Source organism: Camellia sinensis, chromosome 6 (genome assembly GCF_055761805.1).
Source record: "Camellia sinensis isolate YWXY chromosome 6, ASM5576180v1, whole genome shotgun sequence".
Classification (NCBI taxonomy): Eukaryota; Viridiplantae; Streptophyta; class Magnoliopsida; order Ericales; family Theaceae; genus Camellia; species Camellia sinensis.
In genome coordinates, this window is record NC_138966.1 from 146,125,679 (window position 1) to 146,197,767 (window position 72,089).

The following is a 72,089-nucleotide window of genomic DNA, read 5'->3' on the forward strand; positions in this document are numbered from 1 at the left end:
ATACGCAATGCTATGAAACAGCATACATAATGCTCGATGTAACATGACATACACAATGTTCTAACACGCAACCTAGCATACGTAATCCTATGAATTGAAAAGGCATACGCAATGCATAATGGACTTACACCAACATGAGTGGACCTCAGCCACACTCACATCAATGGCCATAAGATGAAAATGAGACAACCGAAATACGTGCACACATGCACGCAAACCGAGGACCGAACCTAAGGCATAAAGTACCACTCTACCAAAGCATGGCAAGGATGAAGCATGGCATTCAAGCATGTAATTTTCAATACTGAAACATAATGCTAAATGGTCCCGAAACAAGGAAATATGGCATCCGATGCATGGAATAAGCCCCGAAACCCAAAACTAGTCCAATGCATTGAATCACAAGTATACAAAGCAAGCATTATTTGATCATGAAGTCTAAAGATAGAGACAAGGCAGTCCCAAAACATGCACATTTTCAGTTTAAAGCATAGCCAAAAGATGCTAACATGATGGACTAAAATAACATGCAACATTGGCTAGCAAGCATGGTTTACATGGCATATATATGAAGAAAATGAGAACTCATCAAACCAGCCAAAAACAGTGAATAAAATATGTCAAAATATGCCCAAACAATCACTGAAATGCAGCCAATGCATGCGAAAATAAGGGGCTTCTTTGGAAGGCCATTCAAGGGGTTGTTAAGCACATATAAGATAGACACTTAGCATGACCAAATCAACTCTGGAAATGAGTTATGAAAGCCCTAAAACTCAAAAAATAGGCCCTGAAATCAGTCTAGGAAACATGCAAAGAAAGGCTCCTTTGAAGAGCCTTGGATGGGATTGCTCTACACATGCATTGTAGGTATAAAATATGATCAAAAGGGCCCTGGACAGACCTAAGGCAGACCCTAAAACCCACAAAATTGGGCCTGAAACAAGACTTCGATGCATGAAAAATAGGGTCTCTTTGGAAGGCCCAAAAGACCCCCAAACAAGACAACGAGAGAGAGGGTCACCCCCCTCTAATTTTGGCCCTAAAAAATGTATCTAAGCCACTGGATTTCAGTAGCTAAGAGGCCAAAACATGGCCAATGCAAGTGCTCTAATGCATAGCCTTAATCATGAAGAGATGAAGCATGCATAGGGGGAAGATGACCCCAAACATAAATGGGACCTTAACAAAACTTGAAGAGGATGTCAAAACAAGACTTTTTCCAGTTTATATAAAATCTCGAAAATGCTCACAAGTAAGGCTAAAATAGGATGCAAAAATAGCCCTAAAAGAGAGATAGAGGATAAGGGGAAGTAAATGATCTCAAACAGCAAAGTTCCCTTAAACAAAGTTGAAGAGGGAATCAAAATAAGACACTTTACAGTTTGGGTCGAAGCCCAGAAATGCTTTTAAATAAGGCTAACCAATCATGCAAAAAAATACAAGTTTAAGGAAAATGGACACTTACCCTTGAAGAGCCGACCTCCAGCAGCTTTTGGACCAAGTTGGTGAGCTTTCAACCTCTGCAAATGACTTCCAAGGTGCTGGAATGGATGACGGGGGTGTGGTGCTAAGGGTTGTAGTGCAAATGGACCAAGAAAGTTAGGATTTTGGAACTTTGAGTAGTGACAATGGAGGAGGGAGGTGATTTGCTTTAGTCAATTTTGTTCAACCCTCAGTTATGAAGACGAGGGCCTCTCTTATAGAGAAAAGAGGCCAAGCTTCTCTTGGAAGCTTCAAAGATCCTCCATACACGTGTATGGAGGATACACTAAATGCCCCCCAACTGGCACAACTGTAAAGTAAACAGAGAGGGCAAAAAGCAAGAAGCATGCCAGCCAGTTCAAGTGGCCGGCTGGCCACTCTCCCTGGTCGGCCGACCAGGGGTCAAAAGGTTCAAGCAAAATTACTGGTCGGCCTACCCAGAAAGGTGGCCTCCCAGATGAGTAGAACACAGTCCTGTGGTGAAAAACCAGAAAATGTGACCTAGGAGAGAGAAAAGCCAGCTTTTAAGCAAGGTTCAAAAGGGTCAAGATGAATTTCTGGCCAGCCTACCCATATTGGTGGCCTCCCAGATGAGCACAATAGAATGGTGGTATGAAAAGCCAGAAAATGTGGCTCAAAAGTGAGAAAAACCAGCTTTCTGTCAGAAAAATCGGCTTTTGGAGAGAGAAAATGAGAAAACTGGATTTTCAGGGGAAGAGGTGGCCGGCCACCATCCTACCACCTTTTTTAATAGTGAAAATAGGGTCCCCACCAAAAAATGGGCCAAAACGGATGCAAAATGAAGGCTTGGGGGCCAAAACGTGCGGTTCGGGGCCCCGAAAACAGGCTGTTAGGCATTGGAAGTGGCGTATGACCACGAAGATGGTCTCCCGGGCCACAGTGTCCCTCCAAATGGAGGAAATAAGGTGTGTGCCAAAAACCGGAGCAAACGGAGGTAGTTAAGCGGTCCCGAACCGAGGCACACGGCCGACGGCTCCGAAAATCGAAAACTGGGCTCCAAATGGGAAAAATGGCCTACGACCACGAAACGTAGCCTACGGCCACTGAGAGATGGTCTACGAGACCTCTCCCTCCCTTCGGGAAGAGAAAACGAAGAAAACAGGACTCGGTTTGCAAACCGAGGCAAGGCACAAAAAGAGCCCCGAAGTCTGGAGGCAAGGCTCGCAGCCGAGACTCTGAAACTTCAGAACGAGCACAATATTCAACATCACCGAGCGCTCAACTGGTGACGTCTAAGTCTTAAGGTCGGTCAAAAATGAGGTGTCTACAAACTCTGTTTTATTTTTAATTTTTTGATGGTTTTTTTTTTTTTTTTGTGATGATGATGAACGAATAGGATTTGGTGATTATGTTGTTAATGAACAAATAGGATTAGGTACGTGTAGTATGGTATACAAACTAATCCTTGGGTTTGAAATAATAATTGAACCTCATGAAATGGTTTTCAAATGGTTTTTAAGATATTCTTAAGTGATTTTTCAAATGGTTTTCAATGTTTCATTGTGTTGGATATGTGTTATTATTATTATTATTTTTATATATTTTTGTTGATTAGGTTGTGTTTCAAGATTTCGGTTTCAGTTTCGATTTGTGTTTGTGTTTCTAAGATTTCTGTTTGGTTTTGTGTGATTATGTATGCATTCAATGGAACCACAGAAAAAGTTGGAAACAAAGCTTAAGAGACACAAAGCATTGGAACAGAGCATTGAAAATCATTATGTTTCTTTTCAATCAGAGCAAAGAGACCCATCAATTTGGGTTTGTGTTTCTAAGATTTGGATTTGTATTTGTTTTTCTAAACCTTAAACTGATGTGTTTGTGTTGGATTTGTATTTGTGTTTTTAAACCTTAAATTGATATGTATTTGGATTTCTCTTTCTTTTTTTGTGTTCTGTTTCTTTTTTCATTTTTTTATTTATGCATCTTTCAATTTATATGGGTTGGTGTTAAGTTATGTTATGTATTTGGGTTGGTGTTTCTAAACCTTAAACTGATATATATTTGCTTTTCTTTTTTGTGTTGTCAGGCGAGGGTCTTGACATTGGTTTGTGGGGGCTGTTGACATTGGTTTGGGTCTCAACATTTTCTTATTTATTTATTTTTTCTTCAACCCGTATGTCTTTCATGGGTCATTATTTTTGTTTCATTTTATTTTATTTCTATAATCCAATTTAAATTTTCACTCATAATTCATGGACTATTTCTTCATCCCTGTTGAAGACATGGTGAAAGAGTAAGAAAAGAGATAGTGGTCGGTTTTCTTAATTGTGTTGCGCATTCAAATGCTTGGCCACTATCACATCTTTATTTATTTTATGTGCTATTCAAATTGTGTTGATATATTATTTTATTTTTTTTCAATAGGAATGCAAAATGTGTTGATATATTATTATTTTTTTAATAGGAATGCAAAAAAAATATGTGAAAGACAGACCTCGCAAAGGACTGATGGCTACTTCTTCCTACCGACAAATTGTCTTTCAACACAATTTTTTTCTTTGTAAAGACAGACCCCACATGAATATATTAAATTTTAAGTTTTTTTTTTTTGGTTAATTTTTCCTAAATTTTAATGATACCTACAATTATTTAAACAAAAATGGCTTATGTGTGGTGGCAGCATACACTGTTTCTAATGTATTCATATTTTCCATGATTAATTAAATGTTGAGGATGCATTAAATTAATTAATTAATTGACATTATTTACACTGAACATTATAACTACATTTTAATCCTAACATTATTTATATCGAATATTATTTATGTCGTGCCTTCAGGCACGGGCATACGCTAGTCAATTTACAAACCAACTTAGCCTAACAAAAGATTAGATTTTGCACTGGTGTGAAGACCACCACATTGCACGGGCTTCAATCATTTGTACATCTAGTTCATCACTCTTTAAATTTTATGTTTTTTGCTTGGACCCTTTTTTATTGCTAGCCTACACAAATACGGTGCTATTAATGTTGGACCATAACATGGGCTGGACTGAGTTGGCCCAGTCACAACTGGCACGGCCTGATCATCGGAAAATTATTTGGTGCTCATGCGCGCCACGTGATAGTGCTCCTCACCAATCACAATACATGTGCCCAGGATTGGCTCTCACTTTTTCGAAATCCAAAACAAATTTTTGTCATTGGCGTTTTATACATATAAAAATATATAAAAGACTAGGCTTGTATTATAGACCGATTTTGAATCATTTTCCAATATAATCAAACTAATTGGTAATTTAAATTTTTATACAAAAATTTTGAACTTTCGTGTTGTTAAGTGTAAAACTCATATTATTAGTCATATGAATAAGTAAACTATTGTGAGTGAGGTTATGATAGGCATAAGGTACATTTATAAATTATAAGAAATTGTGCTTTTATAAGAAACAAAACTCGTCAAATCTTGAAATATGAGAATCTGAAATAACATTCAGAGTTTCATTTTTTTGTAAGATTCCTTAAGGTTCCAAATCATCCAAGTTGTAATACCTAATAGAAAATGAAAAAATTATAAAAATGTATGAGTTAAACACCACCATTTTCACATTTTTAGTTACAAAATTATTGCTAAGCTTGTTTTATCCAACTTGTCAACCAAATTCATTTAAAATTTCTTATGATATAGTTGACCAAATGTAAAATTTAATCAATTTTAACTTTGAAAAGCTTTTTGTAATAATTATAATCAATAACAGTCTATATACAATTCATACATTTGGAAAACAACCATCTAGTTGTTTTAATTAATTCAAACATCAATTACTTTTTCTTGTTTCTTTTAAGTGACCCTTTTTTTTTTTGTTTTTTTTTGAAAAAGTATAATCGTAAATATTTTTTGAGGCCTCCTTTTCAACAAAATTTCAGAGGCCCAAAGCGGCCGCTTACTTGGCTTATGCTCGAAGCCGATCCTGACCATATCCCATCCTGTTTTTCAATCACTAAACACAAAATCGTAAGCCCTATCTCCTCCGACAATCACGATGCCCTTGGGCGCCACCTACGGTGCCCCAGTACCAACTAACAACTTCTCTGCATCATCCCTATTATTCTAAATAATATAATAATGGAGATCTATATATGTGGATTATCATGATCTACAAAGAAGATAGATATATGTGAAGTAAACACTTATAGTAGAAATAATGATTAAATTAAACAAAGAATTAATCAATTACAATTAAATAATGATTCTAAATGTTTAATTTGATTCTAAAATTAAATGGATCGGCGATGACCTTCATATTTAAGTTATTTATAAAAAAAAAAACTCTCTTCTTTGGTAGTGTACATGAACCTTCACATGCAAAGCTACATCTTGTCGGTTGTTTTTTTTTTCACCCAACAAAAAAATAAAAATAAACAATTTTGTTCTTTTTTGGTTTTAGTACAACATTAAGGGTGTGTTTGATTGGGGGATTAGGAGGGGGGACTATCCACTATTTGGATTGTAATCCAAATAGTGCTCCTTATCCGTCGTTTGATTTTTTATTAGTCCGGCGGACTCCATGTCCAGCCGGACTCCATGTCCCCCATATGGGGGACTATCCTGTCCTGGGGGGGGTGGGACAGAAAGTGGGGGACTAATCACTGTTTGGATTATATGCGAAAATGACCATTTTGACCCTCTACTATTTAATTATGTATTATATTTAATAAAATTCAATAAAATTTAAATGTCTCAATTTAAAAATAAAATAATTTTATTTAACTTTTTATTAATGTTTTATTTATTTAATTTTTTAAAATAATTTTTTATAGATATTTTATTGATGTTTTATTTTAAAATTTTGTTTATGTTTTATTTAATTTCATTGTTTAAATTTAATAGATGTTTTATTTAAACAATTAAATGTTTAATTTCAACAATAAATAATTTCATTTATTTAAATTATGTTTTATTGTTGAAATTAATTTAAATAAAACATATCCAATGAAATTAAATAAAACATAAACAAAACATAATTTATCTATAAACATTTAAATAAATGAATGAAATATCCAATCCGACCAAATAAAACATAATTTAAAACATAATCTGTACATCAAAACATAATTCAACATAATTTAAATAAATGAGATTATTTATTGTTAAAATTAAACATTTAATTGTTTAAATAAAACAATTATTTAAAATTATGTTTAAATAAATGAAATTATTCAACATTGAAATTATGTTTTATTTCAAACAATCCGACCAAATAAAACATAATTTGGATATGTATCCTGTACATATGTTTTATTTCAATGTTAAATAATTTCATTTATTTAAATTATGTTTTATTTCAATGTTAATTTCAAATTTTTATTTAAATAAAACATAATTTAAAACATAATTCAACATAATCTGTACATCAAAATAATTTCAATGTTAATTGTTTAAATAAAAATTTAAACATTTAACCATTAGTATGTTTAATTTCAACAATAAATTTTTATTTGTTTAAATAAAAATAATCTATACCAGTCAAATTTTTTGGACAATATTAGTATGTTTAAATATCTTTAAACAAAATTTAACCATTAGTATGTTTTATGTTTACTAAAAATAATTAAAATATTAAAGATATGTTTAATATTGCTATTACATAGTAAACAATTGAAAAAGGGTAAAATAGTCTTTTGTTCATTTATCCTATCCAGTCCGTCCAACCAAACGTTGGATTCACTGAAAATAGTCCTATCCAGACATCTAATCCCATGAAAAAACAAACACAGGATACATATCCAATCCGACCAAATAGTCCGGGGGATTCACAGTCCCAGGACTCAAGTCCGATGGATTCTAATCCCCCATTTTCCAGTCCGTCCAATCAAACACACCCTAGTGTCATAAAAAAAAATTATCCTGACGTGATTAGTGAATTCACAATGGCTCTGTTTGGTAGAGTTGTGGGAAAGTACTTATAGCTTATGCCTTAACAGCTTATAACTTATAACTATGAACATAAGCTGATTTCTGACTAATAAATTAAGCATCTCCTGCCCCACTCAAAGAATAAGCTATAAGCTGCATTGTTAAGCTAAACCAAACACATCAAAATAATTTAAATTAAGCTGAAAGCTGAAATAAGTAACTTTTAAGCAGCACCAAACAGGCACAATATTTAAGGATTAAGCTTCACTTGAGTCCACTAATTAGATTGATGGTGTATTTCCAAAACAAAAAAATTGCCATCTTTTAAATCTCAATAAAACAAATTAAAATAAAAAAACACTAGTAAAATAGTTGCTGACGTTTTTCGAAAATTTTGACAAAAGCATTTTTTTCCTTCTTATTACCAGTATTTAAAAAATGTTGAAAAACTCTTTTTCTTGTATTGATAGTTGGGTTTGTGGGATTATCATAGGTCCTATTTCAATAATTTAAGTTATTTATTTTGTGTGTCTCTTCTTGTAGGTAGATTATTCATAAAATTAAATTGATCTAATGATAATAGTTGCATAGTTTTATTATATTTATCTTTAAAAATTATTATCAAGGTATGAAAGACTAGTGTATATATATTTTAAATATGAATATAATGAAATTAGAGTTAGAGAAATTGATCATGTGATGAAAAATGTGAATCAGACGGTTGAAAGGGTGAATCTTAGATAAAATATTCAATCTCGTAAAGTATTGAAAGAAAAATTTTGCATCACATAGTTAAATTAAAGGGAGAGGTTACAATGTGCATTTACACATTGTAAGAAAAACTATTTTTTGCGAGAAAAGTTATACATTTTGTGAGATGAAAGTCACGATTTTTGTTATAAAAGTTATGAATTTTAAAATTATGATGTGCATCTAAAAGTCATAAATAACTAAAATTATAGTTTTTATGAGAAACAAAAAAATATATTTTTATGATAAAAATTATACATTTTATTAGAAAAATTATGTTTTTTGCATAAGGTGCTTCTCCCAAATCAAAACACCTCTTCTAAGTTTGTAAAGATTGAAAAAAATTTTACACATCAGTTAATAAAAAACATTTATAAAATTATTAGATGGTATAGCATGTGCATAAATAATTGTGTGAGAGGAGAAAGAAAACCAGCTCACTTACAGATGGAGACAGACGTGTTTCCTAATTGCATGACCAATTGCAATTACAAAAAGCTTATAATTCAAATGATTGTCTCATCTCTGTGGAGCAATCAGTAGATTAAGTCAACCATAACCAATTCTATTAGCATCTAAAACAAGTGAAAGAAAAAATAAATAAAAAGAACAGAAAAAATATATATCTAAAAGACAAGTTGCACAAGATGTGGAATCTACCCAAAACTTGAATACAAAATATCAACTTCACTTAAAAGACTGAATCAACTTCTATAGCATATTACTTCTGTCCAAAAACTAACATCTAGCATCTCACTTGAAACTTTGAAATGGTGAACTTCATCTCTTTTTCCTTTTCTGAATGATGAGAAATCTCTTTTAAGACATAATTATATTGAATCTATCTTTAAAAAGTAAATTCTGAATATCTGCATTCACTCACAAATCACAAGTATCAATTAAGTCAAGAGATTTTAATTTGTAAATCTTTTGATTCTGGATAAAAGTCACGACAATATATGAGGTTCTCATTATTGTAAGGTTATAAAAGAGTTTTCTACCAAAAAAAGAGAAGACTCATAGATATTTAAATGAAATAAACTTGTGATTAGGGCAGCAGACTATAAATGAGCACCTTTATTTCATGTATGGTGCAGTGATTTATGCATGGAGGGTTGGAACTAAATATGGCATTGAGTTAGATTTGGGTTGTGTTTTGTATTAATTAGGGTAAAGTTTTGGATTGCCTTATTTGAACTCCATGCATTTGTCAAGCATTAATCCAACCTAACTCACCCTAGGTTACTACTATGATCAGCCAATTGCTACAAATTTTAGAGTTGAATAATATATGTATATATAGCAAATGCAAATGAAGGTGAAATCCAATCAATTTCTTGTTATGAAATTTATTTTTTAAAATTATGTTTGAATCATAAATTTAAGTAAAATTTTAAAAAGAAAAAGAAATTTAAAAAAAAAAAACTTATATTTCTTTTACATTATTTTCATATTTTTCTATCAGCTTTTCTTAATTTTTATCATAATTTGTAATTCAAACACAATGCCAAACTACCTTATTTTGCTTTGTCAGAAAATAATAAATAAATAAATAAAATGTTTCACCTCTCCACCAGTTTCGGAAATGCCCAATTCCTTGGGCAACTAATGTTGATGGAGAGAACAATGAGGGTTCAAAATTTGTAAGTGGCCTTACAGCTGTCTTTTGAGGTTTCTAAAATTTTGATGAAATTAGTCGTATTGCATACTTTTTTTTTTTTTTGGACGAAAAATGCTAATTAACATTTGTTAACATTTGCCTATAATTTATGCCATAAAAAATGTGCATAAGCTTATACATTGTTTGCACTTGTATCGCCACAATTAAGATGTTTAATTTAGATTTTAGAATTTTTTTTATTTTTTTAAAGTTGAAAATTAATTTGGTGAAAGAAATAAAAATATTTATTATTTTTCATATAATTTATATTTTAAAAATCTATAATAATTTAAAATTTTAAAATATTTTTTAATATTTAATTTTATTAAACTAGTAATTTCTATATTAAAAAAAAAAATCCTGTTTTTTTGTTGCCTTAGGACTTTCCTTGTTATTGATGGCTGGGAGTGTAAGCAGGCCGGGGTGGGCTCAGCCCGTTTAGGTTCGTTTGGGTTCGGACCTGAGCCGAACTGGAGCCTTTAGGTTTGGGCTTGGGCTATTATTTTGAAGTTCAGTCCGATTCATGGGCCTGTTTGTCCTGGCCTGCTCAAGATCCGGTGTATTTTTTAATAAAAAATAATAAAATTTTGATAGAAAAATTTTTAAAAACAAAAAAAATGGTCAGACCCGCCTAAGGTCGAGGCCAGGCCTAGGCCCACAGGTCCGACCCGAATACCCCAAGTATCGGGCTTGGGCCTGGGCCTTTTTTTTTTTTTGCCCAACCTGGCCCGAATTTTTAGTAGGAGTCCGCGAGGCTCGACATGGGTCATCCCGGGCTAGATTTACACCCATATTGATGGCAAATAACTCCAACAGGTAAATCACTGCAACTGCGGTGCCTACTCGAGGAAAAGTTATTGGTTGATTTTGAAACAACATCATGTGATATTATAATTGATAAAAAATGTGGGATTTATAAATTTGAATAATGTTATATGTATTAATTAATATATTAATTAGTGTACTAATTGATGATAAGATATAATTTAAGAGATTTTTTATATTTATAATTTGTATAATGAGTATGGTCGGTAATAATGTTATAACTAGTGTTGATACACTAATTAGTATACTAATTGGTGTATGTAATACTACCACATAAATTTATATTGAATGATTAAAAAACATGACAAAATATGATAAATTGTGATTGGGGTAAAGTATGACAATTGACATCTGAAGGGCTAAATAAGAAATGGGTCGGACCCAAGCCTTAGGCCGGTCCAATCCCCCAAGCCCAAATCCAAATGGATCAGATGAGCATGTGGACAACCCAACTAAGCCCAGTTCCATTACTAACAGTCCACCTAAGTCCTCAAGCACTTGGGCCCAACTCACAGTGGAAAGGCCAGTCCAGTTGCAATACTGGACTAAGGTCAAGCTGCAAGACCTATTCTATTGGCCAAACTGATGGGTTGAACCCATCATCAGAATCAAAGTAGGCTGAATTCGTACACAAATATCTGAATGGGCTAGCCCATCCCAACAATAGCCACGCAAAGGGCCGAGCTAAGGTACAACGGTGCCAAGCTGAGGAAACCTCTCAAAAAAACGTGGAAGCTATGAGTATATGCATGTGCAAGTTGCCACCTCAGCTGGTCCCCTATATTTAGAAACACGGAAACAGTTAAACCGAAGGAATGTGGTTTGTTATTAGCATGACTACAATGAGTATAAGCACCTCTTGACAACTACCAGATGGTCCCCCACCTGGGGCCATGCTAAAAGGAAATTTGGCAGCACCAGAGCTCCATGAAACCAACTTGAAAAACAAGCAAGGAATTCTATATAAACTACATTAACTTCACATTGAAGGTAACTGATCGAAGCTGAACCCCACTTACTTACAAACTCAACTCTCTACACTTCTTCTCCGATCACTGATTCCTACACTAAAAGGGTTATCCGGCCAACCCCGGCCAAGTAGCTCTTACGGTGCTTCTTGCTGCAGGGACCTCATTCCCTAGATAGTCTAACCAAGCGCGGAGTTTCGGTCCACTTTCATTTAGTGCGGTATTTGATACGCACAACATCCAAGACTTATTAATAATTTTTGAGTTATGTTAAAAATATCAAAAAAATTATCAAATATTTGACCAAATATAATACACTAGTGTTGTTTTACAAGATTTTATATGAGTAAGAAATTCTCATTTGTATAAGACATAATCAAATACTCAGTTGAATTTTTAGGGCTTCCGCATTTTTGATAATTTTTCCTACTCCTGATCCAACACGTTCCACGTGTCACGATTCTATCAATCACGCGGCTAAAGCGTACGCAACGGTCTTTCTCAGCCGGCCTTTTTACTTTACCTTTTGGCGCGTTCTCTCTCTCCTCAACGTCTCTCTTCTTTTTCTTGTGCATTTCTCTTCAATTTCAGATCCGTTATCAACGGTTCTATTTCTCTCTCTCACCAAATTTTAAATTCAAAACAATTTTTTTCCTTCTAAAATAACTATAATAAATTACAAATTAAATGGTATAGCCATTTTAAACCGAATAATATTATATGTATTAATTAATATACTAATTAATATATCAATTGATAATGTTATATAATTTAAGATATCTTTACATTTATAATTTGTATAATGAGTAATCTTAATAATAATGTCATAATTACTATTAGTACACTAATTGGTACATGTAACACTACCGTTTTAAATAATTGATGTACTTTATGAAAAGTTTTTAATAAATCTAATAATATAAAAATTAATCACAAAATCAAAAGTCTCACCCATGTGATAGAATCGTGTGTTAATTATTGTGCATACAAAAAAAGAGAGAATTTTTTTTAAGGTCTCCGATATTAAAATTTTATAAGATAAAATATATATAATATGTTTATAATAGTTGGAATTCCTCAATATTTTCGTAGAGAAAAATCGATTTAGAAAAATTTCGGCCCGACTCAAAGCAATTTCAACCTTGACATAGAGGAATTTTGATTTTCATAGATAATTTTCTCTAATTTCACAAAGAAATTTCAAAATTTCTCTGGTATGATCATAAAAAAATTCTATCAAGGGACCTTAACTAATAAAAAAAATCTTAAATTTCTCCTATTACACAAAATTAGAAAGAAAACTAATTTTCTCTATAAAAAATAAAATAAAATAAGCAACAATTATTTTACTTGCTCATAATCAAACATAACTAGCTCATATGATAGGTCCATAAAAAAAATAGAACCCAATTTATGTAAGAAGGGTCTTTTGGAAAGTGGGTTATAATCCATTTTTCAGATTATAACCCACTTTCCTCTCTCACAAAAAGTTATTTATAATTAATTTTTAATCAAAAAGTTGATTATAACTATCTTTCTAAAATAACCTTTTGTTTGGTATAATTTATTGAAAGTTAAAATTTAATAATTAAAAAATAAAAATCACAAGCACTTATTTCCTAACTTTTAAATTAACTACAAAAATACTGTATTAAATAACCCCATGTACTCGAGAAATTATCCAATTTTTCAAGAACGTTGCTTTATTCCATTTACAAATTAACCCTTAATACTTTGATTCTTAAAAATTTAAAACAAAAGTGATGATCCCATAATTTAGACTAACATCTTAAGCACATCTTAGACTTATACCAAAATATTGTGGGATTGTTTGGAGAGTGACTTTTTTACTAACCAAAAAATCAAATCAAGTTATATCACTCCCTCTATTTGTTTACATATTTTTATAAAAAATTTAAAAAATAATTAAAATTATTATTTAACACGTCCTTTTATAAAAAATTAAAATAATCCATTCTCAAACCAACTGAATAATTTCTCATGTCCTGTTCTCTAATCATGGGTTCCTAATTTTTTATAACAAAAAAAAAAAATTACGGGAAAAAAAAGTACACACCACAGTGGAAAAACAGCAGGCCAACGGCCCACACCCAAATCGAATCACCCAAAAAACAACAACAACAACAACGCGTAGTTGAAAACCAACTAATAATTATATCTGCCTGTCATCTAATCCGATACGCGTCAATTTCACAGATCCAATCCAACCCAACTGCTCTCTACAACACTCTCTTAAAAACCCCTCTCAATCCCATCATCCAGATGCCATCTCTTTTCTCCTCTCTCTCTCTCTCTCTCTCTCTCTCTAAATTTCCTTATTTAGCACCACCACAATCTCCAATTTTTCCTCAACACCCACCACCACAAGTAACACAAATGCCATCCATTCTGTTAAGAATTTTCCATCTTTACAACCTCCTAAATACAGTCCTCCTCTATTTTGTCCCCAAAAAACTCAGATCATACCTTCCCACTTCTTGGTACCCCCAACCACCCAAAACCACCACCACCAACCCACCACCGCCGCAGCATTCTCCGTCGGATATCATCATCCTTCGGAGAATGGACGCCGACGAGCTCCGCCGCGTCTTCCAAATGTTCGACAAAAACGGCGACGGCCGAATCACCAAAAAGGAGCTCAACGAGTCGTTAGAGAACATGGGGATCTTCATCCCCGACTCGGAGCTCACTCACATGATCGAGAAAATCGACGTCAACGGAGATGGGTGTGTCGACATTGACGAGTTCGGAGCTCTGTACCAGTCGATAATGGACGAGAAAGACGAAGAAGAAGACATGAGAGAGGCGTTCAAGGTGTTTGATCAGAACGGTGATGGGTTCATCACGGTGGAGGAGTTGAGGTCGGTGTTGGCGGCGCTGGGGTTGAAGCAAGGACGGACGGTGGAGGATTGCCGGAGGATGATCATGAAGGTGGATGTAGATGGAGATGGAATGGTTAATTTTAATGAGTTTAAACAAATGATGAGAGGTGGTGGCTTTGCTGCTTTGGCTTGATGATGAACACACAAAAAAAAAAAAAATACAAAAAGAAATTCTAATTCCGTATTTTTTTTTTTCGCCCTCTCACTCGAATTAATTAATTCATTGGATTGTAAATATTTTCCCGAGAAAAAAAAAGTACTCATTTTGGTCGTGGATTAGAGTTTGGAAAAAAAATGAAATGTGTAAAGCAGATTTAATTTAGAAATCTACGCTACACACTTAATTTTTTTTTAATAATTTGCGAGTACATCCTTAAATGTTGTGGGATTGTCATTTTGGTTTCGACATTTGTTAAATTATTTTAACAAAATGTTGGAAATTTGAATGGAGAGGGATGAATGTAGTGAGGCCCCAGTTGAGATGATTGTAGGGAAGGAAGGGAGGGTGGGTTAGGAAGGAACAACAACTTAGTAGCAAAGGCATGCATGGGGATGTTTTGTTGTTATTGTTTGTCTAGTATGTATGAATGAGATTTGAAATATTTCAGCTTTGTGAAAGTGGATTGTTTTGTTCCTCCCATATATCTGTTTTTCACAATGCAATGGTTATGTTTAGAATTTGCAATGTTATGAAGCAATTCTGATTTTTATCCTTTTGTATCATATAAAAAGTTTAGGGTTATTATACATTTTTATTACACACATTTTTTCTGTTTTCCATAACATAATGCAATGATTATGTTTAGCATTTACAATGCTATGTATCAATTTTGATTTTTATATGATTGTATCATATAAAAAGTTAAAATTATTATATATTTTTATTACACACATTTTTATGTAAAATGTTTAATTTTTTAAGTTTCTTAATAGATGTGTTATTAATGAAACTCACTTATTTAGAATTTTTGAATTATAGTATAATTTTGAATTTCATTTATGCATCAAAATCATGATATTGAATTTCATGGAGTCTAGCAATTCAATTAGCTTCTGCTTATAATGGATCTTCCCTCCCATTTCTATCTCACTTTGTGTAGCAATTTTAAATGATAAACCTATTTTTTATTTTTTCGCACTCGCATTGCTTGCACAATAATGTTGGAGGATTGAAAAACTCTATTAGGTTGGTTTGGAAAGTGGGTTGATTTTTTGACTTTTTGATTTTTTTGACTATTTTAACTTGGGCTAAAAAGCTTGGTTTGGGAAGGACTTTTTGGCTTTTTTTTATTTTTTTTTGTGAGAGAATAGTGTAATGATTATGGGTTAGATGTAATATTTTATTTTTTGTGACTAAAATAGCTATTTTATCTTTTGTGGCTAAAATAGTCAAAAAAACCCACTTTAGCTCTTCCCAAACGGACCCTTAATGAGCTACAAAAAGCGATGGCAAATACAATGGGTCTCGTATGATTGTCATTCAGTATATTTAGTTTTAATTTTCTGAATTTATTTTTTTTAATTTAATTTTTAATTTTCTTATTTTTTTTATTTTTAGTAAATATTTTTAAAATCTTAAGCATTTTTATTTATTTTTTTAGATGCACCTTATTTAGATATATCTAAAAAGTAAAATTTTTGTAAAAGAATATTTTAAAAAATTAATAAATACACAAAAATATGAAAAATGTATTGAATTCTGATTTTTTTTTTTTTTTTGTATTTTTAATATTTAGTGAATTTTCTAAATATTTTTTTTTACAAATATTTTACTTTTTAAGTGCATTTATGTTAGGTATATCTAAAAATTTTAAAAATTACTTAGAAAAATAAAAAAATTCAGTGAAAATAAAAAAATACGAAAATTAAAAAAAATTAATTTTTTAAAATATGAATCCTAAAAATTTAGACCAAACAAACTGAATATAGTATTCAACAACTATAAATGTGTGGCATAATATAATAAACAAAATTTGATATAGAGATGGTTCTTCTAGCATTATTATTGCTCCTACATAACGTTGCGGTAATCATATTTTTTTACCACATGATTGGACATACTTACATTTGTTAAATACAACAGATCTCATATAATTGGGATGATCTCATTCCATATAAACCAGAAAGCCACCAACTAGCAATAACCTAAACCCCAATATACATGTTATAAGCTCACTCCGTATCAACCAATTGCATTTTAGGAAGACACTAACTAGCAATACCCTTACATAGTGAGTAGATTGAAATAGAATGGTTAAGCAATAGTCACTATATACAATCATGACCTCAGCAAGCAAACTTCAAAAAACAAAAAAATTATTTTTTCTTCACAATCAATAGGAGAGGAATAAGAGAAAGAGAAGTTGGTAGTAAAAATATTCGAACTTAGACATTATACGTGATAAGAGAACATCATATCCACTAGGCTAACCTTTGATTTTCAAGAAACTAATCTTTATAAACGAAAATGGTTTTAACACAATAAAATGAAAGCATTGTCTAGCTCTCTCACATGAACAATACAACAGAGGACTCTTACAAATTAGCATGACAGACTTCAATGGCCCTTTTTATTTCTAGCCATCTCTGATTGACTCAAAAAAACAAAGAAAAAGTCTAAAAAAAGAAGACCATCAGCAAAGTCAAGAATACGTGCCTTGAAACCTAAAAAGCGGCAGCAAAGAAAAGGGGCCGAGGGTCAAGGGAAGATTTGAGTAATGGTAGTATAGAGAAGCGGCAGGAAGTAGTCATTCATCTCCGTCAGTCTCCTCTGATTGTTCCTCGATTTCTTTTATGCTCTGGACTATGACAGCAACTTTGTGAGATACATGTTCTGTGAGGGAAGATTTGAGTAATGGTAGTATAGAGAAGCCACAGGAAGTAGTCATTCATCCGCGTCTGACTCCTCTGATTTTTCCTCGATTTCTTTTATGCTCTGGACTATATCAGCAACTTTGTTAGATATGTGTTCTGTGTGTTTCTCCAAATCTTTCAGAATCATATTTAGCTGTTCTTCATAGACAGCACACCGTCGTTTACATTTCTGCCTCTCATTGTACAGTTCTAGTGACAATTCACGGATCCTCTTATCCTTCTCATCCTACAAGAAGTAAATAAACGAGCCAGAATATGTACCAAAAGGGATCAATTACATGATAATAAACGTTGGATATAAGATGGAAATCAAAAAAATAGTAAAATACCTATCACTATCTGATTTTTCCATACTGATTAAACCTTTTGCCAAGCAGTAGAAGTACAATTTTGATTTAAATTAGGCACTTAACATTTCAATAAATTTGATTGGCAGATAACAAATTGACGTCAGTGATAAGCATTTTTAGTTCAATATATAATATGTAAACCATTTTTAGTTCTCTAAGACCCTTTTTTTATTTTTTATTTTAAAGCATCCAAAGTATTATTATTATTTTTATTAATAATCAAAACATACCTCACTCACTAAATGCTTAACAGATCCCCTCCATGGAACTTTTCCTGGACTCATTAGCTTATGGCTGTGCTCTTTGATAAATTTGGTGATAACCCACTTTACTCCATCTCTTAGAGCTAGCCTCATCATTGCTTGACATCCTTCTCTAGTAACTGGGGGAGGAGGAAGGACCCTATCTTTTCGGTAGACATACTTCTTTGCACGAAATCCTTCTTTTGAACAAACAAAATCCTGCCCAATAACCTGATTATTCACTCGTGAACGACGATTATGATGAATACGTATGGTGAAACCAATGTTCCTACCATAGGTAACATAAAACTCTCTAGCTTCATCTCTTGAGTTGAACTCCATGCCTACATATGGTTCCAGAGCTTCCACATTTGAAGACAGTTCCTCGGCCGATTGTTCTGCCATATTGTCATCTTCACCCACACAAAAATCCAAATTATTTGGATGCTCTTTTTCTATCCTTTCATGTTCTCCATAGCTTTCAAATTGTAAATCTAAGTCACTTTCATCTGAATCAAATCCATTACTAGATGCATTTTCCATTGAGCTCCTATAGCACAAAGTACAAGAATTATTCTACATCCACACCAAATAAAAGAAATGACACACTAGAAAATGCTAAAGCCAAGTACACTCAATGCAAAACCTCAAAAACCAATTATTATTTCGGTTATCGAAAGTAAGATAAATTGTGTCTTGTATGAACAAATTTTCTTAGGCTGTGTTTGGTTTGAGGATTTGATGAGAGAAATTGAAAGAAAAAAGGAAATAGAAAGAAAAGAAGAAAGAATTGATAAGATTCAAATTCCAAGTTATGTTTGGTTGAGTTGGGAAATGGAGAAATAAAATGCACAAGTAAACCTAAAAGATAAAAAATAGGATTGCATTTCTTTCTCACTTTCTTTTCCCTTGTGTTTTCCATTATTACCAAACGAAAAGTGAGATTGTATTCTTTTTTCCTTTCCATTTTTCTCACCAAATCCTCCAACCAAACACAGCCTTTGTGTTTTTCATCCATGTCTGCTAAGAGTCATGTCTCAATTTTAGGCATTAAAGTAAAGCTTTGATAAAATAATGGCACAAAAGGTATTTTTTATACTCCTTTTCTGCAAGCAATGTTATATTGCCTACTTCAAAACACAGACACTGCAATCTGGTATTGCGTAGGGCATAAAAGCATAATGTCAAGGGATTACACCTATAACATAACATAGAGACTCACAACCAATGGAAAATAATTAGAATAAAAACAATGATATTGATCCTAAAAAAAAAACACCTTTAAATTGTGGAACTCAAGAACCCGATACTTCGGGAGAGGCTAAGAAGCATGAACACAAATATGGATGCGGACACGAGACAGGGCGATTTCAAAAAAATGGAGACACGGACACAACGGAGGACACGACAATAAAATATGTTTTCATATATTTTTATTTACTATCTAGATTAATATTACATCCACAAACAATCAATATTAACAAAAAAAAAAAACTCTAATTCTATATATATATATTTTTTTTAAAAAAAAAAACTTTTAAATTAACACTTACAATTTATATATACTTTTATGGATAATCTATTAAGTATTTAAATCTAAGAAAAACATAATAAACATTCAATATTCATCAAAAGAACTAAAGAAAATGGGCGAAAAGACAACTTGGCATATCCCTAGTGTGTCCCCGATATGTCCTTTGAAAATAAATAAATTAAATAAGGGAAAACGAATTGTGGCGTGTCCCTGCCGTGTCCGTGTGTCCGACATGATACGGTACGTCACTTGTTTTGAAGTGTCGGTGCTTCATAGGGGAGAGGTATGGAGGAAGATGTTATATACCTTGGTTTGAGAGTGATACTTGGAATCTCTCAATTCTAGGTGCTACTTGGATGTGCCTCTTGTACACTTGATGACTTAAAAACAATAATACAATTACAAATCGGAAAAGAAAAAAGCAAAAATGAAAAATTAATGACTGGAGATTCGCTAACATTCTTTGGTCTCATTTGCAAAACTTTTGTGGCAGATACATAACAAATTGGACCTCGAAACACAATTATGCAGTCATTTATATAATTCAGAAATCCTCAAATCTTGCTTCATTCTCAAGATCCATATTAGCCTATTCAAGATAGACTATGCAGAAGCACCATGTCAACTCAAAGAGGGCAATGGCTCAACTGTACTCATTTCATGAACAGGAACATTGGTGTGAATGGAGGTCAAAAGTCAATATATTCTAACCAGCATAGTTAATGTGAAGTTGAGAGGCTCCAAAAGTACTAGGGGTTGTTTGGGGTGTCCTAAATAAGTGCAGTTTTTGTCTTTTTGGACTAAAAAGTTGAGGAAAAAAATATGGATGTTTTGATTAACTTTTTGACTTTTTATGAAAAAATGTGTATTAAAAAATTATATAAAGAAGTGTGTAGGAGAAGATGGTGTAGTACACAGTACGGAATTGGCAATCAGCCGGCTTGGTATTACATGGGAAAATATTGCCTCCTTTTCGGGCTTTGTTTGGATAGTGTTGTTCGGCCTATGGGGATCCACCACGGGTCCCTTTTTTCTAATCGAAACCGTTTAATATGTAGAACTCGCCGAGTACTATATGCTTGTAAAAAATCACTTTGATTGGATATCGATAACTATTTGATCGTGTTAGTTTTTTTGGTCAACTGTTAACTATAACACCATCCAAATTTGACACAAAACTGATGTGATCATGTAGTTAGCGATATCCAATAGACGTGATTTTTTACAAACGTACAGTACTAGACGAGTTCTACATCTTAACGGTTCGGATTATCAAAACGGGACCCATGGTGAGCCCCCACGGGCCTAACTTTACCATTCAAATTGATTGAATGTACCCATGCAATTTTTTTTCCCTTTCCTTTCAGTAAAGCTGGCCTGACGTGGCCTGACATGGCCTGACGTCACCTACATTGATCGAACAAAAAGTGGATTTGTATTTAATATTTATATATTAATTTTTTTTATATTTTTTTGATGAATAGTGATAACTTTTTAATTTTTTTGATAACTTTTTGGCTTTTTGACTTTTTTCCCACTTGCCAAACTTAGCCTAAGATTTTGTCAGATCAAATTATCATTTAGAAATTTTCAACAGGCAGACAACTATGGAAACAACAGAAAAAAGTACTTGTGTCGGACACCTGACACTTGGGTAAGGGTATGGAATGTATATCTAACATTTGTAGTTGGAAATTCACCCAACAAGCATATTTAGGGCATGTTTGTTCTGTTTATGCTTTCATTTTTCGATTCACACTATTTCTGAAAACTATTTTCGGGATTTTTTTTTAATTTTTTTATTTTAAAACAACCAACCTTTTAGGAAACACAAAAAAGTTGTTATGAAAACAATTTTCGCACAAAATTAAAACTATGGATTTTTCAAACTCTTCAATTCTTTTATTTTTTTATTTCTAGCAAACAATAAAAACAAACAAGAAGCAATGAAAATAGAGAAAATGAAAACACAACCAAACAGGTCCTTAGTAATTTGAGTTTAATATATAACTATGGAAGAAATGCTGAGTACCATTTTATAAAAGAGGTATATTAAGAAATATGAATATTTTGTTGTGTCTCCATCTCCTTCTTCGACATTGAAGTTAGATGAATTGAACACTTAAAGACACATACCAGCACCCATACCTAAGTCCATGTAACATGGATCCTATGACTATGCTATAGGGCTATTTAGCCTTTAGGGTTTATTAGGATTTTGCTCTCTATTACACTGTATAAACTATGTAATTAAGTTCTTTTTTCATGGCGTCAATACAATATGAATCTCTCACTCTCTCCGTATGTTGCATTGTCTTACAGCACCATGCGTTTTCAGAATATTTAAAAAATTAGAGCCACACAATCTTTAATACAAGGGAGCCCCTCCAGGGCTAGTGTAGAACAAGCATTTATCTTTTAGTTGCTTGGAATGCTGTACTTGAAGATGTGTTGGGTATAGTTGGTCCCTGTTCCTTTCGTTGTTTTTTTTGTGTGTGTGTGTGCGCACACGCGCGCATTGTTTTCCTTTCACCAATTAACAAAGAAAAGGAACACGCTACTCCTAGGAAAATGAATGCTAAATTCATACCATTTTCTATTGGTTAGTGTGTGAACTAGTTATTGTGCCACCATTCAGGTTAGCAATATAGCATCAATTAACAAACTATGCACAAGCCAAGAATATCAATGAATTAGGGTGAGTATTGACAAAGATGAATGCTGGCTTCAGAACAAACTATTCCCGATAACTAAAATTAATTATTTGTTCAATACTTCCTAAAGAATTATATAAAATAACATCACATTATTGCAACCATTAATTCAATTACATCAAAAAGCATTGTAGAACAACCAAGGTTTTAAAAAGCGGCCGCAACCGTTACGTAACGCCGTTACGTAACGGTTTTGGCAGTTACCGCCACCCGTTACGGCCGCTTTTGCAGTGTGATTGAGATTCACAGGTGTGTCGGCCGTAGTGGCTGCCGTAGCGGTCGTAACAGTGCTGTAACAGCTGTAACGGCCTGTTACGCACCGTTACGTAATGGTTTCAAATTGTTTCTTTCGAAAAAACACAAAAAAAAAAAACACTGAAAATGGGAGAAGAGGGATAGAGAGAAGAGGGAAGATAAAGAGAAAAATGGAGGAGCAAGAGATAGAGAGAGAGAAGAGGGAAGATGAAGAACATGTTATTGATTTGTTAAAACTGTAAGACCTATGCTCAAGGTTTTAAAAAGCGGCCGCAACCGTTACGTAACGCCGTTACGTAACGGTTTTGGCAGTTACCGCCACCCGTTACGGCCGCTTTTGCAGTGTGATTGAGATTCACAGGTGTGTCGGCCGTAGTGGCTGCCGTAGCGGTCGTAACAGTGCTGTAACAGCTGTAACGGCCTGTTACGCACCGTTACGTAATGGTTTCAAATTGTTTCTTTCGAAAAAACACAAAAAAAAAAAACACTGAAAATGGGAGAAGAGGGATAGAGAGAAGAGGGAAGATAAAGAGAAAAATGGAGGAGCAAGAGATAGAGAGAGAGAAGAGGGAAGATGAAGAACATGTTATTGATTTGTTAAAACTGTAAGACCTATGCTATTCTATTCAGCTGCTATCACTAAACCATTTTATTTGTGTGTGTCTATCTATATATTGCTTGAAAATAATAATAACAATAAGTGTGGTCATTATCTATTTGGCTTGGTTAAAATATATATATATATATATATATATATATATATATATATATTTAAGCTCTTATTTATTCTTTTACTTTTATCATTGTTTATCTTATATATAATAGTTAGTGATTGATTTTTTTTATATAATATAAAGTCATTAATTATTAAAATAAAATGTAAAAAACTCAGTTTATAGTTATTTAAATATATGAAATATATTGCATCATACTTAAAATTTACAAAAATTGATCAATATTTATTTTTAATCCAATAAATATGATCATGGAAAAAAAATATGCGTATCGGTAAGTTTTTTTTCAAATTGTGCAAAAAATAAAAAAATTCACGGTTCCGGTTACCGCAACCGTTACACTACGGCCTTTACACCCCGCAACCGCAACCGCATCACCGCCACCGTTACGGCGACCGCAACCGCTTTTCAGAACCTTGCCTATGCTATTCTATTCAGCTGCTATCACTAAACCATTTTATTTGTGTGTGTCTATCTATATATTGCTTGAAAATAATAATAACAATAAGTGTGGTCATTATCTATTTGGCTTGGTTAAAATATATATATATATATATATATATTTAAGCTCTTATTTATTCTTTTACTTTTATCATTGTTTATCTTATATATAATAGTTAGTGATTGATTTTTTTTATATAATATAAAGTCATTAATTATTAAAATAAAATGTAAAAAACTCAGTTTATAGTTATTTAAATATATGAAATATATTGCATCATACTTAAAATTTACAAAAATTGATCAATATTTATTTTTAATCCAATAAATATGATCATGGAAAAAAAATATGCGTATCGGTAAGTTTTTTTTCAAATTGTGCAAAAAATAAAAAAATTCACGGTTCCGGTTACCGCAACCGTTACACTACGGCCTTTACACCCCGCAACCGCAACCGCATCACCGCCACCGTTACGGCGACCGCAACCGCTTTTCAGAACCTTGAGAACAACCCATTCAAAATAAATGCATTTCTTTATTTCCCCAATTTTCTAACCAAAGAGAAATGCATTTCTTTTCTCCTCAAATCACCAGGACTGTAAGAGCCATTTTCAGTTTTCAGAGTACATAGTCCCATAGTTGGAAACTCTGCTTATTTAGCATAAATTGATCAAAACATCATTGTCTCAAATTTTTAACAAGAAATTACAAGGAAATCATATCTAAAGAGCTGAAAAAACAACAATTAAAAACAAAATCAACACAATTTTGGCACCTGAACAATTACCCACTATCAGAATTCTTCAATTCTTTTAACAAATCATGTGAAAATGCGCATATACACATGGGATTTGATGAGCTTACCCGTTAGCAAAACCGGAATACGAAACCAGAATCCAAATTCAAAAACCCAGATCGATCTCTGATTGTTTCATTTTGTGGGTTCGGAAAGAATGATTTTCGAGGGTTGGAGAGCGAGAGAGAGAGAGAAAGAGAATCGTCTTGTGAGAGTGATAAAGCTCGTCTTTCTTCAGCAACAACTGGAAGAACAATCACGCGCCTGAAATGGTCGTGGGATTTCGCCATGTAATTTCGGAGGTATTTTGTAAAAATAATTACAAATTAATGATAAATTTATGTATTAATAGTTAAAATTATAAATTATTTTAATAATATATAATAATTATTTTTTTAAAAACTCCAATAGACTGTAATTACCCTTTATTTATACGTAATAAATTCTCATTACATTATCTCAATCTTTGTACATTGTAAAGTTATTTTTAGTGATTAATATTTCGTTACTATTATGCTGTGTTTGGTTGACATATTTGGGAAGAGAAACGAAAAATATGTATAAAATTAGATAAAATATAAGTATAATCTATTTATATTTCACTTATATTTTTCTTTTCTATTTCTCAAATCTCCTAACCAAATACAGCGTTAGGATTTCATTCAATTTTAGTGCAAAAGAGAGTGACACAATTATAAAATTCACATCCCATCAAATAAATAAATAATAAATTAGGAAATTCACAAATAATTCTGTCATTCTATAAGACTATTATGATGCACGTTTCAGGAGGTTTGTTAACACAAAAATAAATTACATCTTGTTTTTTAATTTTTTTTTAAAATTTAAATTATGTTTTTTTAATTTTTTTACTTTTCCACAAGACAAATTTAAACACTAATTTTTTTTTTGAAAAAATTTCAAAAGCCAAAATAAACCAAAACAATCTATTGTTTTTGTCTTTTTTAGATTTTTTTTTATTCGTTTCATCGAGTAAAATTTAAAAGTTTAATTTTTTTTTACAAAATTAAAAATAAATCATTTATTTGATTGTCACATCAAGTAGAATTTAAAAGTCCAAATTTTTTTTACAAAATTAAAAAAAAAATGCTAAAAATGAAAATTAACCAACAAAAAATTTGAAAAAAAAAAAGAGGGGTAAATCCCAAACACCCAAGTTTCATAATAATGAAAAGAAAAAAAAAAGCCTAAAAAGGAACTCAACTCCTGGAGCTTTGTACATTGAAGTTCATTGTTAAATGGAACTTCTTTTTTCTTTTCTTTTTTTTTTAAATATTTATGAGGCACATTCAAGAACACTGGTTAAATAACTAAAGCAGCTGGTGTGGCTTAAACCTGGGCCGAATGCCCCGAAAATTGGTGCCCAACCACCAGGCTAACCGCTTGGCGATGTAAAAGAATTGGTTCCCAACTCAAAAATTGACTGGTTCACAAGTAGTTGTCAATGGAGTTGCAAACAAACGGCCCAAAGTAAACAAAAGAAGTGCAATCAATTATACAACATTAAGGAACAAGAGCTGCAGCTGATTCATTGATAGGAAGGCAAAGCAAATGGTTCAAAATGACACTTACATTATTCTAAGTCTAAATCATCTTGTTCTCCTTCAGATTCAAGTTCTCTCAGTTTATCAGAAACTACTTGCACATTCAATGATAGTCGCCGAGTGTGTTCCTCAACATATTTCAAAATCATCTGTAGCTGTTCTTGATATGCAGCAGATCTTTTTCTCTCACGATGTAGCTCTGTGGATAGTTCCCGGATCTTAAGATCTTTCTCATCCTGCAAAAGTATCATGATAAACATCAAAAGAAAAACAAGCAGATAAAACACTCGTAAGAAGTTAGTTATATGTTAAGAACAGAATCCCTATTGACATATTACTACACGTAGCCAAAACATGATGGGCGAAGGACGCAACGCCGTGTTTTCTCATTTTTTAATTAATATATATGGTTCTTGCTCTACAAAAATATTCAGATATTCACCTTTTGGTGACTAGCACAAATGTTCAAGAAGTATTGGAAGCCAAATCAAACCTAACCCTTTTAATACAACAATGTTGACAAATCTAAATCAGGTTTTTGCGATATTTATAAGCTTTGACCAGTTTCATTATCTTCGTCCTAATTTATTTAATTTTGATGATATATCCATTTATGCAGTCTTTGATTAATCTCTTTATCAGTTGGAAGGAAAATCTTTTTAATCCAAAAACTAACAAAAAGAATTCACAAAATGATATGGTTCAAAATTATGGTTCTTAATGGTGGTTTCTTGCTACGCATAGCAGACTAAAAACACACTACACAAGTTTAATTTCTAAAATATATCACTTGATTATAACTTAAAAAGTAATACAATCTATGCAGAGTAAGGATCACTCCATTGAAATATTAGTAACATACCTCACAGAATGCAATCCGATGCGATCTTCGTGGTGGGATTTTGCTAGGGTTGAGCTCATGATTATGCTCTTTGACAAAACCATATACAACCCACTTACCTTTATCCTTTGCAGCTATCCTCAACATTGCATTGCATCCCTCCCTGGTAGCTGGCCGCAACGGAAGGATTCTGTTTTCTCTCTTTGCATGTTTATCTGCACGGAAACCTTCTTTTGAACAAACAAACTCCCGGCCAATTACTGAGTTGTCTTTAAGTGATCGACGTGTGCGATTATTCCGTATGGTAAAGCCCACACACCGTCCATACATCTCATAGAATTCCCTAGCATCCTCAGCTGATTCAAATTCCATGCCAATAATTGGTTCTAGAGGTTCCAAACTTAGAGGCAAATTTTCAACAGATGGTTTCATGATATCGTCAGTTCCATTCAGATTATCTGATGGGTCATCTTCCACTGTTTCATGACTATCGAATGTTTCAGCTAACCAACGCCTATAGATTCTGTTTGAATTAAACCCTTGGCCAGGAGTGCTTGCCATTCTGAACCTACCAGAAGAAAAAAAATTCATAGTATCAATCAACATCCTGGAGTACTCTGGAGAAGTAGAAGCAATGCACTGCTTATTCTCCCTGCATCCTAAGCATTCAAAAGAAAGCAACAAAGGTACATATAACAGTATGTACTAGCTTTCAGCCATGTAATCCAACATGCAACACGCCGTCAATGTTAACTACAATAATATCAAATCTCATGAATTTAACTGGCAGCCAGAGCTCAATATTTTAAAATTTTGATCCAAATGTGCAACCTTGTGAGTAAACCCCTTTGCATCTACATTGAATTAAAAATGGCTCGGCTCTAATAATACCAGGAAGAAAGACTAGTCTTTGAAACATAAACCCAAAAAAGATTGATGATATTTGACAGTAGGAAGAAGAGCAATTTCAGAATTTCAGTTCTTTTGCATCCTAATATGAGAAAGATATTATAGGGCAGATGTCCCAGATTTACATACAAAGAAATACCTACAACATCTGGGTCTGAAGGCCTATGAAAAAATATTATTTTCTTTTGATATTTTACTAAATAAAAAATTACAATGGCAATTCTTTAATTAGAAAGGCACCAAGGCTGTGATATGTCCCAAAAGTTTAAGCAGATAGGAAATGGCATAGACTACTACTTGTGAATCTAAAAAAGGAGTCTTCCTATCAACCTCAAAAAAAATATGACTAAAGGCACACAAAAGAAACACAGTTAAATGTATAGTAAAGAGAAGAGGAAGAAGAGATACAATTACAATGTACAACTAATGAGAGACCACAAAATTATGGTTCTCTCCTTAGACTGATATGGAACAATGCAAATAAAGAAGAAGAAACCTTAGGCTTTGGCACCTATGAGGTCTACCTCAGGCACCAAACATAATAGAAATCCCAAAGATCTTTATTAATTTATTTCTAAGTCTCCAATCTGGTAGTTTTAGGATTCTTTAAATAGCCTCCAATCTTATCAAACAAAAGACATGACAATTCAAAACTAAAAATAATAATAATCCCAACTATCATCTTAATCAAATAAAAAAAAAAATGCAACCCATCTAAATGCCACCACAAGCAACATCTCCCACATCTCTCCCTTGATGCTATTATTTACTTGCCCATGCAACCTTATAAAAACCCAAGGGAAACCATCCTCCACATATTTGAACAAACAAGACACTGAAAATTCTCCTGCCTTACTCTTCTCCCTTTCTACCACCCTCTTATTCCACAACACCATCACATCCTTTCAATACCCTTAACTTGTAAATGCCTCCACTCAACAAACCATCCACCCCAAACACTCCCAACCATCTCATTACTCATATCTTCATTTTTTGTTTCTTGAAGACAAACTATGTGTGACCTCGAATCTCTAAGAAGAGATTTTACTACCACCCCTTTATATCTTGGATCCAAGCCCATCAAATTCCAATTAATAATTTTGCTTCTCATGATACAAACATCTAAGAAACTCTCCCCTTTGCCCACTTCCTTTCCCAACCTTATTTTTCCTAGTAAATAGAACATCCCCACCTAGCATCAATGGATTAAAAAGGCGCATCACCTCCTCCTCAAAGCCTCACAAGAAACCCCAATAAATTTGCTGAAGTCTCTCACCCTCTTTAGCACCCATGGTGAGACTTCATTAGGTTGCAACGTCTCCTTCTTAATTCACAAGTCTATAACTGTGGTCTGTGGATATATTTATCTGAGCCAAGCACTGCCACTAGAGTGCACCCCAAAGGGTCAAAGAGTTCTAATTTTGTTAAAAAGTTCAGATGTAGCTTCACGTGACTAGTTGTTCAATCAAGTGATTAATACAAGTTGGACATGATCAAAAGATTCAACAAAAAATTAGTACACTACTAGACATTGCAACTATGTTAAAAATTCACATATGCCTATGCATAATTGGATATTGATTAAGTAGTGGACCATGTGTTTTAGAATTTTTTTTCACAGATGTAGATGAGTCATACAGATTTTAGAAAAGATAAAATTTGATTATGAACCCATTTGTAAAGATAGCAAACATTTGAAATATTGACTATGAACCCATGTTACTTATGGACTAAAATTTGAAAGCTCTTATACTGCTCACTCTAGCCATTACTCTTACCGACGCAAGTAATGCTTGTTGATATCATTTAGAAAAGGGGAAAAGGCAAAGTCTTTTCACATTTCCAAACGACCCTCATTTCTTCAATTCAAACTTTTCCAAAATCTACTATAAATCTGTTTGGTTTGGTTTTTCAAAAACTGTTTTTAGATGGTTTTTCATTTAATTTTAATGATTTTTTTTTTTTTCATATTATAGTCAATTTTTTTGGGGTTCTTTCTAGATGTACTAATCAAGACGCATCTTACTTAAATATTTTTTAAAAAAATCACTAGAAACAAACAAAAAATTGAACAAAAATCTATGTGTATTTTTTTTCGGATTTTCGTTTGTTTCTGGTATTTTTTTGATATATATTTTAGTTAAAAAATTTTACTTTTTAATCCATCTAATCTTGATGTAAAAAACTAAAATATATATAATAAAAAAAAGGCTGTCCAAAAATAATTTCTGAAAATTAAAACCAAACAAAAGTTGGGTTTTCTTTTGTGGGAACTAATCTTAAATGGGTAGGATGTAAATGCATGAACCATCCCCAAAAACTAGTTTGCTTCTTCAAATATATCAAATTTGTTGCATTTTCATTAGTTGCTTGATTAAGATCATAACAAACCAGAATCAAGCAAGTAGAAGTAGATACAAATATAGAAGTATTAACATGAACTTCTTTTTTTCACAAATCAATCTTCAACTGTTGACATAAAACAAGAACAGTATTGAAAAAATAAATAAATAAATAAAAATTTGTTGTGTGAATCTTCAGCTTGAGGCGATGGAATTCAGTTAAAAGACATACGAGATAGAGAGCGCAAACCTGAGGAATTGAAGGAAATGTACATACAGAATTGTATGTTACGGAGTTCCTTCAACTTTTGGACTTAGGGAGCATTGACGACGATGAGAGAGAGCCCTAACCGGAGGAATCGCGGTAATTGTATATATATGTAACTGTACCACTGGCGGGGTGAAAAGAAAACAAATTATTGTACTGAAAAAGAAAATTCTACTATCTCATATATAAATGGTAAATAATAGGGAAATTTATTAAGAAATGATATTTCCAGTATTTGTATTTGAATTAGTCAATAATATATTTTTGTATTTTACTAAATTTTATTATTTAATATTTGATTCATAAAATTTTAATTCTTATATTTAAGACATTTTATGAATAATTTTACACATACAAATATTTATTGACTTATTAAAAATTTGACAATGTGAATATTCATATTTGACAGTGTTAATATTCACATTGACAATATAAATGTTCACAACATAAAACATTTCATATTGTCAATATGAATATTAATGTGTATTACATCCTATCACTATTAGAAATATTTTAATAATTATATCACTCATCGAACTTATTAGTATATAAAAATAATAATTTAAATTAAATAAAACATAAGTAGGTAAAGAGGCATTTATGAATAAATGCCTCTAAATAATAACAAAAATTATGTAGTATAATAATATGTTTTTATTATTAAAACATCTATAAAATAATCATAAATAAATTATTTACAAATATTTTTATGTTAAAATGGTTTAGTTGTGGTTTGGTTCCTTTAAAAAAAAAAAAAAAAAAGAGCATAATTTGGAAGAAAATCGTATTATTTGCTCTCTTTTTTATTTTTAAATGGTAGCATTGGGTCTACATGGACTGGAACTCTTTTTTGTGTTTTTTTTAAGGTCTTTGATATTAAGATTTTATAGCATAAAAGACATTTAAGATATTCATGATATTTATGGTCCCTCAATCTGATCTAGAGAAATTTCACCCAGAGAATTTCTCTAGGCTTACCAGATAAATTCCATCCAACCCAGATAAATTTCCCTGACCTTCTCTTTTTTCCAGATAAATACCATGCTGCTTCTTTAATTTTCTCTACCAGGTTACTTATTTGATTTTCTCTGCCATGTTACTTCTTTAATTTTCTCTGCGAAGTTGCTTCTTTGATTTTCTCTGCCATGTTACTTCTTTAATTTTTTCTATCATGTTGCTTCTTTAATTTTCTCTACTAGGTTGCTTCTTTGATTTTCTCTACCATGGTGTTTCTTTAATTTTCTTTGTCAGGTTGCTTCTTTGATTTTCTCTGCCATGTAACTTCTTTAATTTTCTCTACCATGTTGCTTTTTTAATTTTCTCCGCCATGTTTCTTCTTTAATTTTATCTGCTAGGTTGCTTCTTTGATTTTCTCTACCATGCTGCTTCTTTAATTTTCTTTGCCAGGTTGCTTCTTTGATTTTCTCTGCTATGTTGCTTCTTCAATTTTCTCTGCCAGGTTACTTCTTTGATTTTCTCTGCCATGTTGCTTCTTTAATTTTCTCTGTCATGTTACTCTTTAATTTTCTCTGCCATGTTGCTTCTTTGATTTTCTCTACCATGTTACTTCTTTAATTTTCTTTGCCATACTGCTTCTTTAATTTTTCCTGTCATGCTGCTTCTTTGATTTTCTTTGGAGGAGCATTTGTTACCCAAAAAGCAACCTAAGAGGGGAGTGAATTAGGTTTCTACAAATTAAAATTGATAATACCTCAATAAAATTAACTACTAGTACAACAAATTATGACTAGCACAATAGATAAATATAATTAATGAAATAAAAATAATTAAAATAAGTATCTTAACAACTACGTCAGTTAATGATTTTAGCACAGTAAAAATGTGAAATATAGCTATGGCAATTTAAAATAAAATAAAGAGATAAGAAAGAGAGAGACAAACAAATTTATAGTGGTTCGGTTTCAACTCGGCCTACGTTCACTCCTTAAGCTTCACTTGAGATTTTTCACTATCTTCTAGTTTCACAAGGGTGCTAGCAACCTTTTTACAAATGGAGCAATCCTCCACGGATTTTACACAGACTTCACAAGTCTAAACTCTTACAAATCTTAAGTGATTCACAATCACTTTCAAGATTTCAAGAACACAATGTTTGTAACACTTTTACAAGATGAAATAATATTTTTGCTTTCAAAGAAAGCTTACAATAAATATTTCTCAAAGATAGATATATAAAATGAAGTTTTGATTTTTCTGTAAATCTCACACAGGAGAGATAGGCTTAAAGCTATAAGGCTCAGTGTATAATTTCTGAGAAAAGATGTGAGTGATTATAGATCAAAGAATATTGTAAGGTTTTTTGTTTGTAATTTGTTTACATTAGAGGCTTTGGTATATATAATGAAAATTATAGCCGTTTATAGCCGTTGTAGTCATTTGAATTTATAGTTGTTGTACTTCCATCATTACCAATTTGAATATCTTCCACTCCATCATTATAAATTTGAATATCATCCACTTGAACCTTTTGAACCTTTTGGCCTTTTGAACCTTTATAGCCGTTTATAATCGTTGTACTTTCATCATTACTAATTCGAATATCTTCCACTTGAACCTTTTGAACCTTTTGGCCTGCTGTTGTGCTAGGCTGTTTGAACATTTGTTTTTGGCTGTTTGAACTCCTGATTTAATCAAATATTAAATACATTCTAACAACATTTAAGATAAAGATTTAGGTGAAAAATAATAGGATAAAATAAATTTTGATTCTATTTTTCTCTTTCAAATAAATCATCAAAATAAATTTTGATTAAAATATAATTAAATAAATTATCAAAATAAATTTTGGATTCTATTTTTCTCTTTCAAATAAATTAAAACATAATTAAATAAATCATCAAAATAAATAAGTCTAACAACATTTGATCCAAAACAGACATATATAAACACACATCATAATTACACATGGCAGAGCAACATAATCATAGAGATACACAAGGATGTTTTCAAATTCAACATCTACACCACCCATTAAGCTCATCACTTGCTTCCCTGAACTATGATGCACAGGTGATTGACTCATTTATTTGGCCAAACACAGCAAAACAAATAATTGAGTGACCAAGATAAACTTAGAATTGATAGGGAAAAAATATTTATTATTTTCAAATAAGCATAGTAGCTTAAGTTAAAATTAGAAAAATTCAACTTATGTGTATCATTTTCAATTATGTGTTTGTGAATATGCCTTAATTGCGTCCTTCAAAATAACATCCTTCACAAACCCACCAAAAAGCTACCTTTTTGTATCAATAATTTAATGAAACAGCTCAAGATGAACAAACAAGCAAAAAGAAGAGAAAAATAGCTCATTCAATGTTTCAATTTCAACACAAACATTGTTGTGCCTAAAAAGAAATAGATCAATCTAGAAAAACACATGAATAGAAATAGAAATAGAAAGAGAATTGGAGAAAGTGACTGTGAGAAATACTGGAGTGAGCACCGGATCTACAATAACCGCAAGAGCTTCTACGATGGCCAACATCAACAACAAAGCTTTCGCTCTCTGTTGGTTCCACTGCTACCGCTGCTGCTGCTAGCCTCGCTTCTCTATCGATCGATCTAGAAAATTTCTTTGGATTTCTCTGGACTTTCCAGAGAATATTTATGCTTGAATATGAGTTTGTCACTGACGTAGTCCATACCAAAGCAAATAAAGTTTTTAATCAAATTTGAGTCAACTTTCAGGTTCTCACACTTTTCAAGTGTGTGTTTTCCAAGACAACCTTTCGATTCATTTCAAATTGGTAGAGTCAGAGTGATAATTAAAAAAATTGTTGTTGATTTTGATTCATATTGGGAGAGTGATAACTATTACAATACCTAAGCTTTGATTTCTAATCAACTCTCTAAAGCTCCACTATGATAGCCAACACCTTGTCTCCCTCTCTCTATATCTACATATACATGTATATATCTTCGTGAATTTCTAGGGCTTGTTTGACTATTGGTGTTGCCAATGGAAATTGATATTCAAAGCCTCTTGGACTACGATCTCAACTCTAAACCACCATTCATAAACGGCTCTGTTTCTGATAAATGGTGTCGTCGTTCACTTCCACCGTTGGGTTGTCTTCTCGTCGCGGTACACTTTGATTTCGATATCGATGAAATCGTACATGGATAAGGATGCTTTGAGCTTCACTTGACGGAGGAGAGAGAGTTGGAGAAGATGACGACGATGATAAACTCTGACGAAATCTAGAGCGGCCATTGAAGGGAGTGAAGTGAGGTTTGGATTTAGAGAGAGAGAGAGAGTTGAAATAAGAAAGACAGAGAGAGAAAGAAGTTTGATTTGAGAGTGTCAAATTGAGGGATTTTAGATATCATAAAATAATATTGTGGATCTTATACACTATTAAAAGTGAGAGAGGGACTTTAGACTAACTTTTTCTTTTTTTTTAGATGGTAATACTGCTAAAAACAAAGGAAACAAAGGCATGTTTTAGAGGGTTAACAGTTAATTTTTTTTTTAATTTTTTTAAAACTATATTTAATGTGTTGTTTCAGTTTTTTAAAAATTGAATTTTTTGTTTTTCTTATTTTTTTATTTTTAGTAAATATTTTTAAAATTTTGAGTTTTTTTTTTTTTTTTTTTACTTTTTTAGATGTACCTTACTTAGATATATTTAAATAGTAAAATATTTGTGAAAAAATATTTTAAAAAATTAATAAATACATAAAAATGCAAAAAATATACTGAATTTTTCTATTTTTTAAAAGATTTTTTATACTTAGTGAATTTTTTAAAGTTTTTTTTTTTTTTTTTTGCAAATATTATGCTTTTTAAGTGTATTTATGTTAGATGTGTCTAAAAATTTAAAAAATTGCTTAAAATATTAGAAGATTTCATTGAAAACAAAAAAATACAAAAAATAAAAAAGTAAAATTTTCTGAAAAGTATTTTCTGGAAACTAAAACCAAACAAGCTGATTATTTTTCTATTTTTTTAACATTTTAAAAAAATAAAAAAATAAAAAATAAAAATAAATTTTTTTAATTTATTTCTCAAAATAGGCTAAAGACGGGCAGCAATATAATAATAATAATAATAATGGAAATTTTTTTAAGGTCCCTAGTATTAAAATTTTATACTATAAGGACATTCAATATTTTCATAATGTCTAAGATCCCTCAATATTGATCCAGAAAAAATTCGATCTAGAGAAAATTACCAAATCTAGAGAAAATTTAAGAATAATCCAGAGAAAATTGCCAAATTCAGAGAAAATTCAAGGGTAATTCAGAGAAATTTGTCAAATTTAAAGAAAATTCAAGGGTAATCCAGAGAAAAATTCACAAGGCTTCATTATTATTCAAATCTCTTCACTATTTTCTCTGGTTTACAAATCTCTTCAAGCTTTTAGTACTCTTTTCCCACAATTCATCTTTGATATCTCTACCGCTGCCTTTGATGAGTGCAGTGGTGGTTTGAGTGGTGGTTTCAAACCAGAGAAAATTGAAATTTCTCTGAGTTTAAAATTTTGCAACCTACAACTCGAAAATTAGTACCAATTGTGGAGGTAAATACGGACATTATGACAATCTAATTCACATTTTTTAAAAAATGACTCACAACTAATACTGATCATACTTCAATAACAGGATTCTAACTTCTATCACTCAACAAAATGCACTTGAAAAATTCTCTTTTGTCCCATTTTGTCACGGGATTCTAACATCACAGAGAAAATTATTCAAGGCAAAGAAAATTGTGTTTTGTCTCAACCAGAGAAAATTGTAGTTCTCTCTTCTCTTTCAGAGAAATTCTAAACTAGAGAAATCTAAAGAAAATTAAACATGCCAAAGAAATTTATTTTTTGACTTATCTAGAGAAAATTCCAATTCTATCTTATTTTCCAGAGAAATTCTAGAATTTCTCTGAATTCAAACCAGAGAAATCCAGAAAAAAATGAAAATCACATAGAAAATTATTCAAGGCAGATAAAATTTAAACATGCCAGAAAAAAATTGTGTTTTGACTCAACTAGAGAAAATTGATCAAACTAGAGAAAATTGCAGTTCTCTCTTCTTTTCTAACTTCATTCCTCATCTTTCCCAAATTCTCTGGTTTGCTTATGATTATTACTTCTCTTTTGCTTTTGAATAAAAATGAAGCCTTGTAAATACACCCTACAATAAATTACAGATTTTTAGTGATTTAGTAAACTGAGATCACGTTTGTCCCAAAAATAGTTCAATCAATGATGTCAAGATGCAATTTGTGTATTCTATGTTCCTAGATTAGATTATACAAACTATATTATCAGCCAACACTCGCAAGACATACTCTAATAGAAGCAATAAATGCTAGAGTTGTAAGAATAACACGTATTAACAGAACGATAACAACAGCTTTGCTGGATATCCAATTATTTGATGAATCAACATGACTACTGTTGTGAAGATCACTTCCATCATTGGCCTTGATGGTGACGACTATGAAGATCCTCGTCAATCTTCGGCGGATTTCCATGTGAATTTTTGGTACTGAAATTAGATCCGCGAATTGCGGAGAGAAAACTGAAGAAACAAGGTTGAATTGTTTCAATTCAGTAAAGAAATTCAGAGACTAATGGCGGCGCCACTGGAGACTAGCATTTTCTTCATTGCTCTTCCTCTTCCGGGATGCTTTGAGTTTCGTTTGACGGAGGAGAGAGAGTTGAAGAAGACAATGGCGACGATGAACTCCGGCAATAGAGATGGAGTTCGTCGAAGAGAGAAGAGTAGTGAGAGAGGGAGAGACTGTTTGATTTGAGGGACCAAATTTCTCTGTAATATATGGGTGTCGGGGGTTGAGGGACCTTAGACATCATAAAATAATATTATAGATCTTTTCCATTATTAAAAATGAGAGAGGGATCTTAGACTAATTTTCCTATACATGGACTGAATTTGAACATGCTCAAGTTTGATCCGTATTACATAGTTATTTGAAGTAATTTTTTAAGTTTGGATTGCACTTATCCTTTTTTCTTGAGTCCATTTAAAAATAAAATAAAATAAAATCTAAAATCCGACTTTAATATTGTTTAATACAAATATATATTTTTTCATATTTTTAAATATAAAATTAAATTTTAAATTTAATTATTTGTTTGTCTTTTTAATTTAAAAGTTACATCTTGTTATTTTAAATTTTTAAATAATTTAATAATTCATAATTTTTAATGATATTAAAAATATATATTTAAATTAATAATTTAGACGATTCAAATATTACATAAGAAAAGTAATTAAAAATTTAATTTATTTAATTAATTTCATTAAATAAAAATTATGATAAAAAATATTTAAAATCAACAATTCATATTTGTAATTTACCCAATATTTAGATATTATTTGACATAAACTAAATAAATATAATTATTTAAATCACACCACCCCTATTTATTTACATATTTATTTTTATAAAAAATAAAAAAATATATAATCATCCCAAACGTACCATACACAGACTTGTATTTTTTTACAATAATGTACTGTTGTGGAAACACTCCACTGCGTCTTCGTCTTTGTCTTCATCACTCCCAAACCTCCTCAACGCCATGGAAACCCTTGTTCTCTTCGAATCCACCTCTCTCATCAGCTCAGATTCTAGCATTTCCCTCTTCCATCTACAGACCGAGTTTTTCATCTGCACATCATCTTCTAATCTCTGCATCAGCAACAAAATCGCACTCAAATGACAAATTTGGGGAAGAAGACGATGGAAATTCCAATGAAATAGCTGCGAAAGGGTCTGGAACAACTGCGAGAGGACGGAGACTGCTCAGGATTCGAGAGGAGAAGAGGAAGCGTGAATTCGATCGTCTCCACAACTATCCTGCTTGGGCCAAGTATTTTTTTGCCCCCCCCCCCTTTTATTGTTTTTGTTTTTTTGATTATATTGTTTGAAATCTGAGTGTTGGTTATCGTATGATTGCTTGGTGTGTGTGTTTTAATTTAATTGCGTTTTGTGTAGAGTGTTGGAAGATGCTTGCAAAAACGATGAAGAGCTTCGAAGTGTTCTTGGTGATAGCATTGGGAACCCTGAACTCATGAAGCAAAGGGTAACGCCTCCTCCACTCTCGCCTTTTTTTTTTTTTTTGGGATAATTGGTGATAAGTTCATTTCTATAGAGATAGGTATTTAGGGTTGGTTTGGGGTGTTCTAAAAAAGTGTACTTTTTGTCTTTTTACGAAAAGATGTGCAGAAAAATAGATAGGTGATGTGATGGAAAAAAGATAAAAAGATGGATTATATAGGTTATGCCAAACGAGGCCTAAGGATTGATATTCTATTGAGATAAGGATATGGCTAATGAAATTGTTTGGTGAGGTATAAATTATTGTTTTGAAGGAAGTTTTTTTTTTGTTTTTTTTCATTTTTACCCACTGAACCACCGTCAGATGCCAGAAAAGTTGCCAGCAGCGGTGACAAGTGGTCGTGGTGATATGGACAAATGGACAGATTAGGTGGACAAATAGATATATTAGGTGGGTAGAGAGGTGATACGTGGACAGATAGATAGATGACACTTAGACATATAGGTGGCGTGGATAGACAAGTGACTTGGAGTTATTGCCCCAAAAGTTTTGAAACTGGACTTATAGTCTGAGTGTCCTTTTTTAACTGTCATTTTATATTGTTCTGTTTATTAGGGCCACAGTACATTAACAGCATCTTAATATATGAAGACTGGGCTGTGTATCACAAGTCCAATTTAGCCAATCAACTTTTATATTTTTGAGCAAAGAAGAATTTATGTATTGGATAGTTAAAAAGCTTTATGAAAGTTTAAGAAACAATGTTTAAGTCGGATGCTTAGAACTTGATGTAGCTTTCTGATGTGTTACAATTTTTCCTACTAAATGTGTTCGATAGATAGTGGGTAAGAATGCCTTCCGTTATGTTGAGATGGCATGATTTTGTGAGCTTAAATAGCAGTCGGATTGAACTCTATGTGACATGAGCATTTTCAAGAACTACCCATAAATTGCAAAACAGTTATCATGAAGTTGAAGCACAGACTCATCTATGTATTGTGTTGTGTGAAAAATCTATAATGTGCTCGTTTAACTTTTAATAGGTTGAAGAAAGGGTTCGAAAGAAGGGTCGAGATTTTCGCAAGTCCAAAACGGGTTCCGTCCTTGCTTTCAAAGTCAGCTTTAGGGAGTAAGTTTACTTTTACATATTTTTATACCTCTTTCTCTTTCAAGGAAATCGTTTACATGAATATTTATCAAATTAAGATGAAGTAGTTTTCCCTATTAAGATGCTAAATTTGTTTGAAGTATCATTTGAGATAATTATGTCTTGCTTAGTTTGTTTTCAGATTGTTGATCCAAATATGTTATGCATCAGTTGGTTGATCCATGAATAAAATACAATAAATATGGGCTATGAATTGAAATGCATACCGTATATGGTACTTGGATAGTATGTGGCCACAATGGTACACAGATCCCTCACAACTGCATTTTATTGTTTGTCGTATTTGTACGTATGAAATGGGGAAATTTAAATTTTAAATATAAAAAAGGGGAGAAAACCGTGATTGCTTAATTCTATAGTCGTTGATTGGCTTTGGTATTGAAAGCAAGCAAGGAGCTATTTGGCACTGTCCAAAAAAAAAAAGAAAGAGGGAGCTATTTGGTAAAACTTAAAAAAAAGTGTTAAAAAATTGTATTTAGTAAATAAGTAGTGCCACTACCTCCAAGAACTATGTTTTATTTTTAATTAATATTTAAATTTAAAAGCATATTCCGTTGATATTTCCAGCATTTATAATGAGTGAGTTCTTCGACTTAAAATTTAATTTTTTTTAGTTAGTTTCATTTTATATATAATAATGCTTAATTTACTTAACAAACTCAGATAATAGAACTTCTACTACAAATAATCTGGGTTAGTGGGGCTATCAATAATCAAACAACCCCCAAGTCCAAAATCAAGATTTTCTCACTGGTACTAGGTCTCTCAATTATATGTGTGCCATATTGATACAACTAGGTGCATAATGTTATATGCCGCTTGAAAAGACTAGATTAATATATGAACTCTTCTATATGTTTGAGCTCTGTCTATGAGGGATTTTATTATTATTTTTAGTTTTTTCTTCTCACTCTCCCTGTAATTCAAAGGAGGTATGAAAAACTAGCATTCTTTTGCTGTATTAGATGTCTTTTCGTTTGTTTGATTATTAATACCCCCAAAGAAGATGATTTGTCTTCCAGCCCTTTGCATTACCAGTCTAAGAATGCTACCTAATTATGAATTCACATCCCTAGAGTGCACACATTTTGCACAGAACTCAAATTAGCTCTGTTCAAGGTCCATCATCCAATGAAAGAACAAATTGAATATATCTGACTGAATGGACTTGAAGTTGCTAGATTTAGGTCCCAACCAGGTTAGCATATTTGAATTAAATTTGATATTTAGTTAGCATATTTGAATTAAATTTGATATTTAGAAGGCAACTTGTGTTTGAAGTTGTTTGATGACCAGGCTATGAGCACTTGTGCAAATCTGGAAAAAAAGAAGTCCACAAACACTTTTTATGCTTGCAACTTTTTCAAGGACATTAGGAGATGTCAAAACCAACAGAACACATGGCTAGAGAAATTTCTGGGAGTTCTCCCTGTTTTTTATAATAAATGGCCAGCTCACATTTTATTAAAGAATGAACTCAAATGAGACAGTTACTCCATCTGATCCTCAATTTAGCTGCAAACTCAAGGTAGAGTTCATATGCAAATCTTTTGCAATGAGTCGCCTGAATTGAATCCATAGAAGTCCAATTGCTCTATTATTCAGCAAAGCACCTAATGCAAATCCCAATCAGGTTCTGATATAAATCACGTGCAAACTTTGGAATTTGGACGAAGTTCTAGAGTCATACATGGAATTTGTTGTGCCCATCTTATATTTCTATATCCGTGGACCAACTGTAGCCGCACGTAATCTTCTTCTTTTCCTGTTACTGTTATTTTGTGAGCTAATTAAAATTTTACAGTATATATTAAGTTCAAATAAACAATACATAGATTTGTATAAATTGACTTGATATAGAACCTTAAGTTTAAATTGATGAGCATGAGTTATGCATATGAGTTTGGTTCATGTTTTCCATCCATGTCTTCGAGCCAATGTGTTACATAAAGGAAAAAAACATACACCCAATATACTCCTCATTGGATGGGGTCCGGGACAGTTAGATTGGGTATAGATGTGACCTTCAGCATTATTTGCCCACAGTGGCTGCCCCAATGTTTGAACTCACAACCATTTTAACCGATAGCTCCCTGTTGGTCAATATATGTTTATATATTGAAGATTTTGATCATGTTTGTTTCATTGTTTCTGCACAGCTTCAATCCCGTTGACTCCTACATATGGTTTGAATTATATGGATCACCATCTGATCGGGATGTTGACCTTCTTGGTAGTGTACGTAGATCTTTTCTCCTTTCTCTTCTGCTTCTTGCTACCAGTTTTGGTTCTTGTTTTATTGTTTTTAACACCTAAGTTTTGATGGTAATTTAACACAATTTGAGTGATATGCCAGGTTATTCAGTCATGGTATGCCATGGGGCGCTTGGGTGCCTTTAATTCTTCTAATCTGCAGGTTTGGTCATGATTCTTAAAGTCTCATCTTTTCACTCTCAACTGTTTGGTTGCTATGCTTATGTTTGGGCGTGTTGTCTTTGATAAGTTGACATCGGTTAGAGAGTAGATTTCTTGAGGTTCTATATAAGTTGGGTGTCTAGGAGGGTGTTTCGGGACTCATTTGCTTTCCTGGATTTTGTAGATGTTTTGATTGGTTAGGTGTCTTTTCCCATTCTGGGGCCCCTTTGGCATTGGTTTGGCATCTTCTTGATGCCCGTTGTAATAAATCTTTATTTATAAAAAAAATAAAAATAAATAAGTTGACGTTGTTTCATGTCTTGTGGTTTTGGTAGTTATCAGGCAGGCAGGCTATGGTGGTTTCAAGTTTCTATGTCAAATGTTCACTGTACTTTCTTTCTTTTGCCCAATAAGAAATTTTATCTTCAATTAAAATTCCCAATATAATAAATGATTGGAGGAAGAAGCTGCACTATTAGAACAAGAATTGCAAGATATGCTATGTTCTACTGAAAATTAAAGGAAGTTATTTTTATTATTATTTTTTTATTTTTGGTCAGTAAAGTTAAGGTAGCTATTTATTTTTTTTAAAAAAAAAGAAAAAGAAAAAAAAAAGAAAAAAGAAGATAAAAGTTTGGAAGCCACTGGTGGTGACAAATTTCCACAAATGATGATTTGTATTTTAACTGATTCTAGTTTGAGGAAAATGGGAAGAGGGGAATGCTCGTTTTTTGAGGGGAAGCACATGTCCATTCTGGTTGTTAGTGAGGTAAAATGCTCGCCTAACTGATTTGGTCTTTATGTGGGAACTTTCTTAGGGCCTCATCAAACAGATTCTGTATTGTTTAACCTTGTGTAGCTGTATATTTGCTGTTGTAAGTGGTCGTCTGAGAAGAGTGATATTTACGTATCGTTTGGGAATTGGCTATTTTAGTTATCCTTTTAGTTTTTTATAAAAAGATGTGCAAAAAATAAAGAGAGTGATGTGATAACTTAAAGTAACTTTTTGATTTTTTGGCTATTTTAGCCTATTGACAAACAAGGCCGAGCAGCACCGGCAATAACAGATGATTTCTTCAATGTTTGAGACCAGAGTTGTATTATTGTATAGCTCTGGGGGGGCCCATGGGTGCTACGCCATCTCCCATGTCAGGTTCTTCACCCTCTCCACTTGGCAAGCCCTCAGGGGTGCCACATTGCGGTTTATGTGCTTGGCCTAAGCGGGGGTATATCAGCCACCAAGTATGGTAACTCCATCCACTAGCTGCTTGGCGCCCTATCTGCAGGTCAAAGCACATAGTGATGAGTCAAAGTATGCCTGCTCGACAGTGCCGTGGCTCGGCACTCTACAGCTTGGCTAGGATGAGCTCTGGCCAAGCCATGGCCCCTCATGCTTATTCCCATAAGGCATCCAAGGAGTGGAGTAATGCTCGGCCGCTTCCACTTGGGCAAGGTATCATGCCTACCACTTTTTTTTTTTTTTGATAATTATGCCTACCACTTACGTCATGTCATGATACACCATCCAAGGTATTATACCCAACTCTGAAATTCCCATGATATGACCACCAAGGTCTGAATCATGGGACGTAGTAGACCTGATACCTCCGCTCTGTCAGGCCAAGGGAAGTCTACCACCAGTTCGTAGGTGAGCTAGCCTCCAACGGTTTTGGACCTTATATAAAGGGGTATCCATGCTTGTAAATAGGACACACAACTCTAATCATCTTCTTCTACTCCACTGACAAGGGTCTCTCACTCACTGCCATCCTCTCTCCCTCTATGGTTTCAATGGTTCTCTTCTGATCTGTCTCCTGCAATTCCCAATCATTGAAGTGCCTGCCATCTTCCTAGAGGTCCACAACCGACCTCACTCACATTGCTTACACACTGTTATTTTTAAAACCAAGTATAAGCAGGGGTTCTTCCACCACATGGTGAGTGCCTGTCTGTATCTCCAGAACTTTGGCATGATTTAGGAAGTTTGGGAAGTTGGTTGCAATATTGGCTCTTTTCATGCTTAATTCCATCAATTATAGAGTTATTTACATATCAAAATTAATTCCTTTTTCCTGTTTGAGGATACCTCATCCTCTTGGCCTTGTGCCTTAATAAAATTTTCTTGTCTGTTGCTGATCAAAAAAAAAAAAAAAACTGATAATGCATGACAAAATGTTGTGTGCAATACTGAAAATACACTTCTTCTGGAATTCCTTTAAGATTAGTCAGCTACTTTCAATCATGCTTGTTTGGTGAAATACACCCCAAGTAATTTGAATAAAGAAGAAATGTGCTTTATGCCAAGTATGTAATTGTTTGTAGTGTAGAAAACATTAATGTGTACAACCATCAAGTTTTAACAATTTGACTTGTCTAAATTGAGAATGCTTTCGTTCAGTTTCCCAGATGACATCAGAAAGGTGGGCATATGCTCCATGTGGTATCTGCATACGGTCAGAGTTACCAAAGAAATATTTTCATGTTTTATTTCTTCACCCGGAAAACAAACAAGGCCGTTATGCCATAATATTTTCACACATGGCATCACTAGAATGATCGGTGCCATAGCCTCTAAGCACAAGATTCATTTTATATTAGAATATGGCATAGACTGTGATGGTGTGTGCATTACACACTGCCCAAATACTGAGTTAGAATTGCATTTTGGCTGATGCCGATTGGAAGTGTGGTGATTATGTTTTCATTGTAAATTATGGTTTTGGTTTTAGTAGGTAGGCTTTTATTAGTGCAAACAAAATTAAGGAACCTGATATTATTGTTTGCATTGCAGTTGGCAAATGCAGCAATGGTGCAAAATCCTCTCTATGATGCAGATAAGGGTTTTAAAGTGATGCCATCATCATTTCATGACATTAGTGATGTCGAGTTTCAGGACAACTGGGGCCGTGTTTGGTAATTTTGGATTCTTTGCTGATAACTACATGATATTCTTCCCTGGCATTTCTTTCACAGACAAGCTTACTAATACGGATTATATATACAACAGGGTAGACCTTGGTACATCCGATTTCTTTGCCATTGATGTGCTCCTCAACTGCCTGACTTTGCTGAGCTCAGAGTAAGCCTTTCCAATATATATTTTTTGGGGGTAAATTAACTATTAGTCCCCGTAGTTTAAGGGGAGTGTTACTTTAGTTCCTATAGTTTAATTTGAATCTCACACTTCTAGTTTTGTTGCAATGTTGTCCTTCCGTCATGTGTTGTTAACATTTTGGATGGAAAAAGACTGTATGCAATATTAAAGGGACCAAAATAGAATTAAAATGAAATTACAAGGACCACTAGTATAATATATATATATATATATATTTACATTGGTGGCCTTTGTAGTTCTGTTTGAATTCCACTTTTGATTCTTCTAGTTTTGCACATTGTATTTTTTCTGTCAAAATTTGAACAATAAGCAGTAGAGGGATCATATTGCAACAAAACTGAAACTAAGTTCCAATTGAAACAAAGAGAACCAAAGTGAAATTTCGCTCAAACTAGAGGGACCAACGGTGGTTTTTTTTTTTGACAAATCGAAATCCATATTAGTTGGAGTTGCCATTGTCCCTTCAATCTCCATTTGCACATGTAAAGCTATGAATTAAACTTCACCACCCTTTTTCTTTTTGGTTTTCTGGCAGATATTTGGGCATTCAACAGGTTGTTTTTGGTGGTCAGCGAATGGGTGATTGGGAAGAAGGGATGACGAGCCCCGACTATGGATACAAGTATTTTAAGATCTGAAATGAGACAGAATTTGAATACTTATCGATTAATTTCCAAAGCATATAATGCACAAAAGTACAACTGGGATGGGATACACCATAGTCTGCATGAAATTTCAACATCAACGACAGTTCAGAAACAAGAAAGCGAGACGTAGAGTTGGCATGATACTCTAGAGGCAGCTTCACATCCCGATTTTCAACATCAAATTGATCATTTCTAAGGATATAGAAGAGCAGAGAATCACACTTGGATCGACACAGTGCCTACCTTCATGTATGGATTTTAAAGTTACATTCAAGTGAGGTTCAATTAAGGTTTTTTTTTTTTTCACGTTTTTGGGACGATAGGTTAATGTGAAATTTCTCTTTCAAGTTTTTTGGGACAACAGCAATTTCTTTGTGAATTTGATGGAGGGGTATTGATTGGATTATTAGATGAAGAGGCTTAAAAATTATGAGTAATGAATCCTATTGCCCAGTTGATCAGAAGACCAAATACTCCGCTGGCTGGTGGATAATATTTTCAAAGTGAGTTTCATTTCTATGAATCCCAATTGCCACAACTATGGACGTTAGGGGCTTGAACAACCCAATCCAAACTGCCACTTACTCTGTTTGATTTGGAGTTTTAAAAAATATTTTTTTGAGTTTTTAATTTATATTTTAAATTTTTAGTTTTTTTGAACGTTTTAATAATTTTTTTAAATCTGTTCAAAAAGTATAAAATTTGTACAATTTTATTTAAATATTTAATCAAAATGTATTTAATGAATTTGTTAAAAAAAGTTTCACAAAATTTGTACTTTTTAAACATGTTTAAATTAATTGGATCTAAAATCTAAAAAAAATTAATTAAAATATTACAAAAATTCACTAAAAATTTAAAAAATACAAATTAAAACTAATTTTAATCATTTTAAAAAAAAATTTAGATCTACTTAAGGGTAGTTTGATAAATGGCCGAGTTGTGTTTTTACATCTTCCCAAATGGTGTCTACAGTGTTTTTGTACGCCTTCACAAATGGTGTCTTTAGTGTTTTTTTCACACTTCAGCGTTTTTTGCCTCGGCTGAAAACACGGCTTTTTATTAGGGTTCTCAAAACGGCACTTAATCTTAATATACTTAAAAAGTAAAAATTTATACAAAAATATTTTAAAAATTCATTAATTACAACAAAATATGAGAATGTATTAAATTTTTATTTTTTTAATATATTTTTTGTATTTGGTTTAAAAAAAATTTCACAAATATTATAATTTTTAAACATATTTATTTAGATTAGATGTATCTAAAAAATCAAAAATTGTATAAATATTAAAAAAAAAATTCACTAAACACAAAAAAATACGAAAAACAAAACATTTAATTTTCTGAAAAATGAACTCAATTTTCTAGAACCAAAAATGGGATTCAGAAAAAGCAAAAGAATTTTAAAAAACAGTGATATTTCTAAAGAATTTAAAACTATATGGTTTCATCTGTTTACACATCCTTCAATTAATTTTGGTATAATTTAGAATAAGCCCGTACAGGTAGAGGTACAGGTGAATAAGCGCGATCCCATCTACTTAAATATGACAAAAATAACCACGAAATCATTGAAAATACATCCAACTATGACCCCCAAAGCATTTATGTCAATTGGTGTTTAACTAAGAAGTACAACAGTTCAAAAAAAAAAAAAAATGCCTCATTGCCTTAGAATATGAGACAACCTACATCAATTTTTATGGAACCTACACAAACAATCCTGAAGATTCCATCTTAAATTTTGTAGGACTCAATGTATTAACTACAAACTTAAGCCAAATTGTCATCCCCTAATTAAATGTTCTGAAACCCTAACTGTCCTTTGGTTATATTTCTAGAACCAATTTAAAAGACAAACCATGACCTCATGGGCTTTGACGTCACGAAACCGCAGCCAATGTAACTCTTTCCACTCTGCAGCAGCTTTTCCAATGCTTCTTACATAACTACAACTATCATTCTGGCTCTGCCACCGCTTCCTTTTCGTCATTCAGATGAAAATGTTAGAAGTTCAGTATCACTGCAAACCATGAGACAGGTATATGGTAAGTGGCAAGTAATTCCATCAAAATTGAGGTCTAATAGAGAAACATGGGCTGTTCAGAGAGAGAGAGAGGGAGAGAGAGAGGGCATGCATGCACAATGAAAAACTGACAAGCACGGCTGAAACCGTGCAACTTTACTCTGGATTGTATAGCATCGCATACTCGTATCAAGGCAGAATAGGTGGTTTTTTCTTTTTTTCATCGTAAGTGAAGAAGAAGCAATTTTATTAGTCACTCAAGCATTAAGTTATTATTATTTAAAATTTAAAAAAAAAAAATTATTCTGCTTCTTGGTACTGCTCCACTTTATATTGCAATTTATGTTCTTGAATATTAAGAACTGGTGAAGTGAGGAATTAAGAATGATGCGTATTTTGGAATTTGGAAACTATATTACGAAGTAGAAGCATGTCAAATAGTCTTTGAATCCTTTTAAGCCAAGTTCTTCGCATTTTCCAATATTGAAATCAATTAAAATTTATACACTACTTTTTAAAACATAAAACAAGTTATTCAGAAGCACATAATGCAACTTATTTCTCAGCAATTGCAAAATACACAGATTGAAAAATATATGTAAATTTGTGCTTCTCCATAATTACAATATCACAATGAGATATCAACAATACCGTGATATATTGCCGTCGTATTCTGCTACAATGTGTCATACATACAAGCTAGAGCGTTGCTGATTCTTTAGGTGACGGGTCAAGTTAAAATGGTTAGGATGCCGACAATGATTGGTAGATTAGTTATAGCGAAGGACATCAAAGGTGTGGCTTTTCCTCAATCTATTAAGGTTTAATTGTTTAATTAGTTAATTTATTTTTTTGGTAGCGACTTACATTACTCATCAGGAAAAAAAAAAAAGAACGAAGAAAAAATCTAAATCAACTAGAAATAAATCTAAGAAAAGATTATCTATAAAAAATCGCCCTGAATGTGGCATGAAAGGAAAGAGAAGGCATCATCACCAATAATTGCAAAAGGGGGCAACAACTTAGTCAAGTGAAATCCTAGAACTGATCTATGGTAAAAGGTTAAAAGATGCTCCATTTCATAGTATAGCCTTATTTCCCTTGTATATTTGTAAAGGCATGCCAAACTTTAATTAAGCATCAATTCCATACTAAAAAAGTTTAGGAGATTAATAGGGACTACAAAATTAAGGATGAATGAACATGCACGACTAGCTAATTTGAAGAAGAAACGTCATAAAGGTACTTACTCTACATGATCGGGCTATCTATGGAGTAAAAGCTCCTTCCTTTTAGCTTCAAGTTCTTTGAGGTTGTTACGAACAACTTGGACTTTTGTTGATAGATGTTCATTGTGGTTTTCGACATCTTTCATGAGAGAAAGTAGCTGGTCACGATATGCTCCACTGAGTCGTTTCTTAACCCGCAATTCTGCAGTCAGTTCCTGAATTTTCTTATCTTTCTCATCCTACAAAAAGAATTGCACAAGCAGATAATAGAAAAGTTACATTTAATTGATTAGAAATTTCAAGCATAAATCACTACGATGACATATAAACGGACTCAACACAACATTAGGGAAACATCATTTTATCAAATTGAGCATGTTGCCAATCCTGGTGTTTCAAACAATCAGGACGTGTTACGTTACATTACATTAGTAGAATTATTACTATTGTTGATGCCTAGAAATGGTGGAAAGGAGGGTTATTGTTTGTGTTGGGTGGAAAAATCTCAATCATACTGACATTGGAGGAGCAATAGATGATGGTTTTTCGTTGATTCAAAGAGGTAGAGGTCTGATAACAGCTGTACTGTTGAGGGTGGTCGACCTCGGGTGGCTGTGCGGTTTGCTGAGGGAGGCTTCAACATAGGTGGGTGGTTTCAGTTCATATCCAAGGGAGAGGCGGGCTTCGAGTCTGGTGGCGGCAAGAGGCCTCTTTGGCATGACCCAGACCCTGCACCTTTAGGAATCCACCCTTGTGATCGGCCAGTAGCTGATGCCGAATGGGCACGCACTGATCTTGGTTGGAGATTTTATTTGTAATTTAATAAATTGTAATATTTATGTTTATTTATAGTTATAATTAAGATCTTACTGATATTTAGTTTCTTATTAAGTAAAAAATAAGTGTCTAATAATAGTAGGATTTAGTTTCCTATTTTGAATTAGAGTTTTCAGCCCTATAAATGTTAGGTTTTGCATTGTAACAGTTAGCTTTGGATTATTGATATTGAGATTAAGGTTGTGCCCATTGTGTAGGGCTATGGCCCTCTTCTTTTCACTTTTCTCTTGACTTTCTCCTATGGCATTCATCAGTAGCATTTTCTAAAAGGCCTAGACTTAACTACAGTGCCCATATATATCTCGATCAATTAGGTCACAATAATAATATTAGCAGAAGATTATCCTGAAACCTGTAAAAGAAGAAATAGAGCAAGTGCCTAGGTTTCTCATCCCATTCCCAACAATGCTATCAGCAACACACCTACTTGCATGTTACAAGAACCTATATATCACTTTGATACATGCCACTAAAATACACTAGACAATACTCTACATGAATTACCAAGATACAATTATGAAATCTTCATTAAGCTTAATTATGTCTCTTTTAGTATAACACATGCAAATCACTTCAATTCCACCAAGCTTTAATACCTAAAATGGTTAGAGAATAATGGAATGAGCTAAATAACTCAGTGAACAACAAAATATCAGGATCATGAATTAGGCATAGATAACATCAATATGTGTCAGCACTCAGCATTAATAACAAGAACTAAACATATATGGAATACAAGTACAGAAAATATAAGCTAAAACACGCCGTTATCATGGTTTTAAAAATTGGCAACAACTGTTACACAACAATTTCGGTGGTTACCACCACCCATTAAAAGGCTGTTATATCGGTGTGCCAGAAAGTCATAGCCATAACAGCCACCACCATTACATAAAGACCGTAACGGCTTTTACAGCGCCGTTATAGCCATTATGATCATTCCGCTTCTATTTTCTATAGTATATACAACCATTTTCCCACAATTTTTTCTAGTTGTTAAAATGATGAAGATAAAAAAAAAAAATGGAAAAAAAAAACACAGGTTATGCTAAATCTTAGATCTACATGCTTTGAGTGTCCAATCTTTAAGTTCTACAAGACTTGAGTTGCTATCAAGGTTAAGCTTGCTTTCCTTTTCTTTTTTGTTCCAAACTTTCATTACTTTCTCACTTTATTCCTTGATTATTAACTTACATCTATTTGGTTTTAGGTTAGATTTGTTGAACAAAGCTTGGATATCATGTTATGTACTTTTACATTAGTATGTTTACAATTTGTATGATGAACATATGTTTATGAGGCTATCATTTTTAATATTAAACATACTTCATTTTTTTTCCTTAACAAGTGAAAAGTTATGTGCAATTAGTAAATTAAAGACAGTTAAATACATGCAACAAGGAAAATGATCCATCCCCACAAATTTCTCCCACAAAAGCACCCCTTCACAAACTCTAACCGGTAAGAGTTTACCGCTATAGAGTAAGTGAGTGAACTCTTACAGGTAAGAATCTGTGAAGGAGTGCTTTTGTGGGAGAAAATTGTGGGGATGTAGCACTGCCGCATGCAACAAAAGGAAACAAAAAAACCCTATAGCAACTTAAAACTAGTATAAAAACTAATATATATATAATGGATCATAGTTAAAAACCAAACAAATTCCACTAAAAACTATTTCGAACCTCACTAAATGCAATTCTAAAATAAAAACATGTGTATCGGTGTGTGTTCCTAAAGTTGTGTAAAGAATTAAAAAATATATGGTTTTGGTTGCCGCCATAATTATGCTACGATCGTTACACTTCATTACTGACTTACCGTTATGGTAGCCAACACCATTACTTAAAACCCGAAGCACTGATCAAACAAAAAAAAGGACCAGGTCAAGGGTCATTGGTTCAACTACCAGGTCAACTAGAATCAAAGTGTGACATCATAATTACCTCATAAATTATTTAAAATTATAATTACACAAAAATATAGGTATCAAGATATATTTATTTAAATTAATTTTATATTTTAAGATAAATATACAATATATTTTCATTGTTGATTAACCAGGTTTTGTGATGTTTAGTGGTATAGCAATGGGCTAACATGTAAGATATCTCGGTTTCGAGCCTCCAAAAATAATATTTGATTTTTGTTATTTCTAGAACAATGGGAGCAAGCGCATTGCTCCTTTTAGTTCGGCCAGTTCAACCGTAGGATTCACCAATTTAACAAAAATAAGTTGGTTTTCGAACTAAAGAGGGTTCAAGGGTTTATCCGAGCCGGAGTTTAGATTAGTCGATGGGTCAACCTATTGAACCTGCTAGTCCGGTTCGATTTTCAAAATATTGCTTAAAACCTTGGCCATAATTTGATGAATGGCTAATTGGATGCAAGTAGACCACTTCCCATATCCATTGGGCTTTTTAGAGGTACATACATGAGGTTCAATAAGTGGTTTGTACTTAATACAACACTTTGGTCCTGGTGGGGTTCAAGAGGTGGCTCACACATACGTTGTAGCACTTTGGGTTCTGAAAGCTTGCATTTTCATGTATGGGATTCAAAAGGGGCAACTCATATTAATTCTAAAGATAGCTCACACCCTCGGTACCTACGAAGTACGGACACAAACGTGTGACATGACAAGGCCACGCAAACACACAAATTTTCAAAAAAATATTAGGACACAACACACCAAAGACACGTGCAAAGCATAAAATTTTATATATTTATTGTCACATTTTTTAATATTATATTTTTTTCTATCTTAAATATTTATTTTCATCAAATTCATCAATCTTAAATATGCTATTTCAATAAAAAAAATTTAAAATGGGACGCATAGTACGGGACCTCCAGAGAGGTGTCTGCGATTCGTAGTTAGACGTTCAAGATGAGATCTAAACGTCTCCCTCCCTCCCTCTCTCTCTTTCTCTCAAGTTATATGGTGTCTTTTTGCACCCTCCTCCAATGAGTTGTCAAGTTCAATCAAATGGATGGTTGTCTCCAGGGAATCCAATAATCAAGCAAAAAATGGTTTCACGAGAAAAAAAAAGGTTTGAGTACATTTATTTTCATTCTTACAACTTAGTATGTTGGGACTTGGGAAACCAAGGGGTTATAGCCTGTGTGGCTAGGCCTTTGGCCACCAAGAGAGGTATTGGGTTTTACTCTTAGGAGTGGAATGAGAGGCAAGACTTGAGTGGTTGCAGGGAGAGGGTGGGAGTCAGCCTCAAGTGCTAATCTAATAATTAACTACTGACTTTCGCCGATCAAATATATATTTTTTTTTTGTTGAAACTTGAGAGAACTTAATAACATCTGTATTGTTCTCAAGTCTAAGGAAAACAAATTGAGCTAAAAAATCATCCCGTTGAGACGGAGCACCTCCGATCCTTAAGGTTGTGACTTATGTTGCTCTTCCCTGTGAAATCACTGATTTATCTATAGACCCTTAATTGTTTTATGACAAAGAAGAATTCCTGCAAAACTAGAGGCTTGATTCAAGAAGAGAACAACAAAATATAACATGAACTTTGCATAGTAGTTTGCATGGGTTCTAAATCTCTACAATCTCTTTTTTATTTCCATTTTGGGTTGATTATGGTCTTCCTTCTAAGATTCCTTCCTTTCAATTGAAGTATTTCTTTCCTGTTTTTGCAAAAGTTAAACTTCTGGTTAAAGATGTAGAAAAGATGCATATTCAGTGCATCAAACCCTATCACTTGTGGACCAAAAACTAGATGAAGCCTTTGGTAAAGCCTTTACATCATGACATGGACAAGAATGGACAGAAAACAAAGTAAATAACAGGATAGCATGTCAATTTATCTCAAATCAAAAAAACAAAAAAAATGGAAAAGATAGAGCTAAACTCTACACACAATAACTAACTACTGAAAATTTTACATTGAAATAAACAATAATCAAAAGAATAAACATTAAAAACTTTATGTGGTACGTAGTTACGAAAGGTGTTGGAAACTCACATGAGTTGGACGTCTATTTGGCAATGAAACAACCAGAGGATGATTGTGGTCCCTCACAAATTTTCTGACAACCCACCTTCCAGGTTTCTCTCTTTTCACTAAAATCATTGCCGTACAACCTTCTCGTCGCCTGTCTCGCTTTTGGAGTGTAACTCTCTCTGATTTTTGATTTTCAGGACTTGATCGACATCCAAGTCCCCGTGAAATAATTGACCCATCACGCTCTGACTTTCGGGAAGATAAAACACGAGTTACAAATCCAACCCTAGTGGCATATTCATCATAGAATGTTCTTGCAGCTTCTTCCGAGTCAAATAGCATCCCCTCATATGGTTCTTGATTTCTATGAGATTCACATGAACTTAGTTCCCCTCCCATAGAAGTTTCAATTCTCCCAGCTTCATCATCCATTTGGGTCTGCCCATCCACTGACACTCAACATTAACAGTTAAGAAATCTTTACCAAAAAAGGAAATGAAAAATGAAAACTATTGTACATAATGTAGTTTTTTTAAATTGATATGGTTAAAATAACAATTTGTAAATCAAGATTAAGAGAAGAGTGGCTCCTAATTTCAGATAAATATAACTGGGATACAACAACATCAACGAAAAGATAACTATAAATAACATTAAATTATACCAGAGTTGCCTGTGTCAACCACTAGCCAGTTAATTTTGTGCAAAGCACCAAACAACTTTTTTTTTTCCCCATTTTATATATATATATATATATATATATATATATATATATATATATATATATATATATATAAACAGGCAGCAAAGACATGCAAAACTGATCGAAAAGGGAAAATTTCCATGACGAAAAATCATAAAATGTAGAAACGATGCAATCATCTAGCACAACAGTAAAATATACTACTAAGCATTTGGCTTTGGCCTAACCATGAGTTTGTTTATATAGCTCAACATCATCAGTAGCAACGAGATAGAATTTTGAATGTAATGTGGATTAGTTGTTGGGTTGGTAGACCCTGATAAGTACTGTTCACTCAAACATTGGGTCCAATGGGGGGTTTGGGGGTGCCTCACCCCAAGGGGGAGGGGGGTCCAGGGAGTGCCTCTTTTAGGTTAAGAGGTGCCTCTTTTAGGTTAAGAGAGTTTTATTTTTTCTGATCATAGTGAAAACTGTAGCAGCCGTGGACGTAACCCTATTCTGGGGTAAACCATGCAAATCCTTGTGTTCTTGCGTGCGTGATTTGTTTGATTCGTTTTTTCTTCCTTATTTGTTATTTCGTGTCTCACCTATCTTGGATAGGAAGGGTTAATTCCTAACATTAGTCACGGTACAAAGTAAAAATTGAATTCATATAACAAATCTGAGGTTCATATATTTATACAAATCAATAAAAATTAGGTCACCAAGACCAGTGCTTACCTTAGTTTAATCTTATGTTACATGAACTTGGGTATCAGTGTCGGGTATGGGTATGTATCTAGAGGTCGGACTCATCAAACCATAAATTCAAGGGTAAGTAGACTTGGCAAAAAAAAAAGTAATATTTTTATATTTTTAATCAAGTAAGTGATATAAAATGGTATTATATGTAATTTACAGTGTCAAAAAGGCATTTATAACAATTATACAATAAACAATATAAAAAAAAAAATAACGCCCAATTAGTACACATTAATGTGTGTTTGGGAGGGAAAAGATTGAGTGCACACCTAACCTTTGGCATAATGCACAAAGTGACAATAAACAATATGTGCATATATAATAATAGTGTTAAATACAATTATATAAGAAGTGTCCAATGAAATGCATCCGACACATATCTCATATCCGTGCCCGAGTGTGAGGTCTCCGACACGGGCATTTGATTTATTTTGAAGAGTCCGTATAACATAGGTTTAATCTCATTTATTGAACATATTCAGTCAACATAAAGAAATTGTTAGTGAGTGTCATTGCAATGCATTTTTCTCCAATTTCTTTAATCAAATTTGTCAGTGCTTTGGAATAGTTGAATTTTGTCCCAAAAAGCACAACCAAAAGAAGGATGAAATAAACAAATTTGATTTACCCATGTAATGTAACCCATCATGAAAATACAAAAAAATTAAAAATTAAAAGCATTTTAATTAATTGATTTGCTCCCACAAAATTAAATATCAACGAAATTAAGCCAAAAGGTTGTGTAAGGCTCAGTGACAGTAAAATTGTTTGTTACCACCTTTCTATCTGTTGCTTCTACTTAAAAATAATCTCAGGGGTGCTTCATAAATATGTGATTCAAAATTCACATTTTCTTAGCAACCAACTAGATCTTAAACTAATAAAGAAAAAGAACAAAGCAATTTCGCACTGCCTGAAAGAAATGCACAGTTAATTTCCCATGCCCAAAGCCCTGAATTGACAAAAAAATATAAAGTCGATCAAAATTTCTAAAAATTTAAACCAAATGCAGATCAAACAGCTCGAATTGGTTGAATTTTAGGGTTCCAATCACAGAAATGTCGTGTTGATCTTCAAAAACAAATTGCATACATATAACACATCATATATATACACATGTAGATAGAGAAAGACAGTTACTGAAATTGAAGCTCTGAGTGGGTTTCGAGGGTTGATTTGGAGTTGAATTGTCGGAGTGAAGCTTTGAGACTTAAATTTGAGAGCTGTGATGTGAGATGAGATGGATATTTGATTTGCAAAGTTCTCACGGTTTTCATTCGAAAGAGGGGACGACTTGGAAGTTCGGAACTACACGTGCCTCCATCGTACGGCGAAATAAAGAGACTACCACTGCAGGTGAATATGGTCTGGATTGCAATAAAATCGGTATCAATTTGTTACTACCTCCATCCTAAAATAATGGTCTTTTTAAAGAATTTAATTTTTTTTAATAGTACAATTATTACATTTAAAAAAAATTAATTTTTTAAAATTACCCTTTTGATAGTATATTTTTTAGGAATATCAATGTCATAATTGTATTTTTTATATTATTTATTAATTTAAAAGAAGGGCAAAATAGGAAATTTACATTATTTTTGTACTTGATTTTTGAAGAGAGACTAATATTTTGGGATAATGAAAAATAGAATAAGGGACTAATATTTTAGAATGGAGGGAGTATTTATGATTTTTAAAAAATTAAAACAATCAAATTCGTTTAAATCGTGGAATTTATCTTAAGAGCATTCACACTAGTCTCTTTAAATTTTTAGTCAAATTATAGCTCAAAAAATTCTTTTATTATTTTAGCTAGTCACCTTTTTAGTACTGTATGAAATTCTCTGTTCTAATTTAATCTTATTAAAATATTATTTTCTTATTGTGTTTGTAATTCTTTCTCTTTTTATTAAATTGATGAGTTACCAATCAAATAATTCTTAAAAAATGCAAAAAAAATAAATAAAAAATGGCCGTCGTCCAGGGCGAACATCCGATAACACTAATCTTTGTGTTGTAGCGATGAAAAGTATCTCACTTGTTGTAATGAGATAATGTAACAATCATTAATTAGCGAGATACTATAGTGAGACTGATGGATGTTCATTTTTGATGAACATTATCACTAGTTTAGCTGAAAAATGATTTTAGCTAGTTTGATGTAGATGCTCTAACTAATCTATTTAAACACAGATTAGATCGCTTTAGGGCCAAGTATTCATATAACTAAATAACAAAAAAAAAATATAAAACATTTTAATTTCATAAAAATATAAATATAATATCATATTAGTTTCACAAAAAAAAACATATTTTTTCATAATGGCAATATACTGTTCTAGAATTTCAACAATCATAAAAAAATTAGTTCCATATAAGTATTTAAACCGTTACAAATTAAAGCTAAAAACCAACAAATAAAAGTAATAAAAGAATATACTATGCGGGTTTAGGTTTTATATAGAATAAGAGAAGATACTATGTGAGAGGGTGTACAATACAAATATAAGCTATTTATATCTGGTCTGGATCGGTTCCAATCCGAAATCATGGGGTTCAATCCGAAACCAATCTGTGGACTACGGATTTTTAATTTTTTAATCCGAAACCGAATAACGGATTCAAAAAATCAATCCAAACCTACCGAATTTGATTGGACCGGATCGGATTACGGATTTTACGTGTGAAATCCTATATTTTTGAGGTATTAATATTTTAGTTAGAGATATTGGTGGTGGTTTGGTGGTGAAATTTTTAGATGAGAACCTAACTTATTTTTTCTATTTGTTTTATTTTTATCTCCGTTTCATTATTATCATTATTCTTCTCTTTTATTTATTTATTTTTTTCTTTCTCTCTAGGCAAAGGTTCTTTTCCTCCAAACAACTTTTCTTTGCCTACAAATCAACTATCTTTCTTTCTCTCGAACTTTACTTGGAGGCTACTCTTTGTTTTGCCTATAAATTGGAACTCATTCTCTCAACTTCTTTCCATTCTTCTTCTTAGTCTATCCATATCTCTCTCTCATATTGTTCTCTCTTAAATTATAAAAATTTAGAGTTTAGATTAAGAATTTAGAGTTTAGATTAAGAGTATTTAGAGTGAGAGTTAGCATTTTATTGAAGAGGAGAGTTGTAGATTTTATTAAACTTTACGTACCTTTTCGATCCACAATCTTTGGAGATTTATGGTGATATAACAAATGATTAAAGTATTGGTGTTTGAGGGATTTTGCATCAAGTGGTCATGGAACTGTTTTGAAGCAATTCGGGTGGTATACAATATGTTTATTCTAAATCTCTTTGCAAAAAGTGTTTATTTTAATTACTTCTCATTTGTACTCTTCTTGATTATCTTGGTCATATGTTAAATTCTGTGAAATCATTCTCATTGATGCGTTTGATTATTCTAGTCGTTTGATAAATTCTGTGAAGTTGTTATGTGTAGTCAGTGTTGATTTGTCTGGCTAAATGACATGGGATGCTCTGTACATCAATCGAGTGGACCTTGCCTATAACTTGAACCAATAGCCTGGATAAGCGTTTGTGTTTAGGTGAGGTGGGTGAGGCCGGTCACTGGTCATGTACTGAGTAGAACTAGGTGTTTGGTCCTGGATAAATTATCTGTAACAACCCTCATACCGTTTACTGATTAAGGACTAATTGATTACCGATAATCACCGATTACTGTTAAACGAAACGGATAATGACTGATAACTGACTGATAATTGAACTGATTAAAAGTACTGAACTGACTGACTGAAACTGGAAACTGAATTGACTGAGTATATGTTAATTAATTGCATTCTATCTGTTTGATTGTCTGATTATCTGTTCATATTTATATGTTTAAACTGCTAATTGAAGGCCTTATCGGCGGCCGAACTAGAAACCGATTGATGTTCCGTGACCCTTATATTTAATGTGATTTTATGGTATAATTATCGGAAAACTGATTAGGTGTGATTAAATTAGATTAAAATAAGCCAATTGAAGAGTTGGACTTAATTACCGTTTTGCCATTGAGTGGGCCACTATCTCAAACACACACACTTGAGCCTTTTACACTCCACGTATGTGATCAAACCAAACATTTCTTCTCCTCTTCTTGCCTCAACCGACCTTAGAGAGAGAGAGACTTGAGGAGTTGGTTTTCATCTTGAATTGCTTGGAATTGTTTGAGGAATTGAAGTATAGATTGCATATTTGAGCTCCTAGTCTTCTAATTCAAGCTCTAGGTAAGGATCTTATCTTCTTATTGATGCTATTGAACTAGTTCTTGCATGGTTCATGCTTCATTGTAGAACTAAGTCATGATTTGGGTCATTAATGGTGAATTGAAGCTCATTTCTTGCATGCATGGTTGAATTAATGAGTTTTGAGTTGAATTCATGGTAAATGGTTACATGCATGTCCATGTTGTAGGAGTAGACCATGTTTTCATCTTGTTTTGAAAAGAATGAGCTCTTTTGATCAAGCTTTGAAGCTTTGATTTGGTTTAAATCCTTGCATGTTGCATGTTCTTCATATTCTTGAAAATGGGTTTGAATGTGGTTTTAATTGACTCACCTTTGGGGCTTGAATTCACAAATTGAGCTTTGAAACTTGTTATACATTGAATTTAATGATGTTTTCCAGAATTTGGGCCCAAGAGGTCGAGTTTGGAGTGGTTGAATGCTTGGTTTGAGCTTGGGAGGCAAATCTGGAAATTCCAGATTTGGCTTCCTCGCTCGAGCGAAGGATTCCCCGCTCGAGCGAGCACCTTTGTCCAGGGCTCCGCTCGAGCGACCATCGAGCGATGATCGCGCGTAAAATCACAGCATCCAGTATTTTTACTGTTTTTGCAGACCGCTCGAGCGAAGGATTCCTCGCTCGAGCGAAGCCTTTGATTTTGGACTTACGCTCGAGCGGAGAGAGTCTCGCTCGAGCGAAGCTCCTATTTTCAGCAAACTTTGCAAAATATTTTCTAAGTGTATTTTTGCATCCTCATCCCATCCTAAGCATTCTTAGGCCTAGTTTAAGACATTTAGATGAGGATATCATTGTAGAACACACCAAGGCAAATTAGGGATTAAGTTATGAGATTTCCCAACTGTGTAGCTTAGTGTGTTCAACCTGTGAACTGTGTAGGGTTGGCAACTGGGGAGACACGCTCTAGCATACTGTAGCCCAGAACTCTGTGAGTAACAATTGTGTAAAGATATGTTCAAATGATTATCTTCCGAATACTGAACTGAACTGTTTACTGAACTGATATTGTTTACTGAATGAATGTATGTCCTATATTCTGAACTGTATTGTGGCATCCTTAGCACCTACTGTTTACTGTTACTGCGACAGAATTCTCTGTCGGTTCCCTCGTGGAACCACTACTGTTTACTGACTGATGGCCATCATTACTGTTCGGTCTTTTAAGACCTACTGTTACTGTTGTGCTAATGGATGTACCACATATGACTGTTTACTGTACTGAACAACTGAATGACTGATTGAAATGAACTGTTTTCATACTGTAAGGACATTCATTCTTAACCTCTTTACATATTGTGTTATTCACTGGGCTTTAGCTCACTGCTCATATATATATGTAGGTGTACAGGCACCAGATCGGAGCTAGGAGCGTCAGGGTAACTCCAGTTTTGTCAAGCCAGCCTTTGTGCCTCACTGCGAGGTTCCGAGTTGCCATGCTATGGCTTAGGGGTGTTTTGTTTGTTTTCCCCCGCCTGTCTTCTGTACTGTCTAACTGTTCTGTATAGACTGACTGTTTACTGTACTGTTATACAGGGATTAGGTCCCTGTACTGTGTGACTGTTAGCTTTGTATAGACCGTACTGTTTTGTACAGACGGAATGTTTTCTGTACTGTTATCTAGGGTTGAGTCCCTAGTTGAATGGATGTGAATATTGTGTATACTGTTCTGTACTGTTTATGTATAATGTGTGAAAAGTCTTTTTGGCATACAGACTGTCACAGCTCAATGGACACTATTTATTTACTGTATTGGCTTCCGCTAGGCCCTGTACTCTGTTTTACTGTATTACTGTTAAGCAGGCATTCGGTAATCTCGGATTACTGGCCGGTTACGGTGCTAAACCCATAGGGCCGGGTTTGGGTCGTGACAGAGTGGTATCAGAGCGATAGTTACCACGAGTTATACCGCACACACGTGTCCAAATGAGCTATAGGGTGTCCTAGAAAAGTGATTAGGGCATCTCATGAGCATGATAAGTGTGTGGTTATGTTATGACTGAATACATGTTAATGTGATAACTGTTTAAATATGCAACTGTTTATGTTACAATTGTTATAACTGTTATAGTGAAATGGACAATGCAAATGAACCCGAGTCCTCGTCTACCGAGGCAAGAATGGAAAGAATGGAAAGAATGATAGAACTGATAACTGCTAGACTTGAGCAACAGAACCAACAGCCTCCTCCTCCTCCGGTACAGCCGGAACTTAATGCGAATGTGAATGATGGGGACATAATTGCTTTGACCCAGAAGTTCAGCAAAATGAAACCGCCATCCTTTCAGGGAGGCCTTGAACCATTAAAAGCTGAAGCTTGGGTTCTGGAAACAGAAAAATTATTCGAAGTGTTTCCGTGCTCTGAAGCGAATAAAGTACTGTTAGCTACCTTCACCTTACAAGAAGAAGCTAGAAGGTGGTGGATGTTAATCCGTGAGACAAACACTGTTATGACTTGGGCTCAGTTCAAGGAGTCCTTCTTTGAAAAGTACTTCCCTCAGTGTGTCAGGGATAGAAAAGTGACTGAATTTGAACAACTGAAGCAGGGCACAATGTCGTCGCAGAATACGAGACGAAATTCACTGAACTTGCCCGTTATGCACCACACATGGTGGATACTGAATATAAGAAGGCCAGAAAATTTGAAGGTGGCCTTAATGTGGCAATACTTGACCGGATAAATGTTTTGAAGCTACCGACTTTTGTGGGTGTTCTCGATCGGGCATTGACGGCCGAGTCGAACATTGCAGCAGTGAAACAATCTGAAACACCAATAACTGAATGGTATGGAAAAAGGCAGGGTTTCAAATTCAAGAAAGGCAAGCACAACCCAGCCAACAAGAAACAGAATACGGGGACGACAACTAGCCCCAGTCAAGGGAGTGGATTCGTACCACCCTGTCCTGAGTGTGGCAAGAAGCACAAGGGAGTCTGTTACAGAATATCTGGAGCCTGTTACAGGTGTGGCAAGGTGGGCCACATGGTTAAAGACTGCCCCTCTGCTCCACAAGCCGGTAGTAAAGCTGCACCGAGCGCAGTAGCATCAACTGTAGCACCAAAGCCTAACCCTAAAGCTACCGGAAAAGAGCCTATGAGGCAAGGCCGAGTGTTCGCACTAGTACCGGGAGATGTGCAGAATACCGAGACCGTTGTGTCAGGTATTCTCTCTATTTGTACACAAAATGCATATGTATTGATTGATTCGGGGTCTACGCATTCTTATGTATCGCATGCTTTTTCACGGAAATTGAATAGACCCTTAGAACCTATGAACTATCTGCTAGCCGTATCATCACCCGTAGGGGGATCTATGACATGTGCTTATATGTACCCCGCATGTGAAATCATTGTTGGGGATATGCATCTGTTTATTGATTTACTGCCATTGAACATTGATCATTTTGACGTAATATTGGGGATGGATTGGTTACAAAAATATCATGCCACTATTGACTGTGTGACCAAGCAAGTTGTTTTCCGTCCACCTGGTCTGCCTGAATTTGTGTTTAATGGGAGTGGAGTAGTACCTCCTCCGTATTTGATTTCGTCAGTGAAGGCTGTTAAACTGATTAGGAAGGGCTGTAAAGGATATCTGTGTTCTGTACTGACTGTGCCTACTGATGATAGTATTAAAACTGATGTGAATTGTATTCCTATAGTCAGAGAATTTCCAGATGTTTTTCCAGATAATCTTCCAGGAGATTTGACTGATAGGGAGATTGAATTTACCGTTGATGTGATTCCCGGAACACAACCAGTTTCTAAAGCTCCATACAGAATGGCTCCAACTGAACTGAAAGAATTGAAAGTACAACTGCAGGAACTGCTGGATAAGAAGTTTATCAGACCTAGCACTTCGCCATGGGGTGCTCCTGTTTTGTTCGTCAAGAAGAAAGATGGCTCACTGAGACTGTGCATTGACTACCGTGAACTGAATAAGGTAACTGTAAAGAATAAATACCCATTACCACGTATTGATGACCTGTTTGATCAGTTACAGGGTGCTAAAGTATTTTCCAAGATTGATCTCAGATCAGGATACCATCAACTGAAAGTTAAACCAAAAGACATTGATAAAACTGCTTTTAGAACGAGGTATGGACATTATGAATTTCTAGTTATGCCTTTTGGGGTCACGAACGCACCAGCTGCTTTTATGGACCTCATGAACAGAATTTTTAAACCGTACCTTGATGACTTTATTGTTGTATTTATCGATGACATATTGATTTACTCCAAAAGCGTAGAACAACATGAACATCATCTGAGACTTGCCCTACAAACCTTAAGAGAACAGAAACTGTATGCTAAACTGTCTAAATGTGAATTTTGGCTTGACCATGTTATGTTTTTGGGGCATGTTGTTAGCAAAGATGGAATTTCTGTTGATCCGCAGAAAATTGAAGCTGTAGTGAACTGGCCTAGACCAACAAATGTGACTGAAGTCCGAAGCTTTTTGGGATTGGCTGGATATTACAGAAGATTTGTCAAAGATTTCTCCAAAATTGCCCTACCATTGACTCAGTTAACTCAGAAGGGGACATCATTTGACTGGACTGACCAAAGAGAATCTGCCTTCCAGGAGTTGAAAACTCGACTTGTGACTGCACCAGTTTTGACTTTACCCTCAGGTACGGATGGTTATACTGTATTTAGTGATGCTTCTCATAAGGGTTTGGGGTGTGTTTTAATGCAGAATGGGAGAGTTATTGCCTATGCTTCCCGACAACTGAGACCGCATGAAAAGAACTACCCGACCCATGATCTGGAACTTGCTGCAGTAGTATTTGCACTGAAAATCTGGCGTCACTATCTGTACGGGGTGACATGTGAAGTATATACCGACCACAAGAGTTTAAAATATTTCTTCACACAGAAAGAACTGAACATGAGGCAGCGGAGATGGCTGGAACTGATTAAAGACTATGACCTACAGATATTGTACCATCCGGGAAAAGCCAATACCGTTGCCGATGCATTGAGCCGGAAATCGATTGGAAACTTAGCCTGTTTGCTTACAGGACAGAAAGAGTTGCTTTGTGACCTTGAAAAATCTGAAATTGAAATTGTTTTGAGAGAACAAGGTGGAACCTTAGCTGCTATTTCTGCTCAACCGGCACTGATTAAAGAGATTAAAGAGAAACAGCAACTGGATGACTTCTTGAAGAAGATCATCGAAGAAAGGGAATCTAAACCGAGACCGGGATTCAAATTCGAGAACAATGTACTGAAATTTCATGAAAGACTGTGTGTACCAAATGATACTGAACTGAAAAGAAGAGTTCTGCAGGAGGGCCACAACTCAAGATTGTCTATCCATCCGGGGAATACGAAAATGTACCAAGATCTGAAACAGAATTTCTGGTGGCCGGGAATGAAGAAAGAAATTGCTGATTTTGTATCCAAATGTCTTCATTGCCAACAGGTCAAAGCTGAACATCAGCGACCTGCCGGATTATTGCAACCCCTACCCATACCAGAATGGAAATGGGAGCATATCACGATGGATTTTATCGTTGGGTTACCTCGCTCCAGAAAAGGTATGGATTCAATTTGGGTTATTGTTGATAGGTTAACCAAATCTGCTCACTTCTTACCTGTCAAGACAATTTATAATGCGGACAAATTGGCTATGATTTATATTGATGAGATTGTGAGACTGCATGGAGTGCCTGTGTCTATTGTTTCTGATAGGGATTCGAAGTTTACATCGAGGTTCTGGCAGAGCCTACAGACTGCATTGGGTACTGAATTAAGACTGAGTAGTGCCTATCATCCTCAGACAGATGGCCAATCAGAAAGGACCATCCAAACTCTGGAGGATTTACTGAGAATGTGTGTCCTTGATTTTCAGGGAAACTGGGAAAGTCATCTGCCATTAGCTGAATTCGCCTACAACAACAGCTACCATTCGAGTATAGGTATGGCGCCTTTCGAGGCATTGTATGGCAGGAAATGTAGGTCTCCAATTTGCTGGGCAGAAGTTGGAGATGGGCCTTTGCTTGGGCCCGAGATTGTGTATGAAACGACTGAGAAAGTGAAACTGATACAGCAAAGACTGAAAACTGCGCAGAGCAGACAGAAGAGTTATGCCGATGTCCGAAGGCGGGACAGAGAGTACGAAGTGGGTGATCACGTCTTTGTGAAAGTGACACCGATGAAAGGCCAGACTCGTTTTGGAGTCAAAGGCAAGTTAGCGCCGAGATATGTCGGACCGTATGAGATTATTGAGAAAATCAATCCGGTGGCGTATCAAGTTGCGCTCCCTCCTGAAATGGAACACATGCATAATGTTTTCCACATTTCTATGTTAAGAGACTATCTCCGGGATCCCTTCCATGTAATAGAGCCAACCCACGTAGTGTTGAGTGATGACTACACATACGAGGAACGGCCTATACAGATTGTAAACAGACGGATCAAGAAACTGAGGAACAAAGAGATCCCGCTGGTGAAAGTTGACTGGCAAAACCACGGTGGCGTGTATGCCACTTGGGAACGGGAAGATGACATGGCTAGACGATATCCCGAACTGTTTCCACTGAATCCTGTTTTCTTCCAGAATGAAGGTAACTCGAGTTTAGAGGACTAAACTCTTTATAAGGAGGGGAGACTGTAACAACCCTCATACCGTTTACTGATTAAGGACTAATTGATTACCGATAATCACCGATTACTGTTAAACGAAACGGATAATGACTGATAACTGACTGATAATTGAACTGATTAAAAGTACTGAACTGACTGACTGAAACTGGAAACTGAATTGACTGAGTATATGTTAATTAATTGCATTCTATCTGTTTGGTTGTCTGATTATCTGTTCATATTTATATGTTTAAACTGCTAATTGAAGGCCTTATCGGCGGCCGAACTAGAAACCGATTGATGTTCCGTGACCCTTATATTTAATGTGATTTTATGGTATAATTATCGGAAAACTGATTAGGTGTGATTAAATTAGATTAAAATAAGCCAATTGAAGAGTTGGACTTAATTACCGTTTTGCCATTGAGTGGGCCACTATCTCAAACACACACACTTGAGCCTTTTACACTCCACGTATGTGATCAAACCAAACATTTCTTCTCCTCTTCTTGCCTCAACCGACCTTAGAGAGAGAGAGAGACTTGAGGAGTTGGTTTTCATCTTGAATTGCTTGGAATTGTTTGAGGAATTGAAGTATAGATTGCATATTTGAGCTCCTAGTCTTCTAATTCAAGCTCTAGGTAAGGATCTTATCTTCTTATTGATGCTATTGAACTAGTTCTTGCATGGTTCATGCTTCATTGTAGAACTAAGTCATGATTTGGGTCATTAATGGTGAATTGAAGCTCATTTCTTGCATGCATGGTTGAATTAATGAGTTTTGAGTTGAATTCATGGTAAATGGTTACATGCATGTCCATGTTGTAGGAGTAGACCATGTTTTCATCTTGTTTTGAAAAGAATGAGCTCTTTTGATCAAGCTTTGAAGCTTTGATTTGGTTTAAATCCTTGCATGTTGCATGTTCTTCATATTCTTGAAAATGGGTTTGAATGTGGTTTTAATTGACTCACCTTTGGGGCTTGAATTCACAAATTGAGCTTTGAAACTTGTTATACATTGAATTTAATGATGTTTTCCAGAATTTGGGCCCAAGAGGTCGAGTTTGGAGTGGTTGAATGCTTGGTTTGAGCTTGGGAGGCAAATCTGGAAATTCCAGATTTGGCTTCCTCGCTCGAGCGAAGGATTCCCCGCTCGAGCGAGCACCTTTGTCCAGGGCTCCGCTCGAGCGACCATCGAGCGATGATCGCGCGTAAAATCACAGCATCCAGTATTTTTACTGTTTTTGCAGACCGCTCGAGCGAAGGATTCCTCGCTCGAGCGAAGCCTTTGATTTTGGACTTACGCTCGAGCGGAGAGAGTCTCGCTCGAGCGAAGCTCCTATTTTCAGCAAACTTTGCAAAATATTTTCTAAGTGTATTTTTGCATCCTCATCCCATCCTAGGCATTCTTAGGCCTAGTTTAAGACATTTAGATGAGGATATCATTGTAGAACACACCAAGGCAAATTAGGGATTAAGTTATGAGATTTCCCAACTGTGTAGCTTAGTGTGTTCAACCTGTGAACTGTGTAGGGTTGGCAACTGGGGAGACACGCTCTAGCATACTGTAGCCCAGAACTCTGTGAGTAACAATTGTGTAAAGATATGTTCAAATGATTATCTTCCGAATACTGAACTGAACTGTTTACTGAACTGATATTGTTTACTGAATGAATGTATGTCCTATATTCTGAACTGTATTGTGGCATCCTTAGCACCTACTGTTTACTGTTACTGCGACAGAATTCTCTGTCGGTTCCCTCGTGGAACCACTACTGTTTACTGACTGATGGCCATCATTACTGTTCGGTCTTTTAAGACCTACTGTTACTGTTGTGCTAATGGATGTACCACATATGACTGTTTACTGTACTGAACAACTGAATGACTGATTGAAATGAACTGTTTTCATACTGTAAGGACATTCATTCTTAACCTCTTTACATATTGTGTTATTCACTGGGCTTTAGCTCACTGCTCATATATATATGTAGGTGTACAGGCACCAGATCGGAGCTAGGAGCGTCAGGGTAACTCCAGTTTTGTCAAGCCAGCCTTTGTGCCTCACTGCGAGGTTCCGAGTTGCCATGCTATGGCTTAGGGGTGTTTTGTTTGTTTTCCCCCGCCTGTCTTCTGTACTGTCTAACTGTTCTGTATAGACTGACTGTTTACTGTACTGTTATACAGGGATTAGGTCCCTGTACTGTGTGACTGTTAGCTTTGTATAGACCGTACTGTTTTGTACAGACGGAATGTTTTCTGTACTGTTATCTAGGGTTGAGTCCCTAGTTGAATGGATGTGAATATTGTGTATACTGTTCTGTACTGTTTATGTATAATGTGTGAAAAGTCTTTTTGGCATACAGACTGTCACAGCTCAATGGACACTATTTATTTACTGTATTGGCTTCCGCCAGGCCCTGTACTCTGTTTTACTGTATTACTGTTAAGCAGGCCTTCGGTAATCTCGGATTACTGGCCGGTTACGGTGCTAAACCCATAGGGCCGGGTTTGGGTCGTGACATTATCATACGTCTAGTTGACTTGTTTGTGCAATTTGGTAAATTTCTTGATTATCGAATCTAATCGGTTGTGTAATTGTTGGATCCCTGTTGATTTATTATCCTTCCGAGCCTTGTTATTCCTGTTGTATTGTATACTTCTGAATTAATTTTCAGGTGCGGAGAAATTTATTGGACATCAGATTTGAAGTTCTAAAGAGATTATTTGAGTTAGAGATTTTTGGGTCTACAACTATATATTATTTTTGGAGATTTGTATAATTTATATTTTGGAGACATTTGTGTTAATTATTTATGGAGGTGATTTGTATATTTGACATTATGAGTTATCTGCAATTATAAATTTGAGATTAATTTAATTTATCAACGGCCCGGAAGTTGGGGCGTTACATTACGGATTATTTGCTCAGCCTTACTACTCACCGAGAAGTTATTGGTGGGTTACGAATTCATGTTGGGTAAGTGTGGAATGCGATTGATGTAGGATATGATCACATGATATTTTAATATTAATTAATAATTTTTTCTACACAATCTCATAATTATTTATTCAAAATTTATTGGATATGATCACATGATATTTTAATATTAATTAATAATTTTTTCTACACAATCTCATAATTATTTATTCAAAATTTATTGGAGAATCAATAGTTTAAATTTAGGAATAACTTGTCTCAATTTAAAAGTTTAATTGGATTAGACAGTTAAAATCTCCAATCGGTAAGAGTTATTAAACGGAACACGCTTACCAGTAAATTTTTTTGAAAAAGTTTGACTGGATCATATTTTTATAAATTTTTACCGATAAAACACTTTCATTTAATGACTTTTACTGATAAGAAATTTTCGTTTAATGATTCTTATTAGTAAAAGGGGAAAGCACCAATAAATCCCAAATTTGAAAATATTAATCCATTTAGTCCTGAAAGTTTTTTGTTAGACTAATAGGTCCTATTTCCCAAGAAGCTTACTATAGGCCTTTTTATGATTTTCCTTCTTTTCAAACATCAAACATTATTCATCCAACAGTAAACATTAGCAACGTCAGGATTATTCATCAAACATCAACCACTAAACATTAAGATTATTCATCAAACATCAAACATGAAACACAAATTCTGAACCATTAAACATTAGGATTATTCATCAAACATCAAACACAAATTCTGAACCATTAAACATTAAGATTATTCGTCAAACATCAAAAATTATTCATCAAACATCAAACATTACCCTCTCAATTACTGACCCAGATAATTGACCCAGATCATCAAACGTCAGAACATCAAACATTAGCAAAATTAAAACTAACGTTGTGAACATCATCAAGCTTTCTTGCGAGCACAGAGATACAAAAAAATAATACAACCCATAAATCTCCTATCAAAGAAAACCCATTTGGTTGTCACACTGAACCAACATTTTCTGTAAAATCCCAATTGAACTCTTATTGGCCATGAAAACCCTATACACATGGAAACAATTGAACCCCCAACAGAGATCACAAAACATCAAGATCCATCCTCAGAACATCAAACATTAGCAAAATTAAAACTAACGTTGTGAACATCATCGCCATCATCAAGCTTTCTTGCGAGCACAGAGATACAAAAAAATAATACAACCCATAAATCTCCTATCAAAGAAAACCCATTTTGTTGTCACACTAAACCAACATTTTCTGCAAAATCCTAATTGAACTCTTATTGGCCATGAAAACCCCATAAACATGGAAACAATTGAACCCCCAACAAAGATCACAAAACATCAAGATCCATCCTAAAAGCCAATTAAATTCAGAAAACAACAGAACCCTAATTCAGAATACCAATCAAAGATCACGACATCGCCATTAACGTCACCATGTGTTGATGATGATGTTTGATTTTTTCCTGAGAAATTGCCACCAAAGAGAGGTAGAGAGAGCCGGAAAACCGCCATCGAGGACTGAATTCCGCCAGAAACCCGGAGTTGGAGTGGCGGAGGAGATCTGGAGGTGAGGTAGAAGACGGGGCGAAGAACAAGGTGAAGGACTTTAAAGCAAGCGCAGGAGACTGACAGGAAGACCAAACCGTACACGATCCGAAACGCCATTACAGAGAGAATTCAAAATCTGATCGATTTGTAGAAAGCGATTAGAGTGAAGATCGAGATCTGGATTAGATGCATAGCATATATATATATATATATGGAGAGAGAGAGAGAGAGTAATGTTATTTGATTGGGTTTTGAATTTAGCCAAATCTGATGATGATTGCGCTGCAATGGGAGGGATGAGCCATGTGTTGATGATGATGTTTGATGAGCCATGTTTTCTGGGTGATGATGTTTGATGTTGTTTGATGATGATGTTGTGAGGTTTGATGTTATTTTAATGATAATGTTTGATGTTATTTTAATGATGATGTTGTGATGTTAAAAAAGGACTAAATGGTTTATAAAAAAACATTCAGGACTAAATGGAGTAACATTTTTCAATATGGGACTTATGAGTAATTTTTTCTTAGTAAAAAGTGTTAATGGTCTAATCCAATTCAACCAGAGAAAAACTAAATCTTTAAATTTATTTTAGTCATGAATCATACATTTTATCAATGTAATCTCTAATACATATACTAATTTTAGGTAAATTCTAGATCCCAATTTTGCAAAATTTTTAAATTTATTTTAGTCATGAATCATACATTTCATCAATGTAATCTCTAATACATATACTCATTTTAAGTAAATTCTCGATTTCAACTTTTTTGCAAAATAAAATGCCAAGTGTGAGGTCCTCCTCTAGGTGGACACGTGTTGCCTTTTCATAGGTCAAAACCTTAATCTCACAATAAATGTCTCTTGAATTGTAGCATACGTTTTAGTTATGACATTTATAATATTCAATTATGACTTAAATATACATATTATGGTATGTAGTAGTGCTACATGTACTAATTAGTATACCAACACTAGTTATGACGTTATTATTAATCTCACTCATTATATAAATTACAAATACTAAAAATATCTTAAATTATGTCACATCATCAATTAGTACACTAGTTAATACATTAATTGGTGTATTAACCAAAGTGAAATTAAAAACAAACTATTTGAATTCCACTTTGGTCTCTCGAATTTTACACACGTCTTTTTCCGTTCCAAATTCTAACGATGAGTGACAAAAGGATCACATCGTAATGAAATTAAAAATATAATTCAAATTAAAATTATGAAAATTAAATTAACACTATAGGAATTAATAGTATATTGCGTTGTGCAAAGCCAATAATAAAACTACATTTATCTAAAATAAAGAAATGATGAATATTCACAATTTTTTCACTTATCGTGATTTTCCACTAAAATATAAAGGGCTCATTTGGCAACCCGGCTTTTAAATTGTTTATTGATTTATTAGTTTACTTGAGTTACAATATCTCTCTATTTCTTTACATATCTTTTCATAATAAACCAAAAAAAAAAAAAAAAAATGAGCTTAACAAGATTACTCA

The 72,089-nt window shown here is 33.8% G+C and overlaps 5 protein-coding genes across 5 annotated transcripts; 2 read left to right on the plus strand and 3 right to left on the minus strand.

Annotated features, from left to right (window-relative positions):
* Positions 1-13,715: 13,715 nt before the first annotated feature.
* LOC114319957 (Calcium-binding EF-hand family protein) lies at positions 13,716-15,088 on the plus strand. The gene has a single exon (XM_028267035.2). The coding sequence runs from the start codon at positions 13,851-13,853 to the stop codon at positions 14,601-14,603; it is 753 nt and encodes a 250-aa protein (XP_028122836.2). The 5' UTR covers positions 13,716-13,850; the 3' UTR covers positions 14,604-15,088.
* A 1,814-nt stretch (positions 15,089-16,902) lies between these two features.
* On the minus strand, positions 16,903-24,724 carry LOC114319958 (protein FAR1-RELATED SEQUENCE 5). The gene is made up of 3 exons (XM_028267036.2): positions 24,479-24,724; positions 17,925-18,486; positions 16,903-17,570 (listed from the first exon to the last, which is right to left on the minus strand). The coding sequence occupies exons 2-3, from the start codon at positions 18,477-18,479 to the stop codon at positions 17,355-17,357; spliced, it is 771 nt and encodes a 256-aa protein (XP_028122837.2). The 5' UTR covers positions 18,480-18,486; positions 24,479-24,724; the 3' UTR covers positions 16,903-17,354.
* Positions 24,725-25,934: 1,210 nt separating this feature from the next.
* LOC114319959 (protein FAR1-RELATED SEQUENCE 5) lies at positions 25,935-30,502 on the minus strand. The gene is made up of 3 exons (XM_028267037.2): positions 30,318-30,502; positions 26,838-27,384; positions 25,935-26,211 (listed from the first exon to the last, which is right to left on the minus strand). Exons 2-3 carry the CDS (start codon positions 27,375-27,377, stop codon positions 26,005-26,007), a joined length of 747 nt encoding a protein of 248 aa, XP_028122838.1. The 5' UTR covers positions 27,378-27,384; positions 30,318-30,502; the 3' UTR covers positions 25,935-26,004.
* A 7,255-nt stretch (positions 30,503-37,757) lies between these two features.
* LOC114272080 (structural maintenance of chromosomes-like protein, putative (DUF3531)) lies at positions 37,758-46,195 on the plus strand. The gene is made up of 8 exons (XM_082875041.1): positions 37,758-38,197; positions 38,323-38,410; positions 39,430-39,515; positions 41,714-41,792; positions 41,911-41,970; positions 44,761-44,882; positions 44,977-45,048; positions 45,620-46,195. Exons 1-8 carry the CDS (start codon positions 37,836-37,838, stop codon positions 45,720-45,722), a joined length of 972 nt encoding a protein of 323 aa, XP_082731167.1. The 5' UTR covers positions 37,758-37,835; the 3' UTR covers positions 45,723-46,195.
* Positions 46,196-47,312: 1,117 nt separating this feature from the next.
* LOC114319961 (protein FAR1-RELATED SEQUENCE 5) lies at positions 47,313-56,536 on the minus strand. Its single transcript, XM_028267041.2, has 4 exons — positions 56,373-56,536; positions 53,810-54,226; positions 49,011-49,228; positions 47,313-47,757 (listed from the first exon to the last, which is right to left on the minus strand). The coding sequence occupies exons 2-3, from the start codon at positions 54,218-54,220 to the stop codon at positions 49,025-49,027; spliced, it is 615 nt and encodes a 204-aa protein (XP_028122842.2). The 5' UTR covers positions 54,221-54,226; positions 56,373-56,536; the 3' UTR covers positions 47,313-47,757; positions 49,011-49,024.
* Positions 56,537-72,089: the final 15,553 nt, after the last annotated feature.

Bases quoted from the DNA above. Each gene is read 5' to 3' on its own strand.
- LOC114319957 (XM_028267035.2), top strand. From the start codon at position 13,851: ATGCCATCTCTTTTCTCCTCTCTCTCTCTCTCTCTCTCTCTCTCTAAA.
- LOC114319958 (XM_028267036.2), bottom strand. From the start codon at position 18,479: ATGGAAAATGCATCTAGTAATGGATTTGATTCAGATGAAAGTGACTTA. The intron at 17,571-17,924 runs GTATGTTTTGAT...TACTTCTTGTAG, and splicing joins TTAAGCATTTAGTGAGTGAG to GATGAGAAGGATAAGAGGAT.
- LOC114319959 (XM_028267037.2), bottom strand. From the start codon at position 27,377: ATGGCAAGCACTCCTGGCCAAGGGTTTAATTCAAACAGAATCTATAGG. The intron at 26,212-26,837 runs GTATGTTACTAA...ATACTTTTGCAG, and splicing joins ATCGGATTGCATTCTGTGAG to GATGAGAAAGATCTTAAGAT.
- LOC114272080 (XM_082875041.1), top strand. From the start codon at position 37,836: ATGTACTGTTGTGGAAACACTCCACTGCGTCTTCGTCTTTGTCTTCAT. The intron at 38,198-38,322 runs GTATTTTTTTGC...CGTTTTGTGTAG, and splicing joins AACTATCCTGCTTGGGCCAA to AGTGTTGGAAGATGCTTGCA. The intron at 39,516-41,713 runs GTAAGTTTACTT...GTTTCTGCACAG, and splicing joins TTCAAAGTCAGCTTTAGGGA to CTTCAATCCCGTTGACTCCT.
- LOC114319961 (XM_028267041.2), bottom strand. From the start codon at position 54,220: ATGGATGATGAAGCTGGGAGAATTGAAACTTCTATGGGAGGGGAACTA. The intron at 49,229-53,809 runs GTGAGTTTCCAA...TTCTTTTTGTAG, and splicing joins CAAATAGACGTCCAACTCAT to GATGAGAAAGATAAGAAAAT.